At 46.5% G+C, this 71,724-nt stretch overlaps 1 protein-coding gene across 3 annotated transcripts; it reads left to right on the forward strand.

Moving 5' to 3' along the window:
- Positions 1-433: 433 nt before the first annotated feature.
- Positions 434-51,052, forward strand: PLEKHS1 (pleckstrin homology domain containing S1). 3 transcript variants are annotated; one of them, XM_029610446.1, is made up of 18 exons: positions 434-510; positions 24,864-24,913; positions 27,566-27,654; positions 27,752-27,864; positions 28,951-29,085; positions 29,461-29,536; positions 31,790-31,894; positions 33,362-33,439; positions 37,612-37,686; positions 39,702-39,806; positions 41,149-41,255; positions 42,615-42,689; positions 44,372-44,446; positions 45,607-45,768; positions 45,957-46,058; positions 46,798-46,924; positions 48,529-48,606; positions 50,467-51,052. In XM_029610446.1, the coding sequence occupies exons 2-17, from the start codon at positions 24,877-24,879 to the stop codon at positions 48,604-48,606; spliced, it is 1,539 nt and encodes a 512-aa protein (XP_029466306.1). In that variant the 5' UTR covers positions 434-510; positions 24,864-24,876; the 3' UTR covers positions 50,467-51,052. The 3 variants fall into 3 exon arrangements, with proteins under 3 accessions (XP_029466306.1, XP_029466305.1, XP_029466308.1); XM_029610445.1 differs by lacking the exon at positions 434-510 and adding an exon at positions 19,944-20,515; XM_029610448.1 differs by lacking the exons at positions 434-510; positions 31,790-31,894 and adding an exon at positions 19,944-20,515.
- The last annotated feature ends 20,672 nt before the right edge of the window (positions 51,053-71,724 follow it).

Raw genomic sequence — 71,724 nt, forward strand, 5'->3', positions numbered from 1 at the left:
CATGCGTGTGACGCAGGTGGCCCCCATCTGATTCTCAATGCAGGAAAAGTATTCTCCCTTTTAAAAATGGTGAGATAGTCAGCCACACCTTGAAAACTGTGAATAATTCTAAAGTAAAAAGCCGAGCAAACGGATGGCGTTTTGGATTCTATAATTGCGTGCATGGGTTGAAGGTTCGGCAAGGTGTTATTGTGCACAAGTTTCCATCTTATGTTAATTCAGCCCTTTCTCTCTGTGTCCTGCCATGTGTCCGCTCTATGCCCTGCGCGCCCCTTGTAACTACAAGGAGCTGCATTTTGTACATTTATCAAGAACGCTCTCTTTGCAAAGCAAAGGAAAGGGCTAAAGATCATCCCTTCGCTATGAATTATCTGAAATGGATTTTAAATACAAATAGGACCACCTAAAAGCTTGAACAGTCTTCCTATTAACCTCTCACCCCTTCTTTCAGAACATCAAGACTCGTGGAGGATCCTTGTACCCCTGACTCGGTGAAAAAATCCCTCCATTGTAAGCCTGGTTTCTTTTTCCTTACTGATTACATCTTTTTGGGTTCTGCCTTGATTTCTTATGTTTTTTTAAGCTTTCCTGTATGTGAGCCTTAACCAGCCCCTTCCAGGTATTCTCCATCTGCCCCTCTATATTATACTATTCCCCACACGCTTTGCTGTCTCAGGGCCGTCTCTGTTCCATGCTTTTTTTCCGCCACCTTTTACTTTCACTATACAGACCCTACTGCACCCTGTCAGTATAGACCTTTGTGCCTGTTGCTGGGCCTGGTATTCTTCCATTGCTTTTTGGTTTTTGTTACTATAGGTTTCTATGGCTGCTTGCATTGTTTCTGTGTTAGGCGATCAGCTCATACTCTATGGGGCGGATTTTCAGACTCCGCGAATAGGCCTACTTTTGTTTGTGCTCCAGGCGCAAACAAAAGTACGCTGGATTTTAGCAGATACGCGCGGAGCCGCGCGTATCTGCTAAAAACCTGGATCGGCGCGCGCAAGGCTATGGATTTTGTATAGCCGGCGCGCGCCGAGCCGCGCAGCCTACCCCCGTTCCCTCCAAGGCCGCTCCGAAATCGGAGCGGCCTTGGAGGGAATCCTCTAACGCCCTCCCCTCACCTTCCCCTCCCTTCCTCTACCTAACCCACCCACCCGGCCCTGTCTACACCCCCCCCTTACCTTTCTCCAGGGATTTACGCCTCCCGGAGGGAGAAGTAAATCCCCGCGCGCGAGCGGGCCTCCTGTGCGCCGGGCCGCAACCTGGGGGCGGGTATAGAGGGCGCGGCCACGCCCCCAGACCGCCCCGGGCCGTAGCCACGCCCCCATACCCGCCCCCAAAACACTGCCGACACGCCCCCGAAACGCCACGACGACCAGGCCCGCCCCCCTCCGAAAACCCCGGGACTTACGCGAGTCCCGGGGTCTGTGCGCGCCGGTAGGCCTCTTTGAATGTAGGCATACCGGCGCGCAGGGCCCTGCTCACCTAAATCTGCCCGGTTTTGGGCGGATTTAGGCGAGCAGGGCTCTGAAAATCCGCCCCTGTATGTTTGTTCTTTCCCCTGGTGCGAAACACAGCTGTGTCGGGGTTCCTGCTCTTTGAATTGTAAACTTGTTTCATACAAATTTGTATTTATCTGTTCCTGTAAATAACCATAATAAATCACTTTCGAGACGTATTGAGCAATCATTTATGATCAGCCACGCATTACTTACGATGCATTTGCCCCTGCTGTGAGAGCCGGACGCACGAACGTGAAGGGCTTGTCTTGTACGGAAGGTGTGTGCAGGCTGATTTATTCAGCTCACGTCTTCTTCCTTGGTAGCCCAAGGCAAGTATTTCCCCCATCCCTAGAAGACTTAAATCTAAGGGCCTGATTTACTAAGCATTTTTCCACCAGGACCCAATTTACTAAAGGTTAAGCTTGAATCTGAGACATGCCCAATGCCACAAGGAGTGTCAGCAAGATCTGAAGCCCGGCCTCCCTGGGTCTTAGTCCACTGCTCTCACCACTAGGCCACACGCCTGAGAACGTTTGACCTCCAGTCACCCTGAGATTACCATGGATTAGCGGGGGGACGGGGGGAGGGAAACTGCACAGTGGGACCGGATGCTCACAAATTTGCTCTCATAAACCCTCTTACATGTTCACACTTACTTTCACTGCTTATTCTCTCACATGTCCATTTATACCTTTACTTCTGGCTTTCTCCCACCAACACACTCACTCACGTTTCTCCCTCTTCCATACACACATGCCCACGCACGTTCACACCCATGCTCACTTGCACTCATCTCTCTCCTACTCACCCACATACACTCTCAGATCTCGTCTCCCTACACAAAAACACACTCACTCACTCTCTCACAGATGCTCATTCATTCTGTCTTCCCCCCTTTCAAAACACACTAGCAACAGCAGACTCTAACTTGGGCTCCTGGAGCAGCAGCAGCCTCTTCCTTCTCCTCCTGTGCTGCAGAAGTGGACGCTGCCTGTTTCTTACTCCTCGTTTGATGAACGGGCAGGGAATCGCAATGCCGATTGGCCAAGGCAAACAGGATGGGGCGGGCAAGTGGCTGGATACAGGAAATGTTGTGAACCTGCCCGCGACGAGCCGGGAGCCTTCTTTGCGGCTGGGGCTGCCGCTCCTGCTCTGCCCGACGAGTCCATCTTCGCGGCAGGAAGCCGCTCCTGCAGCCTGCTTCTCTCCTTCCAGCTCCGCGGCAGGGCTGCCGCTCTGATGCTGCTGCTCCTGGGGTCTTCATCCGGCAGGGAAGCCGTCCCTGCCGGTGCCTGCAGCCTGCCTGCGCTTCTCCTGGCTTTCTTGCGGCACGGAGCCGCTCCTGCAGTCCGATCCTCTTCCAGCCTGGGTCCTCCACGTGGCTGAGGACGCCACCAACGGATCCTGCTCTCTCCCAGCTTCCTATGGCACGGGCGTGCGCCTCACTCCTGTATTTGAAGGGCCAGCCAGGTGTGCCCCCTGCTAGCTCCTCCCTGGGCGTAGTCCTCTTCGGCCCTACAAAAGGGCCCAGCGTTCATTCCAGCTTTGCCTTCGCAAGGAGTTAGATGCTCCTGGATGTTCCTGTTCTTCGCTCCAGGAGTCTTCTCTGTTCCCGCTCTTCTTCAAGGTCCGGTGTTCTGTTTCCTGTTGGAGCTCCATGTCTCGTCCTGAAGTCTGTGATCCATTCCTGATGTCCTTGATCCACTCCAGATGTCCGTCTTCCGCTCCTGATGTCCATGGTCAGTCTTGATGTCTGTCATCCAGTTCCTGATGTCCTTGATCCAGTCCAGGTGTCCGTCCTCCATTCCTGACGTCTGTGATCCAGCTCTGATATCCGTCTCCTGTTCCTGATGTCCGTGATCCAATCCAGATGTCCCATACCCCTGGTTCCTCACTGCCACCTTTGCCGGCGTGCCATGTCGAGGTCCGCGACCAGCCCCACGGGTGGGCTGAGTATGGCACTTCATGGTACAATGCCTTCTTCACTACCGCAGCACAAGCCTCCGGAGGGTAATCCTTGCTTGAAGCCAAGTCTTGTCTTGGTCCTGTGTCCTGAATCCTTGCTTGAAGCCAAGACCTGTCTTGGCCCTGTGTCCTGAAGCTTGCTGGCCCTCGGATTCCCTTGTGTTTGCTCTGTCCATGCCAAAGACTCTGCCAGAACCTGTGCCGTCCTAGCGTGGACCGCGACCAATCACTGGCAGCTGTGTAGGGCGCGCTCTGGTGCAGGCCTCTTCAGTTTCTGAGACATGCTCCTCTCAGTTATCCCACTATCTCGTCTAGAGTTTACGTCGGTCCCAGCATGGTCCGTGACCAGCCCCGCGGGTGGGCTGCGTAGGGTGCGCTGCGTCGCAGTCTCAACCCAGCTCTTGAACCTCACTCCTGAGTCTTCATCCAAGTACCTAGGTCTTTGCCTGAATCTTCATCTGAATCTATATGTTCCGGTCTTCGTTTGCCCCGGCCTCCGTCCGGCCTGCCGCTTCTTGCCATTACCCAGCGGCAGGTCCAAAAGGGCTTGGAACGGGCGGAGGACCGTTCATAAGACCACCATTGCGTTGTTGGTCTTCCCAAAGCGTGCAGGTCCGGTGGAGGGTCAGTACCTTCAGTCACCCTTGTCTTCGCTCCAGCCTTGTTCCTGCTCCAGATCCCATTGCCTGTCTTCACTCCAGCCTCGCTCCTGTCTAGCCCATGCTCGAGCAAGCTTCGCCTGCCTCGGCACTTCTTCGGAGTTCCTCTGGGATCGAGTCATGGCCCAAGGACAAACAATCCCCTGGAAAGTGGACCCACTCTCCTAGCACTTCCTAACAGGAAACAGGCTGTGCAGATGGTGTCACGAGGAAACGAAGTTAAGAATTAAAAAGGTCCGGAGATGGTAGAAATCACTGTTGAGTTCCTCCTTTTTCAGCCACGCAAGACCAATGACGTTCCTTTCTTCTTCCCGGGTCCAAGTAGATTGGTTTTGCTGCAGCACCCGGAGATTTCCGGTATTGGCCCGGAGACCCAGTAATTCTTTTAGAATTCCGGAGTCTCTGGGCCAAATCCGGAGAGTTCCCAGGTATGGTGATGAAAGTTGAGTGAACATACAATAAATACCATGTTTGAGGTCAAGATGAGGCGTCAGGACACACAAATTCCTAAGCTGTGCTAATTCAACCATTTCTCTATGGTTTCTGTACGGAAACCTTCATCGGGGCTTAATAAGATAGAAAAATAGAACCAACCTGTATATTAGCCAAAACTTCTCGATGTCCCAGCCTTCCTGGTTGATTGGACCCCCCCATTGTCAAAATTATTTCAAAGTAGGTTATGCTTGCTAGAGAAAAAGCTATCCTGATATGAACCAAGCTGTTGGATGATTTTTGCACAATACTTTACCAATTCTTAAATGGAAAGATTCCATATTTTGGCGCTCTTGTACCTCTCGGTGTCCCATGGCCTGTCTGTTATGTTCCCTACTAGAAAATTGCACGTAAGTAAAAATGAAAAACCAACATAAAACAAAATCCATCTTATCTGAAAGGCATTCTGTGGCCTTCGTGAAATGGATTGGTGGCCTCTGTTCAGCTTAGCACTCACTGGCACCATTGTTGGCAGGCATTGAGAATCAATCGTCCTCTCACCCTTAACTCTGCCGTAAGGCTTAGACTGCCACTGCCTATTTTAAATGATATTTGTAGCTGTTTAGGTGACTTCTTGTGAAAATGCTCCCTTGTGGATAACTCTTGTTCTAGATGTCAATGCTATGGCAACAGTTTGAGGGTTATTTGGCTTGTTTTTTTTAACTATATTTGTTATGAACTGCACAGGGGCGGATTATCCTATCGGGGGGGATCGGGCATCCCCCCGGTGGGCCGGTCGCGCTAGTCACGTGGTCTGCCGAGCGTGGCCGTGACAGAGCCGCGCTCGGCAGACCACGTGGTATCTCCTGGGCCGGCCTGGGCGGCGAATTCCCGGGCCGGTCTTCATCGGGAATCCGCCGCTGGAACTGCAGGAAAGAGAGCATTCTTACCCCTCTTACCCCTCGTCCCCGGTCATGAAACGAACCATTAGCTCCATATGGGGGACATTCAGACACCATTAAATTGACCTCGGTACAGTTCTGGAGTCCTTTTGGACCTCGACCCAAATACACAATAAATAATACGGAGTAACTCTGGAAAAACATGATTTGTTTTATTAACCTAACAAACTTTTTAGTGTAAAAAAAAAAGAAAACGTTTAAAGTACATCCCATGAAAACAGATTTTTTTATTTTTTTATAAACTTAGGGGGAAAAAAAATCTTTTTCCCAGAAGTAAACATTTTTTTTCAGTAATGAGCTGAACACGGAGCACAGCTTCATGGCATTATCTGCTCTCTGCACACAATCCCCATCTCCAGCCTTCTGCTCTGGGGCGGACGGCACAATGTGCCCTTTGTCCTCAGCCGGTGCAGTGGTAGACACTGGGATTTTGCGGTCCCAGTGCCATCGATGCAGCTCTGATTGGCCTGCTCAGATGATTATCAGTGTTCGGTAGTCTTCGATTCATCACGCCCTCGACCAGGAACAGCTCAAGCTTTCCCATCCAAAACCATAAAGCTGGGGATCGTACCAACATCAATCAAATTGACTGCCTTTCTGTTTTGCATTCGCACGTAGACCTAGCAAGGAGCACAGTAACACAGTAAAATGATGTGATCCAGGGTGCCCATCCCGCTTTCTTGTAGTCCATAATGAGAAGTTATTTTCTTTCGTCTCCAGTGACTGTTGTGTCAGTGCATTGCTGACAGACAGCAGCACTGCTGCTTTAGACTCCCTGGGTACCTATGAAAATAAGGCGCGATCCCTAGCCCACGCAAAGACGGGTGAGAAGTTCTCTGTTTTGGGATCAGGTCGCACTCCATTTGCCACGTCAGCCTTCTTTCTCCCGAGGGTGCCCAGGGAGGTCAGGTTTTCACTTAGCAACTTTTTTTCTGCTAGGTCTGACCTGCTGAAAACGTTAGGGACCACAACATTCCTTCCTAATTTGCCCCAGGGCACAGCAGGCTTTTTCTTTTTTTTTTTACAGCATGGCTACCTAACTGTGCATTTCTTCTCCAGCTTGTTTGACCAAGTAGCACTAGCACTAGCACTATTTAGGGGGTACAATGTTAATGAAAAAGAGGCAAACTTCTGCCCAAAAGTGCCCCTTTATATTCCACAGCCTTCTAAAAATAGGAGTTGCTATCAGTCAGTGTCTGGGCTTGTATCTTTAATCCACGGTCTCTTGACTACAATGGGCGTCAAACTGCATCGTGGGAAAGCGCTCCGGAAAACATTCACTTACCAGTCCCCACCTGCCTACCTGCTTTGAGAAGATGAACATTTTAAGGTGAATTTTAAAAGCCCTGCGCGCACGGAAGCCCTGAGATATGTGCGTGACTCAGGCGTTTAAGAAGCTCCCGGGTAGGCGCGTATCTCCCGAGGGCGTGGCCTGGGCGTCCCAGGAAGGTCACTTGGAATGCGCGCGCTGGCATTTGCGCACACCAGCGCACCCCGGGGTTCCCTGCAGCGGGGTTCAAAGGGTCGCACTGATAGGGTAAAAGGTTAATTGGGGGGGGGGGGGGGTTAGGAAGTCGGGTGGATGAGGAATGGACTGGGGAGGCCGGTAACCGCCTCTAATAATGTCCGCCCCTCCCCCGCCTTACGCGGTAGAACCGGCATTTCAGCGCACGCGCGCACGCCCAGACAAAATTGCGCGTACAGCCGACCTACGCGCGATTGTTATAAAATGCACACGTCCATTTGTTTGAGGCGCCGTGCGCCCACGTGGCCGTTTACAAGTTCCCGTCTTTTCATTTCTTATTATTTAAATATGCAAAAAGATTTGTACTTCGTGCTTCCAAAACAGCATTTCAGTCTTTAAAACTAAAATCTCTGAAAACTAGCAAGAACGACATTTAACTGGCCATGCGCCTATTGTATCTTCTCTTCCCGCTGCCCAGGCTGCGTGAAGGAAACCTGAAGGCCCCCGCTCCCCATGCAAGCAATGCTGGCACCTGGCAAGAAGATAAAACAGGCGCCCGTGTGGCCAGTTAAGTGCATTTGGTTTGCTAGTTTTCAGATTTTATTTTCAAGGATTGAAGTGATTTTTTTGGAAGAATTAAATGAAAATCTTTTTGCACAACCTGCAACCAATCGCAGCTTGCAAATCTTGCTAGAATGATAATCCTAACCCCCACCTCCTTCTGGCACTTATGAGATCTCAAAGAATACACAGCACATGCCTACCTTTAACAAGGACCCAAGGCTGATGTAAAGAAAAACTCCTCTCCACACATCTAGGAATAAAACAGAAGCACAGTAAACATTGCATGACCTGCTTCTGATAGTTCTCGCTCCCTTCTCTCCGAAGGGACTTGAAAGGTGGCTTCCAATAAGTAAAAGAGAGATTTTCTATCACAACCTTACAGTTTGCTTTCATCTGAAGCTTTGTGACCCCGCAAAAATATGAATTACTAATGCCTTTTTTATTGTCGCCTTTCCATTTCTATCCTCTAAAAATGTCAGGGGTCCCGTGTCTTACTTGTCCCCCCCCCCTTTACACTTAGCCGTCAGCGTTTCCGTGCCAGTCACCCCCCTTCCCCCACATGCCAAGGGTTTCCTGTAAGCGCCAGTGGGGGGCGTTTTATGCGCCTACATATTTCCGGACAATAGCGGGAAATGTAATCAGGGAGCCTGAATGAAGCTGCCAGGGCCGGTTACTTATTAAAGAGGTTGAATTGGCAGCCAGACTTGTTTGCCAGGTGTTTGTTTTTCTGCCTGGGGGAGGCAGGGCTCCCTACAGATGTTGGCGTCCCGTCAAGATGGCAGGAATTCTCTCCAGGAAGGAAACCAACAAAAATTCCCCCTGCCTGGCCACAACTCATTTCTGGCCCAGCCAGTTTGAGTCCTGCCCCCGGCCTGCTGGGCCTGAAACCTGAGGCCCCCGGGGCCGGGCCGTCTGCCCGCTTTGTAAACTGTTTTTTCAGACTCCATGGGGTGAGAAAGGGAAGAGGGAGGGGAACTGGATTCCTGCTTTCTGCATTGGGAGGCCTGGGATGTGAGCTGCAGGCTGAGTTCTGCTACCCCCTTCCTTGTCCTGTGCCTTCAGCATCCTCTGTAACCCAAAGTAATCCAAATCCACAGCTCCGTCTATTTAATAACAGCTGGTTGAGGGCTGTGATACGGTTCATTAGCTTGTTTCCTGCCCCTTTCCCTTAGCAGCCATGTGTTGGGGGAGGTTCCTTCCTGGGACGCATACACACACACACTTTTTAAGTTTTATTTTATAAAAATAGATTCACCAAGTGGAGCAAAACCGAAGAGAACCCCCCCCCCACCCCCCTTCATAAGCTGCCCGAGGTGAGGAAAGAAGCTGCCTCATTGAGGTGCGGCACAGACTGAAGCAACGCTGGGGGTCCCTCTGGCCCTTTGGTTAATTTGAAAACCTGGGGAATGGGGAGGCAGGGGTCAGGGGTCAGGATTCCCAAAGGAGTAGCAGACAGAGCGTCAGTAATCATATTTTAGGAAGCTGGCAATCCTATCGCCTGCCTCCCAGCCTTCTCCAGCATTTGCCCTGTTAGGAAGTGGGAGATGGGTGAATGGTAGGGGTCTGTGTGTGGTGCACTCTCTCCGGGCACCCTCGGTGGACCTTACAGCCTTGCATCCCCACCACCAAGCCCGGGCTTCATCCAAACAAAAAACACAATTAAAAATGCTGCATTTATAGTAAAAGATTTTACATGAGAAAGGGCATTCAAAATACCTCTGAGGGAGAAAGTATCACAACATGTACATTATATTTACATTTACTGCTATGGTGCCAACCAGAAAACCCTGCAAAAAAGCAAAAAAAAGACTCTTGAAATCCATATGGTATTTAGCCTATTGTAAGACATTTTGGGCGTGGGCTTGGCCCTCAGAAAGTCATGAGGACAATGAATTACAATTACAAAATAATAACCTCCCCTAACAAAACAGCACTAACTGCCAGCACTCAAACAGTAACAGCCCTACCTATGGAAAGGCAACACAACAAATATTACACCAAGACGTCTCCTATTAGGAAAATAGAACAAGCCAGGCTGCAATAATTCCCTACACAGAAACTACATGCTAGCAGATAACCTCACGTTGGCCACATGTGCAAAAAAACAGAGAGAGATCCTCGCTAAATACAGAATAAAGACTGTAAAGTACAAATAGAAACTTGCAGACAAAACCTGAACTGGAAAGCACATCAAGCCAGACTCTGTATGCAGTGCAATAATGGAAAAACCAGAAACATCATCATTCCTGGCAAAAAGTCAAATACAATCAAGACACGAATCCTAAGAATAAAATCATACTAAGAATAAATATTTCAAAACAGCTGACAAATAACATTCAATAATTAAACATATAAAAATTTGTAAACATTCCCAAAAATAAATAACATTTTTCAAGAGAGCAGACACATCAGATAACATCCAATAATTAAAATTAATAAGGATAAAAAAATTCCTGCTCTCCATACCCTGACATTGTAGTGGATTAGTCCTCTCTCCCTCTCACACACACACACTCTCTCTCACATACACACTCTCTCTCTCTCTCACACACAGACACACACACTCACACACACACACTCTCTCTCTCTCCTCTCTCACACACACACACACACACACATTCTCTCTCTCACACACACCCACACACACCCACACTCTCTCTCTCCCTCTCACACACACACACACTCTCTCTCTCTCACACACACACACACAAACAAACACACACACTCTCTCTCTCTCATCTCCCCCTCCAGGACACACAAGCTGCAACGGCCTCCACCTTCGGCTCACGCAGCCGACAGGATTCCTCCTATTTCCTCTCGGGACATGGCTGACACTGTTCCTGCTCTTTTCTTCTGGCACATGGGCCAACGCTACCGATGCTTCTGCTCCTTCTGGCCACAGTGACTGCACCCCCTTTTTCCCACTCGCACAGGCTGTACACAGTTAAGCCAGAGGATGCTTGGAAGAATGTTTTAGGATTCAGCTCCAAGTCCTAACACCCTCCTCCTTGCAGGACCCGCTCTCTGGAAGTGGTCCCCGAGGAACCGGAGTCTGGCCACCAGAAAGAGAGGGTTTTCGAGGGACCGTTTCACTTGACTGCTTGGGTGCACAGCATAGAAATTACATGGCTTTCGATACTCCTGCAGCACCGTCAAAAGTGTGATTTTGAGTCGCACCTTGTCGAGCCTGGAAGGAAGCAGAGGCCGCTTCCTGTTCAGCTTTTCTTCTAAATATTTTTTTTTTCTGTCTACCTCAAACAAGTGCAAGTGATTGGGAACTCCAGCCCGGTGTCTGATGTGATTTGTTTTTGCATCTACCCAGGGCTCCTGTCCATCAAGGGGCCCGACTGGAATGGAGGCATAGCTTAATGGTTAGACTAGTGGGCTGGAAAGCAGGGTTCAAATCCCAGTGCTGCTCCTTGCAACCTTGGGTAAGTGACTGCACACTCCGAGGTCTCAGGTGCAAACTTTAGAGAAATACCTGCAGTACCTGAATGCAATCTGCTTTGAAGTGCCACAAATAAATCCCTTGAATACCCCCCCATGACCGCAGTAATGGGACTCTGCCCCCACTATCTTTGGAACAGGGACGGGAGGTAGCCTCACCAGTTCTTCATGTCTCAGTTTTGTTATTGCCAAGGAGCCTTGTTTACCTTTCCCTTTACTTTCCTGCCAAGACGTTTTACTGCTGCTCCTGCCTGGATTGCTGCTTTAATTGTTTTGACCCTAATAGACCCAATAAACCGTGGAACCACCGTTTCCCGGTGGGGGCAAGCCCGAGCTCTGTCTCACAGTCTAACCCAGTTTAATAGCTCAGCAGCTGCCAGAGAGCCAATGCCAACCTACCTAAATCATTCCCTGCACTGCTAATCATGCAAGATGCAATCTAAATCATCCCCTGCACTGCTAATAATGCAAGATGCAACCTAAATCATCCCCTGCACAGCTAATAATGCAAGATGCAACCTAAATCATTCCCTGCACAGCTAATAATGCAAGATGCAACCTAAATCATCCCCTGCACAGCTAATAATGCAAGATGCAACCTAAATCATCCCCTGCACAGCTAATAATGCAAGATGCAACCTAAATCATCCCCTGCACTGCTAATAATGCAAGATGCAACCTAAATCATTCCCTGCACAGCTAATAATGCAAGATGCAACCTAAATCATCCCCTGCACTGCTAATAATGCAAGATGCAACCTAAATCATCCCCTGCACTGCTAATAATGCAAGATGCAACCTAAATCATTCCCTGCACAGCTAATAATGCAAGATGCAACCTAAATCATCCCCTGCACTGCTAATAATGCAAGATGCAACCTAAATCATTCCCTGCGCTGCTAATAATGCAAGATGCAACCTAAATCATCCCCTGCACTGCTAATAATGCAAGATGCAACCTAAATCATTCCCTGCGCTGCTAATAATGCAAGATGCAACCTAAATCATCCCCTGCACAGCTAATAATGCAAGATGCAACCTAAATCATTCCCTGCACTGCTAATAATGCAAGATGCAACCTAAATCAACCACTAATCGAATCAACCTAAATCAACCTAAATCAACCTAAATCAACCTAAATCAACCTAAATCAACCACTAATCGAATTAACCTCTTCCATCATCAACTTTGACTCTCCAGCTATCATCCTAGGTGATTTCAATTTACACGTTGATAACCCCAACCCATCACCTAACTGTGAAACACTACTCACAGCCTTCTCAGCGCTAGGCTTCACTCAATTAGTCAACAAACCTACCCACAAAGCCGGCCACACGTTAGACCTGATCTTCGTTAACGCTGCCATCAAGCCCCTATCTATCCCAAATTGCACTAAGGTCCCCTGGTCAGATCACTACCTCATAACAACTTCATTCTCTATAAAAGATACTAGCCTGGCTTGCATTCCTTCGCCCTCCTTCACTTACAGGAAAACTTGCTCCCCAGAAGACCTCAACAATCACCTATCACCACAATTACACCAACTGGACTTTACAGATCCGAACTCAGCACTTCGATCATGGAATACCATCACCGAAACTATAGCTAACAAGTTATGCCCTACAATTACAAAAAAACCACACCAGAATTCTTCCAAAAGACAGCCCTGGTTCTCCTCAGAACTAAGAAAGCTCAAACTCCAACTAAGACAAAATGAGGCTAAATGGCGCAAAAACCCAGGAACCAACACCCTTTCAATCTACAAATCATCACTGCACCAATACAAATCAAGCACCTTAAGATCCAAGAGGGACTACTACGCCTCGAAGATACACGACCTCGTATTCGATGCTAAAGCCCTCTTCAGCTATGTAGCCAACCTCACACAATTAAACCAACCAGAGATTGCACATGACCAAGCTCAATCGAAAGCGGAAGAATTAGCTCTATTCTTCAGCAACAAAATCAACAATCTTCTAGCTCAGTTCCCCACTAACCCCATTGATCCACCAACCACTCCCCAACCCTCAATCAACTACACTCGGTTAGAAGAACTTGACACAACTTCATCCATCGAAATCCAAGGAATTCTAAGGAAAATGAAACCTTCCTCTCACCCTTCAGATCACATCCCAACTAAACTACTTCTCTCAATTCCAGACTCTATCTCCAAAACACTGGCAGAAATCATAAATTGCTCCCTCACACAAGGATTCTACCCTGACAACCTTAAGCTAGCCTCACTTAAACCCCTTCTCAAAAAACCAAATCTTGACCCTATTGATCCGAACAACTTCAGACCGATAGCTAACCTCCCCTTCATAGCCAAGATAATGGAAAAATTGGTAAACTCTCGACTCTCTAACTACCTTGAAGACAACAACCTACTATTCCCATCACAATACGGTTTCCGTAAAACCTTAAGCACGGAAGCCCTCCTCATCTCTATGACTGACCACATCATCCTAGGCTTAGACAAAGGACAAGCCTTCCTTCTGATCCTACTCGACCTGTCGTCTGCATTTGACACGGTCAATCACTCCCTTCTCATCAACCAACTAACAGCCATAGGTATTTCAGGCACTGCCCTGTCATGGTTCAGAACCTTCCTCAGCAACAGAGGATACAAGGTGAAGATTCATAATAAAGAATCCTCTCTTCACCCCATGTCAGTAGGAGTCCCTCAGGGCTCTTCCCTGTCTCCTACCTTGTTTAACATTTATCTATTACCCTTATGCAAACTTCTCACTGACCTCAATCTCAAACACTTCCTCTACGCTGACGATATTCAGGTCCTGATCCCCATCAAGGAGTCGCTCGCAAAAACACTGGCTCACTGGGAAACCTGCCTCCAAAATATCAAACAGCTTCTCACAAGTCTCAACCTGATTCTAAATTCATCAAAAACAGAACTTCTACTCATCACACCAGAAAACAGTTCCCTCACACACACTCATCCTACCTTACCAAATACTACACAAGTGAGAGACCTAGGAGTTCTAATTGACAATCACCTAAACCTGAAAGCTAACATCAACAAAACCACCAGAGACTGCTTTTATAAGCTCCAAGTGCTGAAAAGAATAAGACCTCTGTTCCACACACATGACTTTAGAACAATTCTACAATCAATCATTTTTGCAAAGCTGGACTATTGTAATACCATCATGCTTGGTCTCCCCTCTTCACACACCAAGCCACTGCAAATGGTCCAAAATGCCTCCGCTCGTATACTCACGAACACCAGGAGAAGAGAACACATAACCCCTATCCTGATGGGCCTCCACTGGCTGCCCATCCACTTCAGAATAATCTACAAGGCCATTCTCACCATATTCAAAAATATCCACCAATTAGCCCCAATCGATCTCCATATCCCCCTCCGACTACACCACTCTACAAGACCGACAAGAGATGCTTACAAGGGATCACTTCAAGTACCTCCAACCAAAACCACCAGACACATCACGCTAAGAGATCGGGCCTTCTCCACAGCCGGTCCAACTTTATGGAACTCCATTCCCCCGGATCTTAGAATGGAACCTAGCATCTCAACCTTCAAGAAAAGACTCAAGACGTGGTTGTTCACGCAAGCCTTTCCTAACTCCAATATCATTTAACTCCCTTCAATCATCATGCTTCGCTAGTTATAGCATTAATAACCACCTCTTACAATGTTATCATTTACATATATAATTATCTGATCTTCTTTTTCCTTCTTAATCCAAGTTATTGTTTTCCTGTTACATGTAACTGCTTTTCTGCACTATTGTTCAAATTGTAAAGTTTATTATATTGTGCACCCCTGTTCCTTGTGAACCAGCATGATGGGACTTCTGTCTTGAATGTTGGTATATAAAAAAACTTAAATAAATAAATAAATAAATAAATCATCCCCTGCACAGCTAATAATGCAAGATGCAACCTAAATCATTCCCTGCACTGCTAATAATGCAAGATGCAACCTAAATCATCCCCTGCACAGCTAATAATGCAAGATGCAACCTAAATCATTCCCTGCACTGCTAAACATGCAAGATGCAAATCATCGCCCGCTCACAGCTGCTCCCACACGGAGGGTGCGACAGGATGCTCACTAATCCCAATCGTTCACCCCTATCTCTGGTAACGGTAACCCTGCATGTTAAGCCACCCAGACCAAAATAAGAGACTGAGGACAATACATTCTCCTCAGAGGCCTGACTGTACCTGCTATTCTCAAGTGCATGACTCATTCTCAAACACACCTGGGTTTTAGTCTGCCTTGGGGGTGATTTGGAAAAAAAAAATAAATAATTAAATAATTAAATAAATAAATAAATAAATAAATAAACAAACAAACAAACAAACAAACAAATAAATAAATAAATAAATAAATAAAGGAACCAGGTTGGTGGTTTGTGTAGGGAGAGAAGGAAATTGGTGTGTGTGGGGGGGGGGGAGGGGGAGTTGGGTGATGGGTCAAACTCCTCTCCACCCCTACCCTTCAGTGGTACAGCACTGGAGAAAGTCATCTTCCCCTATCCCCAGTGATCTCTCTCTCGTCCCCCTCAGCTCATTCCCCTTTCTCGTGCTTCCACCATGATACCCTCCCCAGCCCAGTCCCACCAATCTCTCTCTCCCCCCCCCCCTGCACATCACCTCCTCCCCAGCACCAGTGGTTCATACGCTGTGAGTGTGCATTTAAAATACTATTAGGGTCATCACTAGGACATGATTAGGAGGCTGGGATGATGAAATGGCCTTGGGTTTCTTAGGAGGGCGAAAGTGCCATACAAAGATAAGAATCTCAGGCTAGAAGAAAACATACTGAGTTATTACCCTAGAGAATAATTAAGCTCTGGAATTCCTTGCCAGAGGATGTGGTTATGCCAGTTAGTGTAACTGGGTTTAAAAAAGGTTTGGATAAGTTCCTAGAGGAAAAATCCATAAGCTGCTATTACGGTAAATTAATAAGCAGTGGTAGCTTGTGATCTGTCTAATGTTTTGGGTACTTGCCAGGTTCTTGTGGCCTGGATTGGCCACTGTTGGAAACAGGATGCTGGGCTTGATGGACCCTTGGTCTGACCCAGTTCTTATGTTCTTATGGTAGGGGAAGAGGCAGGATTGTCCTTTGTGGCCCCCTGGAACCCCCCAGTCCAATTCACCTACCACAGCGCAGGCCCAAAGTTGTTCATAGCATAGGCCATCTACTGCGCAAGGCTCTGTCTTTTACCACAAATTCATTCATTTCTCTTCCCAGGCTCCCTGGAGTCTGTGGACGGTTTTCAGATCGACGACTGAAAATTCATGATCCCCCCCCCTCCCCCTCCATCTCCATATCGCTGCCCCCTCAGCTCCGAAGTCCAGCCTAAAGCAGCAGCTCTCGACCCAGTCCCCAGGGCAGGCCCAGCCGGTCCGGCAGTCGGGAAATTCACGGTTGCGTACGCACGGCCCGGATCTGCATGCAGAGGAGTCCGTCTCAGGCACCTCTCATTCTGGAGATGCTGAGAACCAGACTGGCGGGGCGTGTCCTGAGGACTGGGTCTAGAACCCCACCCCTCCCCCGCTCTAAAGGGAGCCTTCACTTTTAAGTGCCCCTGAAAAGCTTTTACCTGCTTAAGGTGTGTGTAACCCTCACATAAATCAGATTACCCACACAGTCTCTCACAAATGTGGGCTTGGCCCACAGTGTTTTTTAATTGCTGGTTTCCTGTCAGGCACAAGAGTTGTGCAAAGATCTTCAAAACAGTCAAACAATTTGTTGTTTCCATCGTTTACCTGTATGTGTGCATTGGATTAATCACTGAAAAGGTGACTGTGTGTCATATTGATATATTGATTAAGAGCTCTCTTTTAATCTACACCAATAAGGGTTTTGCACGTTCTTCACTGCGCAAAAATCTTGTTGGGCTTTGATCATAATGAAGCGGTAATTTGAGAACGGGAAGCTTGCGGCTGAAGTTCCAGCTCTGCCGCATGCAGGATTGACTGCTAAAAGAAAAAAAAAATCTTTGCAAGATAAATGTGGTTACGTTGAATTATTTCATCCACGTTTTTTGATGCGTTGAACATTATAGAGGCGTCATTGGATTGTCGAAGGAAAGCTGAAAAATCAAAAATGGATTCTATCAGGTCGTTAGACCTGCCTTGGGATGTTCTGATCCGCTTCAGTCGGACCCAGCAGGGGAAATCAGAGGGCTTTCTAATGCTGATCTGGCTGAAATCTGAAAAGTCTGTCAAACGCTGAGCTTTGTAGTGTGTGCAATATCCAGCTAAGCATCATTTTATACAGAGAGAAAGAGCCTCAATATAGCAGACCGTTATAGCACTATAATAGGGTGGACTTCACACTCAGGGTGAAGGGCAGGTTAAGATACATGGGCCAGTCAGGTTTTCAGGATTATCCACAATGAATATGCATAAGAGAGATTTGCATAGACTGCTTCCATTGCATGCAAATGTGCCTCGGGCCTGCTCATTGCGGATATCCTGACAACCTGATGGGCAGGGGGGTTGCCCAGGACTGGTTTGGGACCCCCTGCTGTAGAATATACAATGCAGGTTCCAGTTACAGGCCGATACGGTAAGCTGCGCGGAAAACCTGCGCTCAGTGATGAGCCCCCCGCGCGATACGATATTTAAATGAGAGGTCGCGCTAAAAGGAGGGGCTAAGGACAATGGCGCGCCCTGGCCCAGGAGAGGTGGCTGTCACCTGACTGCCGGCACCCTTTAGGTTCCTCTGACTTAATATCGCCACGATATTAAGTCGGAGGATGGGCAAGCGTTCATTTCTGAGCATAAAACGTGCGGATCGGGCACACATTTTTTTTTGTATCTGGGGTGAATAGCTAAATAGCCTCATCAACATACAGTTGCATGTGATGAGCGCTATTAGTTTTGGGGAGGGGGGTTGGACGCGCGTTCTGGACACACTAAACCTCTTATGGTAAAAGGGGTTGTGGACACGCGTGCAAAACGCGCGTCCAGCCGCGGGTTAAACAGTGAGCTCAGCTGAGCGCACTTTTTCTGTATCAGTCTGAATGTTTGGGACAAATCTAAGCGCAGTCTGCCGAATATATCAAATGCAGATCAGGTGACCTGGTTAACCTTGCTTCCTCACCCAGACACGGCGCGCACTTGGACTCCAGGTACACAGCGCTAGTGAACACTTCAGATAATTCTGGAGCACAGGCTGAAAACTCACAGCACTTGACCAGGTCTGCTCAGAAATGGCCTCTGAGCCGTGAAATTGCTGGCAGCACCCGTCTGGCACACCAGCGCCTCTTTAGAAGGCCTGAGGTCCGATAAGGTTCTTCAGGATGGGACCACCAGACTGCATCAGCCCGATATAATAAAACCCCACGCCAAAACAGGAGTTACTTAATGTGCATGGTAAAAAAAAACCCCACACAGCCCCACGGGATGCGGTAAGCTAAGAGGATGCAAACCGAGCAGGAGTAAGAAAAAGCAGGCTAAGGAGCGAGCTAACCTGAAGATCCGCATTCATGTAGGAAAGTGCCTTAGAAAGTGCTTTAGGAGAAGAGGGAGGAGGAGTGCGACCAAAAGGGCCTGGCACGCAAGGCTGGCACTGGGCATCACGACTTGGACGCAATTTCGCGTGCATGGCCATTTGGGTAAGGAATGCCTGGTTATAAATGAAAGGGTAAGCTCTCTGGGAGGGGGGGGGCACCTACAGCTAAACAGTGTGCACTTTGGCGCTGTGCATCCTGACTCAGGCACAAAAAGGTGCCCTCCCCAGAGAGCTTACTCTTTCATTTCACTTGGCTCGCCTCGCCAAAAAGGGCCTTGGCATGCGAGATCGCGCCCGAGCCAGGATCTGGCACGATGCCGTTTTGCCACAGTACCAGTGCGTAATGTTCAGCTGTTGGTGCCCACCCCAGAGAGCTTATGCGTGGATTTTATTTGCCGTGCCTTGCCGCAATGGGACAGGCACGACAGCTGAACAGTGTCGCCCGGGCACCGTGGCACAATGGGCTTGAATGTGAGATGGGCACTGGGCATCCCGACTTGGGCACAACCTCGCATCTAAGGCCATTTTGGCATCCTGTTCAGCTGTAGGTCCCCACCCCAGAGAGCTTACACTGGAAATGTTAGTCCTTCCTGGGTCTGAGGTGGAGTATAATATTGGACCCAGCAGTAAATAATTTGGCCACCAGAAATCTGATATTAGTGCACCTCAGACCCAGGAATTCGATTCCCAGCATAAGCTCTCCGGGGAGGGGAAACAGTCAGAGGTTTTCCCGCTTTTTCTGAACAGCTGAAGAATGCGTGAACAGCGCCAAAGTGGATACCCTTCAGCCATCGGTGCCTGCCCCAGAGAGCTTATGCTTTGTGCAGCTAGCTGTAGGTGCCTGAGCTCACACTGTGATCTTACTCGTCATGCTTTGACAAAATGGCCTTGGATGCGAGAAGGTGCCCAAAAGATGGGCTATCCAGCCCCATTTTGGCAAGGCAAGGCAAGTAAAATCAGAAGGCAGGTATAGACAGGTGCATCAAGGACTTTATACGCCTGTACTGCAAGCCAGCCTGCACCTCACTGGTGTAGCCTGTATTGACGTCCTACACTATGAAGGGAACAGGGGACTTCCTACAGTTTCACAACTGATGGGAGAATGGAAAGGCTGGAAAAGACTCGGCATTCATTCAAAGGTGAAATCTAGAAAACAGAAGAATCGCCTTATTGGGGGGGGGGGGGGGGGGAGATTAATTCTGGCTCCCTGTTATTGTGCTGCTAAAACATAAACATATTTCCAATCTGTTAAAGCCACTTTATCCAGTAAGTGGTGGTGGTGGAGGGGGGTTTCCCTACCTCCACAAACCTTCTGTTCTGCACTTGCCAAGAGAAAAGTCCCCTGCAAGGGCCGAGCCTACAGCAAAGGTCACACCCGGGGGATTTCCCGGCAGCGTTTCTTATTTAAGGGCGCGCGGAGCAGGGCAGGAGCAGCGCCACTGAGCTACTGCAAGGGGAGGGCGAGCACAGCACAGCACAGCACAGCACAGCACAGCACAGCACAAGCACAAGCACAAGCACAAGCACAAGCACAGCCACAGCAGAGCAGCCACCAGGGCGGATCAGCCGAGCACTCTCTGCCTGCTGCAAGGGGAGGACGAGCACAGCACAGCACAAGCACAAGCACAGCACAAGCACAAGCACAGCCGAGCACTCTCTGCCTGCTGCAAGGGGAGGGCGAGCACAGCACAGCACAGCACAGCACAAGCACAAGCACAGCCACAGCAGAGCAGCCACCAGGGCGGATCAGCCGAGCACTCTCTGCCTGCTGCAAGGGGAGGACGAGCACAGCACAGCACAAGCACAAGCACAGCCGAGCACTCTCTGCCTGCTGCAAGGGAAGGACGAGCACAGCACAGGCACAGCACGGCATAAGCACAGCACAAGCACAGCCGAGCACTCTCTGCCTGCTGCAAGGGAAGGACGAGCACAGGCACAAGCCCAGCACAAGCCCAGCCGGGAAGAGCAGCCACCAGGGCGGATCAGCCGAGCACTCTCTGCCTGCTGTAAGTACCCTGCACAATCACCAGCACATTTCTCCCCCTGCTTTACTTATCGCGGGGCAATTCCCCGGTGATGGCTGCAGGAGGAGCGACGAAGCTCCAGGTCTGGGGTCTAGGAGAGGAATGAGAACAAACTTCCTTGCATACAAGGCTAATCCCGCGCCCCTGGACTGCGTTCTTGTCCTGAATTTCTAGACCCCCCTAACCCAGACGATTTGCTCCCAGTTCGAGGGGGCACCTGGGGCAAGTTGAGCGAGAGAGGCCTCGGCCATGGTTCTCTGTGTCCCGGGATAGGGATCCTCCTTCTGTCGGGGCGTTGGATGTGATTTATTGTATTCATGATTTGGTTGGATTGGGGGGGGGGGGGGGGGTTCCTAAGGGTGAACTGGACGGAGCTGCCATGTAATGGGCTGTTTGATGAGGGGCCGTCCATAAATGATGGGGGGGGGGAGGGGGGGTTACCACTGCTGTGATTAGAGGGGGGGTCTGGGTTGGGAGATCTGGGATGGAGGGTGAGGAGAGGGGAGGGGGTTGATTTTATGCCAAAGCAGTGTGATGGCATTTATGGACGCCCCCTGTGGGGTAAATAGCGAGGGTGAAAGAGTTGGTATTATTTGCTTTTATTGAGGATTTGAGGAGGGGCTTTTATGGTTATGCTTTAGAGTTGAGTAATTAAAAGTGATTTTTGTAACTCACTCTGGGTGGGTTTTGTTTTTTTTTAATTAAAAGCATGAAATCAAGTGTAAATAATACTAAATAGATAAACGGCCTCCTCCCTATCTGGTATTCGCTTTTTGAAAGGAGGTGAGCTCCCGCTTTTAAAGTTTGCAGAAAGTGACTTCCGGGTGTCATTCCAAGTAACAATAAAAGAATCATTGCCATTTTCTAAGAAACATTACAAGGAAAGGAAAGCATTTTAAGCACTGCCAGCGTCAGAGCAAACCTGTTTGAAAGTCTCTTCCCGGTCCATTGAAAGGGCAACGTCCACTGCAAACTCTCAGCCCAGTCTGCAGTTTGAAATGAAATCCAAAAGCCCAGGGATTGAACGACCCAAAGCAAAACTGTCAGGGCTGTGAGAAAGTGCTTTACTGGACCCAGTAAGGTGAAAACCTCACTTTCCTCTCTGTTCCTATGGACCGAATGTAAATATCGAATTGCCCACTGCTGAAACAAGGGCTGGCGCCTGTAGCCCTGCTAACACTGAGCCAGATGGCAGGGCCGTGCCCAGGATTCTGCGGAACTGTCAAGTTTAACTGGGATGACCCCGCGCTGGGTTTACTGGGCCAGATAAAGTTCGTTTTGTTGAGCGACGTGGGGCCAAGAGGGAGCAGAGGAAGAGAAAAAAAAAAGGAAAGTGAGCTGTAGACTGGGGGGGGGTCCCAAACGTGCCCCGGTGAGCCCCCAACCCGTTGCGTTTTCAGGAGATCCACAGTGAACATGCACGAGGCAGATTTGCATAAAAGGAGTCTCCGTTCAATGTACATTTTTCTCATGCGTGTTTATTGTGGATGTCCACAGTGAACATGCATGAGGCAGATTTGCATATCAGGAGTCTCCGTTCAATGTACATTTTTCACATGCGTGTTTATTGTGGATGTCCACAGTGAACATGCACGAGGCAGATTTGCATAAAAGGAGTCTCCGTTCAATGTACATTTTTCACATGCGTGTTTATTGTGGATGTCCACAGTGAACATGCACGAGGCAGATTTGCATATCAGGAGTCTCCGTTCAATGTACATTTTTCTCATGCGTGTTTATTGTGGATGTCCACAGTGAACATGCATGAGGCAGATTTGCATATCAGGAGTCTCCGTTCAATGTACATTTTTCTCATGTGTGTTTATTGTGGATGTCTTGAAAACCTGCCAGAACAGATTTGTGAAGTCCTGAGGTGGCCCTTGAACACACTGCCACACATTCCTATCATTCAGCAATGCTCCGGTTGTAACATGTTTTAGCCAGAACCACTAGCCTCTAGTCTATACTATAGATTGATGATCTCACCTCATAGATTTCATGCATGCAAGTACTGCCCCATGCAATACAATGTCGTAGTTACTGGATCATTGTAATTATTACTACTACTTATACATTAAATAGTACCCAAGGCTTACTTTATAGGAAGGTGAACATGTAAGAACATAAGAAGTGCCATGCTGGGCCGGATCAGGAGCCCATCAAGCCTGGCATCCTGTCTCTGACAGTGGCCAGTCCAAGTGCCAGGCAGATCCCAATGGGGAGATCCATTCCCCACTCCTGCCTGTTAATGGGCTTGTTCTCCAGAATCTCCTCTGAATCTTTTCATAATTCACCTATACTACCCACTGACCACATCTTCCGGCAACAAATTCCTTCCACTGCTTTTAATTGGGCATTGACTGAAAAAAGTACTTTAAATCTGCGAAGTGTCAGTTACTTTCATGGGAGTGTCCCCTGGTCTTGAAATCTGAATTGCAGTTCCAGCTCACTGTACAAATAATTTACAACCATTTTTCAAGGTCTGTTCTGCCTCCTTATTATTTATTCAGAGCAGACCTGGCTTGGGCTGGGCAGACCTTGCAGCAATGCTAACCACTGGGAAAGCTGGCATTACTTCTGTAATCTGATGCCTTGCTCTCAGCAGAAAGCCTGCAGCCAGGCAGCTCCCAGCTACAGCTGATACACAAGGAGTTTGCACAGTCGCACCCAGGAAATAGGCGGAAAAGGAAATGCAGAGTTTAAAGACTTGAATTCCTAACAAACACCGTAGTATCAAAACCCAGAGGCAAAGCAGGAGAGAGGCCTCGGGCAATCTAAGTCACTTTAACGCTCCATGGCCTCAGGTGCAATCTTCCGGGCTCATTCGCCAAGCTGTGGTATTTTCCCCCTGAGGGGGGGAAATTGCCAGAGTAAATGACCCCCCCTGCTTTGTGACTCCCATGGTATCCTGCAGCCAGGGGACCACCATGGCTTAAAGGGACTGACAGCCCTGAGTAAGGCCCCCTAAAAAAAAAAAGTCATCAAAACACCCCGGGGGGGTCTGCATAGGCCCACAGTCCCCCATCCCCTGTCCCGCCGTCAGCACCAGCCCACACTTCTCCCCTTCAATAAAACAATCCAGCCCCCAGAGACCGGGACTCCCAGCCCCCAGACCTGCCTTACTCTCACGGTGGTCCAGTGGGGGCCTGGAGCTCTCCCTAGGCTTCTGGCCCAGTAGCTTCGGCCACTCCTGTCGCTTAAATGTGCCTATCTCAGTCGCTGCACCATGGGGGAAAACGAAATTAACGGTCTGAGGGAGGAAAGAGCTGCACAGCATCTTCTGCCTCTCGTTGAACCTCCTGCTATATTTCCAACTTCCTCTCTGGCGCAGCCGCAAAAACCCGGCAAACAAGCAGGCAGACGCAGTAAAGCTCGCGGGGGAGCCGGCGCTCGGTGTTGAGCACCCGCTCTCCTGGGCGCGCGATTCTGTATGTAAATGAGGGGGTCACGCTAAATGAGGCGCTAGGGACAATAGCGCGTCCCTTGCGCCTCCTTATCAGCGAAGAGGTGGCCGTCAGCGGGTCCCGGCAACCGACGCTCTGTTTTACCGGCGTCGGTTACCAAACCTGCTGACAGCCACGGGTTAGGAAAATGGATGCTGGTAAACCTGAGCATCTGTTTTTCTAATCTGCTGGACCAGCGGGCAGATTTTTTTAAATTTAAACTTTTTTAAAAAATTTTTTTGCTTCCTCCGACTGTGATGAGCGCTATTAGTTTTCAGGGGATCGGCCACGTGTTTTCGACGCACTATTACCCCTTACAGTATAAGCCCAGCGCACCGTACTGTATCGGCCTGTACGACAGAAAGGCCTGGTCTGCCTTCCTGGGAGCTCCAGCTGAGCCTCTGGGGGCTTCACGTTGTAATGCGTTCCTTGCTGCATCATCATCGTTTGGTTTTTTTTTTTTTTTAATAATCAGGTCACGTTTTCAGATTTCACTAAGCCTGACAGAGTAACATAATAAATGCGGGCGGATAAAACCCCAAGTGATCCATCCAGCCTGCGCGGGACAGAAATGATTTTCTTCTGTTTCTTCGGGATTTTTTCGGGAGCTGAACGTATAGACGCCGTATATCTGAGTCAGCCCTGCACAGTTTTGCTTGTTGTGTTGCTCCGGGTCACAAAAGAGCTTTTCAAGACTTGCGCTCTCTCTCTCTCTCTCCAGGGTGAGAAGGTTCGGACCTAGCGTATCACGCCACCCAAAATAAGCTCAGAAACAGGTTTGCTGGAAGCCCTGTTCATTCATCCTTCTGGTTCCTTTCTTAATATGACAGGGAATCTTGTTCCCAGCACATCCGCTCCTCCTAACTATAAATCATTCCTTTTCGCAGGCTACGAGTCGTCATGAGACCGTCAGGCACAGGAAGAAGATACTCCACAGGTACAAAGCAGAAGGAAATTGTCGGGTTTCACTGGGGGTGTTTCTTAAGCAATCAGTTACTATCACGAGATATAAACGTGACAAGTCATGGTAACAACTGAGGACCCTGATTGCTTCTCACTTAACCCGCATCTTAAGAAGAAAGTAATGAATTGACTTAACTAAGCTAGTAGTAGCATTGCTATAACCATGTCACTGAGTAAATGAGAAAAAGATATCCCAGTTCTTCCACGTTAGGAGTGCACATTTCAAAAGGTTTCACCTGGGACACTAAGCAGTTGTACCCAATTAACAGCGGCATGGGCACTCTTGGCAGTGCCAGAAAGCGGCAGGGCTTTCATGCTGAGATCTCGGTGTATGTTTAGGACGCGGACTTTGCATCTGTGGCACCACTGGCCCTGGACTTTTTAGAGAGGGGAAAACTCTCCCCAAAAAGTTTGCCTTCGAGACTTCGCTTCCAGGCCCCCTCATAATTTTTAAAAATTGCTCCCCTGTGCCATTTCCACAAGGAAAAACCGAGTAACAGTTTTGCAGTAGTAATGAAAGCTTCAGATAGTTGCTTTATATGACAAAAAAAACCCCTACTCATTGAATAACATAATGAAAAGAGATTCTGTATAAGAGTTCTTTTAATTCTAGAAAGTAATTAGACTTGTATGGTATTCAACGGGTCTGGTTTCTATGATAAATCAACTACGCTAATTAACCTGGTTCTTGGACCAAATGTATACACTTAGATGTGATGAATAACCATTGTGGATATCCTGAAAACTGGACCAGGTTTGTGGACCTCAAGGATTAGAGTCACGTGACCTTTTCAGTTGTACTTCAGGATGGGCATTCTGGACCAGATTAGACTCATCCTGTCTTATCTGAGCCAAAGAAAACTATGAGCTGATGTGATCCGAACAGAGCCTGACTCCATTTGATGTTGCGGAGCGCGCCCTCAGGCCCTGTTAGGAGCGTGGAGGCGCGGTCCCATCTAAGGTAGGATGTGAGCCCTTGGGCCATGGCATGGCTCATGGAGGAGCCCCAAGACACACCGCGGGAGGTGAGCTGGTACGAGCACGGGTAGAGCAGGAGCGAGGCTGGAGCGAAGACAAGGCGAGGATTCCAGAACAGGAACAAGGCAGGCTCAGCCCTCCACTGGACCTACACGCACCAATGAGATCCAGCAACGCAATGCTGATCTTGAGAGTAGCCCTCCGGCTGGCATAAGATGTAATCTACGCAATTGTGTACAACACAAATATGATCGGTTCGGAGAGTTACTTCAGTCCCTCCATAATATGTCAGATGTGTTTCACTGACCGCATACCTCTGTTAAGGAGGTCCATTGAATGGGTATATCGTCAATATCCTCTACGTAAGCGATTCAGTGCACTTCTGCGGAAGGCAGAAATCTAAAACGTGATGGTTGGATCAATAAGAACATGCCATACTGGGTCCATCAAGCCCAGCATCCTGTTTTGGCCACTGTTGGAAACAGGATGCTGGGCTTGATGGACCCTTGGTTTGACCCAGTATGGCATGTTCTTATGTCCTTATAGATCCAACCATCAAGATTTCTGCCTTCTGCAGAAGTGCACTGAATCGCTTACATAGAGGATATTGACAATATACCCATTCAATGGACCTCTTTAACGGAGGTATGCAGTCAGTGAGACACATCTGACATATTATGGAGGGACTGAAGTAATTCTCCGAACCAGCCCAGATGTCAATTGGCTATCAGACCTCAACATACAGCTTTGATTTATCTGCACCTCTTCTGCTGCTGCTGCCACTAGGCAGACAAAAGAAGACAGCTGACTCCGATTGGATACTCAATTGTGCAAATTCCTGAGTCACGCAAAAGTGGCAAAACATCTGGAGATATTTGTCCCATTGCACCTCATACTATAAAAGATATTTGGTCTGACATGGGATATTGCTCTGTATTTCAATGACTTAATATTCAGTTTTTCTTGTCACTTATTCTTATTTCCTTGAGGTAAATACAGAGTGGTGGTCTTTTTCTTCCTTTTCTTTACAAAATAGTAAATTTAGTGCTTTTGAAAGACGCCAGTTTGATACTGGAAGTCCTAGTCCTCCATGTATCCACATTAGAAGAACAACAGGGTCATCGGCAGTGCAAGCGTCTGCTCCCAATCCTGCTCTGGAAGGACCAGTCCCAAGGGTCGGAGGACAGTTCGTGCTCCATTGCCTGCGCAGCCTTTGGCCTCTCTTCTGAGACCAACAACATGGCGATGATGGCTTTCGTGATGTGGACTCCTGTCCACCAGAAACCAGGCTGAGGCCTACAATTCACTTCACATAGCCCACCAACTGGGTTTAGTAAAGGTGGTGATGTCTGAGGATCTATCCCCTCTATAAAGTCATTGCCCATGTAATAGAAGCAGCACTACACCCTTCTCCTAAGTCAGTGGCAAAAATGGAAGAGATTGGATATGATCACAAAGAATTACCGGTACTGTCTTGTGATTTAGGAATTGTCTGTCTTTAGACCTTCCTTATTGAACGTGGATTGTTAAATGAAGGTCAGGGGCAGAAAAGTTTTCTTTGGACTGTCAGACTGCCTGGACCTGTAGCCTGCTCTTCACTTTGAATCCCAATGTGTGTTCCTAACTCTGCTTTATGTTCTTTCTTCAGAACGCACTTCCATGTTTTATGAGGAAAGCCAAATCTGCAAGCAGGGGCACCTCCGAAAGTCGCCACCCCCGAATCGTTTCAGCTCCCAGGTAGACCCCCCGGCACCCCATTCTCTCTTAATGTTTATTGCTCTTATACCCCAGTAACAGTTGGATTACATCTGATATTCTTTCTTTAATTCCACAGAGCTCCTGGAAGAAACGACTTTTTATCCTCACAAAATCCAAGCAGAACATCTATGCCCTGCATTACTACAAAATTCAGCACTCGGAGAAACGGGGAGTCATTGAAATAAGCCAGTATGTGTGAAACGTAGACATTATAACTCGTTTTTAACAACCTTGACGTCTTATTTAACCAGTCACCCTCTCGGGACAGGAGATTTAAACGGTTGAGTCATTATCGAAAAACAAATGCCTACTCAAAAAAAGGCGTTACTGTGTAACGCTCAAAAAACAGCAAACACAAAAGTTCCAAAAGCTGTTTTTGCTGGTCAGGAACAGCTCGCAGCGCTGGTTTCACGCCTCCAGCAAATCACAATGCAAAATTCCAGGCCGCAGCACGCCGCCTTCGGAAAAGGCGAAGTTTCAAACATCAAAAGACAGAGAATGAGGGCCATGAGGCCCACTCGAGTCCTGCCCAGCTTCCTTTCCGTTGCAGCTCTGTAAACCCTCAGTTGTTCCCTGGCGTTTCCCCTCGCTTCTTTGCTGCCATGGATCCTCTGTGCTTCTCCCAGCCTTTCTTGAATTCTGTTACGGTTTGTGTCTCTACCACCTCCCCCTGGGAAGGCCGTCCCGTGCAAAGTCGTCTTTAGCGGAAGACAGCGAGAGAAGCAGTAGTCCACCAGCAGCAGCAGTGCCGTGAAAACGAGGCCATCCTTGAGAACGAGGATTCCCAGGCTGCTGTTCTGGGCCATGCCCCATCTACTCTGGAGCGCGGTCCTTTCAGCTTAAAGTGTCAGGGATCATCAGCAGAGCAGAGCATAGGAACAGTTTAGTCATCCCTTCTCTTTTCTTCGGTGGGCTCGGCATCTCTTGCGCTGCTGGATTGTTTCACTGCGTTTACAACAGGGGAGAAATCCCCCTTTGCCCACTCGGGTCCTTCCACTTTGTATTTTGAAGCAAAGAAAAGATCATAACTTAATGCAAGCAGTGCTTGTCAGATTCAGATGCTTTTTTTTTAAGTTCATGAGTGCCATAAGCAATTTGTCCTGTGGCATAAAAAGTACCAACCCGCAAATGCCGATACTGTGAGGTGCCGTGCCAAAAGCAGGGCAATATAGCATTTTATAGATGGAAGGATTAAAAGGCGGACAGACAAAATAAGTGCCGTAGATAGGGAACCGCAGTGTCTGGTTTTTAAAATGCATTATCTCTGTTTTGCAGGATTTTACGAATTCAGCAGGGCATAGATGATGAGAAGAAGCGGAGCAGCGTGTGTAAAATGTTCCAGTGCCATCCGGACATGGTCATTTCCTTACTTACTACAGGCCGAGATTACTTCCTCATTGGTGAAGACAAGTAAGTCTAAGTGTAGAGATCTGGAAATCTTGGAGAACAAAGATCTTGCTTTGTGACCAGTGGATATATGATTACCTACTTTTGTTATGCTGCTTAGGAAGGCATGTGTTTCGTTTCTTTCCTGCTTTCACCAAAGACCAGCATCTCATGTGACCTTTTGTTGTGCCTGTTTTTGACACCCATCTTCCTTCATACATGGCCTAAGTTAGCGGCTCCCGTTTACCCCTCAGGCAGTCGGGTGTCCAGGATATCCACAGTGAATGTGCATAAAAGCTATATTTGCTGCTTTCCGAGAAGACTTCACCGAGTAATCGCCATCAGCCTGTAGTGCCTTATCACTGCTACATTAGTCTTCAATCTCTCTTGTCACTACAGGAAAGAGGTTGAAGAATGGTTGGAGGTCATATCCACAGCATGGGAAGAAACGAAGCAAGAAGAACACAATGAACCGGTGAGAACACATTATTCTACCTGACGGGGGGGTTCAGTTGTGACCACGTGCCCAGATGTATCAGGACTTTAGGTAAACTAGTTAGATGATGCCTACCTCTGAAACATTGGATCTGCGCTTTCAGAATATCTTCTGACGCTGCTAAGGTGGGTCCATGTTCAGAACTTATGAAGACTAGAAAGCTGCAGCATCTGGATGGCACAGGCTTGATTCCCCTACCCCCACTACTTGTTGTGTGATTTTGAACGAGTCACTTGACCTCCTTGCAGTCGAAACTTAAGAGACAGACACATTCATGCATTTTCCCTGGGCTAGCTTTAGGTGTGTGAGACTGGCAGCCATCAGGACCTCTGAGCCAGCAGTCTGAAGGCTGGCCACTAACTGGTCACTTTCCAGAAGAGATCCCAGCTTCTCCAGGCTGTGGACCTGCACAGCTGAAGCAGACAGAGGGGAGAGTCGGCAGCAAGCACTGATCTCACCTCCTCCCTCACCTGTTGGTTCTCAGAGGTAGCGGAAGAGACTTGATTAGGCTGTGGCGTAAAAGAGCTGCTTCCTTCTGGATGTCCCTTGCATTTTATTTTTCAGTGGAGTTGGCAACCTTATATTTCTGTGAAGAATCTGTGCCTTAAATTATAGACTTGGGATTTAGAGCACACTTTCATCATTGCATAAACTGATGGCATTATATAGTGATGGCAGAAAAAGACAATACTGCCTGTCTAATCTGCCCATTCTGCTCTACTCCCTCAGAGATCCCTTCTGCTTATCCCAGGCTTTCTTGAATTCAGATACCATTTTTGGCCCCACCACTTCCACTGGGAGGCTGTTCCATGCATCCCCCACCCTCTCTGTAAATAAATATTTCCTTAGATTACTCCTAAGTCTACTCCCCTTCCTCCTTATTCAGAGCTTCTTTTCCAATGAAAGAGGATCACATTCTGTGCATTGATATCCTGGAAGTATTTAAATATCTTTATCATATCTCCCCTAGGCTATACACACTTATATCTTGAAATCTGTCTCCATATGCTTTAGAATGAAAACCATTTCAGTAGCCTCCCTCTGGACCGACTCCATCCTGTTTCTATCCTTTTGAAGGTGCGGCCTCCAGAGCTGTACTCAGTATTCCAGGTGAGGTCTCACCAGGGGCCTATACAGGGGCAATATCACTGCCCTTTTTCTGCTGACCATTCCTCTCCCTATGCAGCCAAGCAGCTTTCTGGCTGTGGCCAAACGAGTGGATAAAATGATGGCAAAAGCCAGAAAGATGCTTGGCTGCAGAGGGAGAGAAGAATGGTGGGCAGGAAAAAAAGGCAGCAGGTATTGCCCCTGTAAAGGTCCCTGGTGAAATCTGATTTGGAATACTGTGTGCAGCTCTGGAGCCGACATCTTCAAAAGGATATAAACTGGCTGGAGCGATCCAGAGGGAGGCAACTAAAATGATCACTGGTCTTCATTCTCAAGCATATGGGGACAGACTTAAAGATAGAAACATGTGCGCCGTAGAGGAAAGACGAGAGAGGGGAAATTCCTCCAAAGTTTCCATGCACAGGCCGTGAGCCTCTTTCCAGGAAAGGAGGCTGTAGAATGAGAGGTTATGGGTTGAGGGTGAAAGAGGGGTAGGTTCAGGAATAATCTAAGGAAATATTTCTTTACAGAAGAGGGAGTGGAAGCACAGAACAGTATTTGAGCTGAAGAAAGTATGGGAGTGGCAGGGATTGTAAAGCTGAATAGTTGGCACGGACAGACAGACTGGATAGGCTATAGGGTCCTTTGTCTGCCATTATGTTTCTGTGTTTCTTATCTATCTGTTTAGCCACCTTAAGATCTTTAGATACGGTCCCCTCCCAGATTCCGCTCTTGTTTCCTGCTTAAAAGGAATTTCACTTCCTATTCCGCACTGCTCCCTTTGCATTTTTCCAGCTCAAATGCACGGTTCTGTATTTAATCTTAATCTGTCAGGTTATTCCTCAAGCTTCACTAAATCCCTTCTCATAATTTCTACACCTTACTGAGTGTCTACCCTGTTGCAGATATTGGATTTATCTGAAAAAAAAAAAAAAACCCCAAATTTTCCCATGAGTCCTTCTGCAAATTTGCTTAGAAAAATGTTGAGACGAGCCAGTTCAAGGACCCATCCTTGCAGCACATCACTAAGTAATAGCCCTTTCCTTGGAGTGAACTCTAGCTAACACTATCCTGACGATAAATATTATTACTAACTAAATATTTCTATTACCATTTCATTTCTAGAATTGGTTTCCCTCAGCTACAACTGAACTTTCTAGGACTCAGAATCATGCATTCACTTTACCATACTCCCTCTTCATGAACCTTTGCACCAGTGAGGAGAATGATGTAAGGAGCAACTAGTAATACACTCATTTTCTGGCATGGATAATTCCTTATAGAAAGCCACTGAAACTCAGCCAAATATATAACAGTACCTCAAGTTGGCCATGTTTCAGTGTTCCTAAGTGGGTGAATGTAGAGAGGTTTTATAATGCAGCAAACCTTTAACTCCGATTAGTTTTAAATGTGCCACATTTAAAATACTCAATCATGAGAGGTCTAGAATGGGTAGAGGTGAATTGGTTATTTACTCTTTCGGATAATAGAAAGACTAGGGGGCACTCCATGAAGTTAGCATGTGGCACACTTAAAATTAATCGGAGAAAGTTCTTCTTCACTCAGTGTACAATTAAACTCTGGAATTTGTTGCCAGGGGATGTGGTTAGTGCAGTTAGTATAGCTGTGTTTAAAAAAGGATTGGATAAGTTCTTGGAGAAGTCCATTACCTGCTATTAAGTTGACTTAGAGAATAGCCGCTGCCATTAGCAATGGTTACATGGAATAGACTTAGTTTTTGGCCAATCCAGGCCATAAGAACCTGTTGCCAGGTTCTTATGGCCTGGATTGGCCACTGTTGGAAACAGGATGCTGGGCTTGATGGACCCTTGGTCTGACCCAGTATGGCATGTTCTTATGTTCTTAACCTAAAAGCTATTTCCTTCCATAGTAATGAGAATTCTTCTGCTTTCTGAGTTCTGGTAGGCATTTTGGCAAGCATTTTCAAGAGTGATTGAGTAAGTTGATTATAATTGTTTATGTAAAGTTGTGTACATTAGGTTATAATTTACTGTAATCTAGGATTATGTATGCTGTTGTTTTATGTGTATTTAATGTGTTGTAAACCACCAAGATTGATCATTCAGATTGACGGTATACAAATAAATAAATAATAATAATGGAGTGGAGCCGCCCTAAGAGGCACAGAAACATCACTAGCAAGGAAGGAGTAAAGAAGTCAACGCAAAGCCCTGTTTGATAAGAACATAAGATTTGCCATACTGAGTCTGGGTCAGACCAAAGGTTCATCAAGCCCAGCATCCTGTCTGCAACAGTGATCCGTTTTGGCCAGGGTTGCCAACTGGCTCCAGATTTTCAGGGCAGGCTGATCCAGTCCTGGTTTTGCTCCCCTGCATGCAGGGTACTTATAGTCTTGCCTTTCTTAGGGAATGCAATAGGGAAATCAGAATAAGGCCCAGCATGCAGTGGGGGTAAAACCAGGACTGGATCAACCTGTCCTGGAAATCTGGAGCCAGTTGGCAACCCTAGTTCTGGCAGGATCCCAAACGTTGTTATCACTAGTGCACATGGTGTTCAGTTTTTGAAATCAGACCTGAGAATTCAATTTCAGAACTTCAGAGTCTGCTGAAAGTACGGCCCCTTTGCTAATATTTTTTTTCCCTTGAAATTGAAGAGATTGCAGGTTTTAACTGATACTAGATGACCAGTGACCGACTCTTCCTTTCTCTTGTACAGGAGAAACCTTTTCCTGAAGACAAGCAGAGGCCCTCTTCAGACCCTCTGCCAGCCATACCTGGCCTTTCTCCAGGCCTGGTAAGTGTCCTTCCTGTGCTGAATCCATTGTGTCAGGGATCGATTACTCTCTTGTCCAGAGATTTCACATCTGCTGATCTCTCGCTAACCAGAAGCGCCCTAGTGGCCAAGACGGCCATATTGATTTCAGGGTTATCTGCTCCAAGAGCAGCAGACACAACCACGCTGAGGAAGAAAGAGGATGATGATGGGGGCTGAGAAGATACGATCACTCCAAACTCATTTCAAGCACACTATGGGGGGACCAGTTTGCAAACTTCCTGCCTAGGTACACGCATGCCTTCCCTTTGAAAATTGCCAGGGGTACAAAGAAACCCATGCACTTTGCACCTGCAATGTAAAATGACTCATCTAGATTTGAAAATACAGTCTGCATGCATTATTCCCAAAACATGACAGGGGAATGCCTCCCCTAAATGCAGATAAAACTGCACCCATTGTAAAACAGAATTCATGCTTGTAGCCCCCTGGGCTGTAGGGGGTGGGGGTGACATTTTCAGATAGATAAAAAAAAAAGCAATTTATCAAGCTATGTAAATTACTTTGCTAATTCTTCTCTATATCGTTCACAAATGCATGTGTATTATATAATCTAGGGTAGTGGTTCTTGGCCCGAGGACTGGGACCCAAACTGGATTAGTACTGTATGCCTACCCAAGTATCACACAGATAGGTGAGGTCATTCCATGCCCTGATATATCTAAGACACCATTGTAACACTGCATCTGTTCACTTCCCTATCACATTAGCACCAAAATACTCCATTTATCATTACACTCTGAGTTGCCAATGCTGTCAGATATGTATGACCCTTTACGTTATGTGCCATGATTTACAATTAAATAAAACATTTTCTTACCAGTTTGATGGTAGTTAGGGATATCTGCATGGTTGTAATTATTCCATTGAGCACACAGTGTTCTTTTGTCCAAACAATTACATTTCAAAATAGGCAATTCACGTCCTCGAGTGTGGCAAACAGGCCCACGTTTTCAGGATATCCACAGTGAGATTTGCATGCACTGCCTCCAGTCTATGCAAATATATCCAAAGCATATTCATTCTGTATGTCCTGAAAACCTGGCCTGTTTGCAGCATTCAAGGATTGGAGTTGCCTAACTCTGGTTTATAGTAAGGTTGCCACCTGGCTCCAAATTTTCAAGGAAGGTTGATCCAGTCCTAATTTTACTGTCACTCCATTCTTGGACTTCAGTTCAGTGTTCACTAAAGAAGCCCCTGGAGAAGGACCGCCGCTAGTTAACAAGACTGCAAATGGGGGTGGAGTAGACAAAACTTAATTTACAGTACAGAATGTATGGGAAGAGCTAGGAAAACTGAAAGTGGACAAGGCCATGGGGCCTGATGAGGTTCATCCCATGATACTGAGGGAGCTCAGAGATGTGCTGAGAGTCTGCTGAAGGACCTGTTCAATAAATCCCTGGAAACGGGAGTGGTGCCGAAAGAATGGAGAACAGCGGTGGTGGTCCCGCTTCACAAGAGGGAGCAGAGAGGAGGCTGGAAACTACAGGCCGGTTAGCCTCACCTCAATGGTAGGAAAATTAATGGAGACTCTGCTGAAGGAAAGGATGGTGAACTATCTACAATCCAGTGGATTGCTCGATCTAAGACAGCATGGATTTACCAAGGAAAGTCCTGTCAGACAAATCTGACTTTTTTGATTGGGTGATTAGAGAATTGGATCAGGGAAGAGAGCTCAATGTGATTTACTTGGATTTAGTAAAGCTTTTGATACGGTCCCACACAGAAGACTCATGAATAAAATGAGAAGCTTGGGAATGAGCGCCAAGGTGGTAACATGGATTTCAAACTGGTTGACAGATAGAAGACAACGGGTGATGGTAAATGGAACCTACTCTGAAGAGAGAATGGTGTTAAGTGAATGCCCGATTGGTGTTGGGACCAGTTCTGTTCAATATCTTTGAGCAACATTGCGGAAGGGATTGAAGGTAAAGATTTGTCTTTTTGCGGATGATACTAAGATCCACAACAGAGTGGACACGCCGGAAGGAGTAGAGAGAATGAGAAGAGATGTAAGGATGCTTTGAAAGGTGGTCGAAGATATGGCAGCTGGGATTCAATGCCAAGAAGAGCAGAGTCATGCATCTGGGGTTTGGCAATCCAAAATAGCTGTATATGATGGAGGATGAAGAGCTGTTGTGCCCGGAACAAGAGAGGGACCTTAGGGTGATAGTGTCTAGGGATCTGAAGTTGGCGAATCAATGTGACAAGTCAAAAGAATGCTGGGCTGCATAGAGAGAGGAATAATCAGTAAGAAAAAGGAGGTGATAATCCCTGTTTACAGGTCCTTGATGAGGCCTTACCTGGAGTACTGTGAGTTCTGGAAACCATAGCTCAAAAGGGACAGAGAGGATAGAAGTGGTCCAGAGAAAGGCGACCAAATTGGTGGGTGGTCTCCATCAAAAGATTTTGAGGAGAAGTTGAAGGACCTAAATATGTATACCCTGGAGGAGAGGATGTGCAGGGGAGGGAGATATGATACAAACCTTCAGATACCTGAAAGGTTTAAATGATGCACAATCAACAACAAACTTTTTCTGTTGCAAAGAAATCAGTAGAACTAGAGGTCACAAAATAAAACTCCAGGGAGTATGATTCAGAATCAATGTAGGAAATATTACTTCACAGAGAAGGGTGGTGGGTGCCTGGAATGCCCTTCTGGAGGAGGTGGTGAAGACAAAAGGTGAAAGATTTCAAAGGGGCATGGGATAAACACTGTGGATCCCTAAAGGCTAGAGGATGGGAATGAAGAAAAGAGTGCATGGGGGGTAACTTGCTGGTGTGGCGGTTACTACCCTTAACCAATAAGCCTTCATGCTGTTGATACATCTCATTATTGTTCTCTGCTTCAATGGCAAGAGGTTACAAAAATTGGACCCAAAGAGCAACCAACAAGGGCCCTGTCTTTGACGGTCTGGGAAACTGAGAAGTATAGGAGGATTTGTATGGCGCGGCAGATAATACCATAAGCTTTCTGGGCAGACTGGATGGACCATTTGGTCCTTTTCTGCAGTCATTTCTATGTTTTCTTAGGGAATGCAGTAAGAACAGTGGCATCTCTACACATAGCTACTTAATTGGGTGGAGGGCAAGCCAAAGTGTCATTCACACCCATCCACCATGGCATGGGCCCCACCTTTAAACTGGCTACCAAAGACACTACAAGAGAGAGTCCTCTTTCAGAGACCCGTCCTTTTCCTCTCTTACCCCTCCACAGCACTTCCATCCCTCTCTACCGCCTCTCATCCTCTCCCCAGTCCTCCAGATAATTTACACTACCTCTTAACCTGTCCTCACCCTTCAGCCCCTTCTCTTCCCCCCACCCCCCACCTTTACTCATACTATCTAATTGGTGAGTCATCAATCTCCCTGCTCTCCCTCCTCTCTCTCCCCCACTTTTCCTCTAAACCTACCATCCAGCTCTCCTGAGTCCCCACTACCTCCCCCTCAGTCTTTCAGTCCGTATTCTTCTGCCCTTTCCTCCAAATCCCCGAGTCCCCTCTCTTCACCTATCCAATCTCTGAGTCTCCACTCTCCCACAAATCATCAGTCTCTGAGTCCTCATTTCCTCTCCCCGAGGAGCTCCTCATTCCCCCTTTGGGCCGCAGACTGGCACCTCTTCTCTCCTTCCAGCAGGCCATATCCCACGACTGAAGCATGGACGCAGGCAACAGAGAGGATAAAAGAGACTCTGCCCTCTGGCTGGGGGAGGGGTGATTCAGGGCAAGGGGCCCGAATGCCTGGGCCTGGCCAACCCTCCCCCTCCCCTTTCTGGTCCACCTAAGGCAATTTTGGTGGGCTTCTGCTTTCTCTTCCTTTAGCCTTGGGGGTGACAGCAGGGGCGAGGAGCTCTTGCCACCCCTGGGCCATCTCGTAATGATGCCACTGACTAGGAAGAACAGAACTATTAGTCCCTGCATGCAATGGGGGTAAAACCCAGGACTGAATCAACCTGCTCTCAAAAATGAACCATTTGGGAACCCTAACTCAGAGTAGGTCCCCACTGAAAATCTTTTTTTTTTTTTTAAAGACTGTAATGAATTAACATCAGAGGGCATGAAAACAGCATGTCTCCACTATTTTAGACATAAAACTGGATGCCCAGTAGTTAGCTAAATTTCTCTGTTGTGCAGAAAACTCCTGACTTGGAATGTAGGAGGAGAACATATTCAGATCCTTTGCCAGACCTCCCTGAAAAGCACAATCAGGTAAGTGTACTTTCTGTTATAACTGGTTCTAGGAACGCTCTCCTCCAATGGGGTTTGCCACTTTCAAATGAGGCTTTGCCATAACATGTGATCAAGTCGGCCATATTGTTTTCAGGGTTATGTGCTCTAAGAGGAGCAGCTGCAGCAGTGATGAGGCAAAATAAGAGCCAGACCTTCGCTGCTTTCCTTAACACCTTCACCTTGCATGGAATATCGTAGGTCAGTGATTATCAGGTCAAGACCTGGATCCCAAAACAAACTCCTGGTAAAACCTGCACCTGGTGCGTCACGCGAACGTATCAGGCTAGTATCAAGAAACATTCTTATCTCATTTACATTCAAAATAATTTAATAGAGCCAAGTACCATCAGAATTATAAATGCAAGAACAGCAAATTCTTAATGCAGCAATAACAGAACCTCCATACTAGAGAAGAAAAGCTCAATAAAGAATTCTACAGGCGAGTGAAGCTGATACAGAATAGTGCTTTAACAGCAGAAATGGCATGCAATGTAATCAGCTTGCAATTCCTGCACTCGCATCCAGTTTTGGAATGGGAGACTGGCCCCTTAAATATCTTGGAAGAATTGGATGCAAAGCCGAGGAAGCTTCTCCATGCCCCTCAGATAATCTATGAGAACCAGGGCATGCTGAGATTGTACGGGTCGTATAGAAATAGATTACGCACATAGAGCTAGCATAATAGGGCTTCAGGCACACTTAATGACATCGATGGACCCAAATGCTCAAACAGTACTGAAGTATGAAAGCAAGGAAGCATCAACAGGCTCAGTCCCTAAGCTTAGACAATTGCTCTGGCGAATGGAGGGAATGACTGAAAATCCACCAGCACACAAAGGGAAAGAAGCTACAGAGTTAGTAAAACAAGAAAAATGCTTTAAAGGATCAGATCAGCAAACAAGGACGAATATCTGGCAGAAGTACAAATACCGCGCGAGAAGTGGAGAGAGCTACTCCAGAAATCCCCCCGTGAATCAAGATTGAACATGTCAGCAGTTATCAATGAGAGATTAATAACTGCAGCACAGGATAGTGGACTACGGACAAAATGGTTCAAAGCCAGCACAGAAAATATGGGTAAAATAGACAAATGCAAATTCTACAGAACAGAACTGGAAATGGTTACACATCTTGTTGCCGGATGTGATACACAGTCAGAAGGATGACCCAGCTTATTCATTGGAAACTGTGTAAACATAACAGCAACATACCAAACAAATCCTGGGAACACAACCTTAAGAGAATAGAAGAGTATGAAGAAGTTGTGATCACTTATTCCCACAGACAGGAAGATGCTAGAAAATCAGATATTGTGTTGCAGGATAAAACCACAAGAATAGCATTGCTAATAGAGGTGACCGTACCCACTGATTTCTGTGGATCATATGGCGGAAGCTAATATTCTTAAGTAGCAAGAGATGCAATCAGGGATCAAAGAAATGTGGCAGAAAAGTCTAGGAAAAGTCCCAATTATATTGGGTGCCACTGGCCTGATTAAGAATTTCCAAGTACACCTTGATATGTTGCCTATAAAAATTACACCCTATGAACGCCAGGAGGAGGCTCTTATTGACACAATTCAAGTACTAAGAAGGGCACTAGCAGTAAATTTGATTGAGAGGTTGAGATCATTCCTAACAAATCCATGCTTACGAACGAGGTTCATTCCTGGCAAGATATGCACAAAACATACCAATGTGGAGAAAATGCCCCAAGAGAGAGGTAAACCATGCTCTAGGTGTATGAAAAAATGTAGACTTTTACTCTAAAGTGCTAGCTGTCCATGTGGCTAGTATTCCATATTTGTTTGAAGTAAAGTCCTCCAAACAGGTTACTTGAAGCCTTCCTCGGGATAGATCTCTTCCCCCCACTCCTCAACCTCTCCCTCAGCCTTCTTTGCCCATGTCATGACTTTTCGGGGAATTCAAAGCTTAAAAGGGGGAGGTCATGGTCCATGAAATAAGAATATTGAATTCTGAGCTTTTTATTTTCAGCCACCACCAAAGATGGTCAATATCCAAGCACCTGAAAATCCCTGCTCGCAGCAAGGAAGCAAGGAAGATGCAATTTATGATGTTCCAAGGAGGTGGCAACCCTTGGTAAGTGATTTTAGTGCTGTTCTAACAGGGATTGCAGCTGTCCTCCCTACAATGTCACCGTCTACAAACAGTGAGAGATTGCAAAGGTTCAACCATTACACATAATCCAACAAGTGAGTGCTGAAACCTATTCTCGAGACTTCATCCAGGCTGGTTTTCAGGGTATCCCAGATAAATATGCATGGGATATATTTGCATACATCAATCTGATTCTTAAACTCCCTGAGGTCAATATTCTAAAGCCAGAGAAGTAGGACTTAATCCAGCTAACTAGAGGCTGCTGAATATCTCTTTTCTTTTTTTTTTATTCAGTGGCCGCTAGATATCTGGATAAGTCACTTATCCAGCTATCTGGTTAGCTGCCTAACTTGGGGGCAGATCAGGATGGTGCTACTTAGCCAGATAAAGTATCCAGCTAAGTAACAATATTGAGACTTAGCCAGATAAGTTATCCATCTAAGTTAGACCTGCTGAATAGCAAGTCTAAACCTGGATACAACTTAGCTGGCTAAGTAGCAAATTCTACGTGGATATTCCTCGGCATAGCCATGTTGCGGAATATTCCTTGTAACTTATCTGGCTAAGTTACTTACCTAGATGGGCTTTGAATATCTACCCCATTGTATCAAGTATCTTATACATTTTCATTAGGAATATTCTTAAAATTAGGCCATTTGAGGTGGGCTAATTGTACATTTGAGGACCACTGATATAGGACATCCCACATTGGATGGTTGGTCAACTTAAAATATCTCTTCCTTCTTAAATCCCTTCTTTAAGACAGAAGGTAGAGAGGGATGTTTTAATGTATGTATCAAGAAAACAATGGCATACACCAACAAGCAGTCAAAACCAGCACTTAATGCCAAAAGCAAAATTGGTACAGATCAAAATGTGCGCAGGACTCTCAGAGAAACTGAAAACTGAAAAAGAGGCCTGGAGTCCAGAACTCAAATCAACAACAAATAATCTGTGATCCTGAAGAGCAACTTGTCTTTAAACCTAAATTTTGCTTTTTTATGTATGCAAATTAAACTCTGCTTTTGTGAAGAATTCTTATTATGAAAAGAAGAAAAATATCACAAAAAAAACCAGTCTGCGATACCTATTGGAATTTTGCCCATCAACGTCTATGCAACCTAAAAGTCTGTTTCTTTGGGGTGTCTTTTTTTTATTATTATTTTTTTTAATAATATATTTTGCTGTTTTCAAAATTGTTGACCTGTTGAAAATCATCCTGATAAAGGCCCAAGACTGGCCTGACATCAGCACCCAGGGGGGACTAGGAGCCTTTGCAGGCGCGGAAGCTTGTTAAAACGTGTGTCACGTTGCTGTTCGTTAGGTGCGCGAGGAGCCGGTAGAATGCGATGACCTTATGGAGTCTGGAAACGAGACGCTGGACTCTGACGATGACCTGGACGCCGGGAATCATTATGTGACGATGGAATCGTAAGTGGTAGCGTAATATTTCCTCTATACAGTGGAATATTCCAAGCAGGCCCCGTGGTTCCCTGGAACGAAAACCTATGGACCATTACTCAGAGCAAACGGATATTGGGCCTCATTTTCTAAAGTATCGCTGCCGGTTTCGCACCCAATTGCGCCATCGTGAAAGGTGGCGCTATTGGGCGCGAAATAGGACGCGAAAAGGCTCCTTACCTTTTCGCCGTCCGCGTCTTCTTTGCAGAGTCGGCCCCGGTGACGTCCCGACTCCTCCTCTTCCGGGGCCGACTCCGCCCCCATATCGCTAGCGCACGCCTGCGCTGATAACGCAAGCCTGCCCTGCTAGCGCAAGCGTGTGCTAGCGTTGGAAAATGAGGCCCATAGTTTGTAAACAATTCTTCAGTGTTTCAATAGGCAATAACGTACCGTTGCTAACATCTCAATTATGCATAGGGAGATGCAATGAATTAATTGCCATCGATCATGCAGGAGGCAGTTCTCTGCACCCAAAATGTTGTAAGCAGGAAGACAGGAGACTGGGGGATGTTTATAGGATTGGTGCGGTGGTAAAGCAGAGAGAGGGGTAGCTATAGAGACGCAGATGCCTTGTGAAGCAGCACAAAATCCTGCAAAAACATGATCAGCCCCTCTGCTATTTCTGATGTTAAAATGTTTACCAAAAAGGTGAAGGCCTTCCTGTTTCAGGAAGCCTTTGGGGACGTAAACAGTGTTAATTTCATTGTAAACCTAGTTCAAGTTTTAGTCATTTGTTTAAAACATGTATATGGTTTTAATGTGAATATTGGGTTTGTTTGTTTTTTTTTTTTAGTTGAATTGTAACCCGCTTAGCTTACTTGGAGTGTTTATAAGCAGGATAAAAATAATTTAAAATAGATAAATATATAGAAAACCTACCATAACAGCACTAACTGCTAGGACTGAAACAGCAATAGCAACTCTTCCCATGAAAAGGCATTGCTGCCAGTATTACAGCAGAGTATGTAACCTCCCATGAGGTGCAGATTAGAAAATATAAAAAGTCAGACTGCTGTACGTCGCCTCCACAGAAACCACATGCTAGCAGAATAGCTCACCTTGGTCACACATGCAGAACCCAGACAGACCCTCTCCAAACAGAGAATAAATGGCCACAAGTTAGAAAGAGAAACCTGCAGCCAGAAATGCCACCGCCGCTGCTGCACCAACAGGATTTCAAGCTCCCACAGCGAGCCCTGACAGAGCTCCTGTAAATTAAAGAGGAAGTGGCTTATCAGTCTCCTTCTCGGGGAAAGATTTAGTTACTGCCCGTGCTCCGTCACCTCGGGCTACGGCTCGCTGACGCTTTCTCATTCTCTCCGATTCCAGGCTTCGAAATCTGCTGGAAATCAGCAGCTCCCTGCCCAGACAGAGGTCTAGAAGCAGCTCCACAGACTCTCAGAGGTAAGCGGGCAGAGCACAGCCCATTTCATTGGCGTTGTGGAGAGACGCTTCCCACGGAAATAATGCGGAGTCGGACAGACCCTCTCCAAATACAGAATAAGTGGCCACAAACTAGAAAGAGAAACCTGCAGACAGAATTACCCCAATGCCTCTCTGCACATCTAGCTCTGTTGCTCCCCAAGGGGGCAAATCCTTTCAGTTCACCCCTTAGGTGGTGACCTGCCACCCACAGCAGGCCATCTTAAATGGCGGCCCATAATGGCCTGATTGGAAGGGGTCAGGGCCTCAGCGGTGGGTGGCAGGCCGCCCCCTCCTGCAGAATAGCTGAAGCAGGTCTCTCTTCCAGCACCGGGGTGGGCCTCTTGATGTGCTGAGCAGATGGGAGCAGGGCCTCGGCAGTGTCCACAGGCAGCCTGGGGGAGGCAGGTGGAAAATAGGTGCATAGTACTTTAAATTCAGTCCGGTTCGCCCTGAGGCTCCTAGCCCACTCCAGGACCTCGTCCAGCCTGCTGTCATAGGCCTCTCTTTCTTCTACTCTCATTTGCCTCTGTCCTAAACCTTCACAGATGGAGAGTGGCTAGGGCTGAGGTACATCAAATTTGGGCAAAATCAGCCCCTTTGGTGTGTCTGCTGCCCGGTACAGGTGGACTGATTTTTGTCGTGTAGACTAAAAGAATTTCTCTCAAGAATAAAGTTTGCACTTGGCTCCATGTCACAGGGGAACGCTAATCCAGTCCTACTTTTACCCTGTTGCATGCAGGGACTTGTGGTTCTGATTGTCCCATTGATTTACCTGCATGCAATAGGGTAAGAGCAGGACTGGATTAGCAATTCCTTATGACCTGGACCCAGGAGGCAATCCTCAAGAAGTGCATGTCTGAAGGGGAGATTTTAAGGGTTATTTAACCCTCTTTAACAAGGTATTTCAAGTTAAACTTAAATCTGTCCACTTCTTTCTCTAACCTATTGCTGTTTTTTTTCATTCACTTGACATGACTGACTTTAAATATCAAATTAATGCAAATTAGAGGTCCAGACGTGTAGCTACTGCAAGTGGAATAAATAAGCAAGAGGCTGCTATTTATGTTTCTTCTATACAAATTATTTGCAGAAGTTAATCAGCAAAAAGCCAATAATTGCATCAATTATAATGCCAGGCAGGTCATCGGGGCTTCCACGATCATCTGGGAAGGGGTAGGGGAAGGATGTCCTTCCATGTTAATGGAGCCCCTGAGCAGGTCTGGCTTTGTCAGATCATCAAACCAGCTTCCAGGTCAAGAAACACAGTTAGGGCTGACAAAACGGGGAAGTTAAGAAATCCCTAAAAGTTCCTGGTTGCCTGCTCACCCTCCTCCCTTATTTAGTTCAAGCTTCTGTGGCCGTTTGGCTGCCTGTTAAGCCATTTTCATGACCACTGGAATATTCAGAGCTGCAGGGCGTCACGCGTGAATGACTAACGTCGGTTTACCGCCACGGAGCAGTAAAGGATTCGCAAACTGCAGCGCCAGAAACGCCACAGCAGCTCAGCTTCAAGCTCCCACAGTGAGCCCTGACAGAGCTCCTGTAAATTAAAGAGGAAGTGGCTTATCAGTCTCCTTCTCGGGGAAAGATTTAGTTACTGCCCGTGCTCCGTCACCTCGGGCTACGGCTCGCTGACGCTTTCTCATTCTCTCCGATTCCAGGCTTCGAAATCAACCGGAAATCAGCAGCTCCCTGCCCAGACAGAGGTCTAGAAGCAGCTCCACAGACTCTCAGAGGTAAGCGGGCAGAACACAGCCCATTTCATTGGCGTTGTGGAGAGACGCTTCCCACAGAAATAATGCGGAGACAGAAATTCTAAAGGGTGTCCACCTTGTCCAGGCGATCTTGATTCTCCTCTGGGTTATAGCAGGGAGTGCATGTCTCATATGGGAAGATCCGTGTGTGGACAGTGCTGTAGGAGAGAGAAGTCAAACGGTGTTTCCATTCCTTGCCCTATTAACTTGTTGAAGGCTCCTACACAGAAGGCATGGAGCGAACAACTGATGAAACTCTCTCTGCTCAGAATCAGGCTGGGTCAGTGACAGATTTAGGTTTCTGCCACCCCTAGGCACAGTTGGTGCTGTTTCGTCTCCCTTCCCTTCCCCTCAGTTGCCAGAAGGTTGGACAACAGGGAGAGCAGGTCTAAGACACAGGTAAATTCTACAGCAGGGGCATATGATTGATTGATTGATCGATCAAATTCGAGCTGATGTCACAGCTGCCGGCTTGCACAGACTGAGTCAGGAAACAAATCCCATAGTACCAGAACACAGAAAGTGTCAGCAGTTAAACGGAGCATTTGACCCACCCTGTCTACCCAGTTGTTCTGACCTGTGAAGCTCTAGCTCTAGATATCTCCCAGCTGTCGGTCATGCATGCTTGACCAACTACACCGTGCTAGAGTTCATTATAATATTGTGGTATAATCACATATCACTTCCTTTCAAAGTGTTTGGAGGTTCCCAGAGAAGGTGCCCATAACCATACGGTATTAAATATGAGCCTTTTTTTTGGTAATTATTAAGGTCCTTTATGGACTGGATCACTGGTACATAAAATTCCTTCTTGCTTATAATTGTGATACTGTGTGTTAGATCACACGACTTACATTCGCACAATGATGTCCCAGTAGGAAAGTCAAAGAGATCAGTCAAGCTGCAGCTTGTTGGCAGTTTTCAAAACTAAAATCAAATTGTCAGCATGGGTTGTGGCCTTGTCTGAAAATCTGGGCTTGTGAGGACCATTCAAAGTAAAAGGAGACCTGAGGTGGCTGACCACGTGCAAATTTCTAAAGCGCCACGTCCTTATGACTGTAAAGCTTGAAGGGCTTTGATGGAAGGCATCCTAGAAACATATTCAGAATTCTTCAAAAATACCCACCCTGTTGTTAATTTAGTTCCGCTGAAGAGCATCATGAACCAGCATTACGCACAACGTGCACTGCATGTGCAGGCAGCAGGAGGAGCCATAGCCCGTCCAGCCACTGCCGCTCCCCTGACGAAGCAAGGCTGCCGAAGCCAAAAGGACTTTCGGATGTCCGGCTGAAGATCCTGCTCAAGTAAGGCTCCATGTCTTATCCTGGGAGAATTTCTACACTTATTTTGATGAACTTTACAAGGAAAAAGGTCTCTGGGGTTTCTATTGGCTAAGAGGTCTCCTTTAAAATGAATTGTGTGGGGGGAAATGCCTGAATAATAAGGAAGGAAGGTAATTCTCAGTGTCTGACAATGCATCTGTTTCTCACAGTGAATGCACAGCTGAAAGCCAGTTAAAAAAGCTGGATATTGACCTTTCAAAAGAAGATATCAAGAAGCATCTAACACTCGCTGACATTGGGAATCGCGTATGGTGAGTGCTGCTAGGTTCAGACGAATCGCCCCCAAGGCCCAATTTATCTTAACTTCAGATGTACAGCTCATGTCTTTGGAATGATTTCTACTTTGTCAGCTATAAATACAGGGAAGGCTTTTCCTATCCATGACTGGAGGGACTTGCATTACTGTATTGCAAATAATAAGAATAATAACACAGTGCTTGCAGAGAAAGCAATAATCAAATCCTGTTTCTGCAACCTTGGGCAAGTCACTTTGTCTCCTATGGCCTCAGGTAGCTGCTCAGATTGTTAGCTTGTTGGAGCAAGGGCTTAAAAATTACCATTTTTGTAGCTTTGCTAAAAAAAAAAAAAAAATCAATCAAGATCATTGCATTTCAGTAGAGTCTTAAGATATGACCCTAGTCCAAAATGCATCTGAGGAGACTTCCAAGGTGGTCAGTCTGCATGACTGAATCGTTTGAGCATATTTAATGTAGTTCAGACAAAGAATCTGCATAGCTCAGCTTTAAGTGACAGAAAGTCATGAACAGCAGGATGTAATGTGAATGGATGTAGCTGTGAGTAGTTTGCCACTCTTTAAATGGTCGCCACTTTTGTCTTGGGAGGACCACTTTTTTGACCCAAAATATACGACCTCTGAATGATCCCTAGTCCATGAAACATGGACAAGAAATTTGCAAATGGAGAATGAGATATAAGGATACGGTACAGCGCCATGGTATTAATGAGCAATGTTACGTTTCTCTCTTACAGCGTCTCCAACTGGGAAGGCCAAAGCTGCTTATTTAACCATGGGGACCAGATAACATCTGTCAACGACTTGGGAGTACAAAGCAAAGCTGACGTGTTAGAGTACATCCAGAGAGCCATCAAAATGAAAGTAAGACACAAAACACCAGGAGGAGATGGTCTTTTGCAAAGCGCAGTGAATTATGAGTTTAAGACGTGTGAGGTGAAAGTTTGTCCTTCCCTGCAATCTCTTTGCCTCTTGATTTTATTTCCCCTGTACCTCAAGTCACCTGGATGCTAGGCATCAACAAGATCACAACTTAAATTGAAGGCAGTTCTTCATGTTACACTCACTATGGAAAGGAAGTGCTAGAAAGTTTAATATCAGGCACCAAGAAGGTAGTCTCAGGAGCAATATTAGATATTCGGCTTGGATAGCCAAAATGCCCCTGAAACGCCCCTTTTTGTTATCTGGATGAGAGGCTGACTATGCCATATTAGCCATTTAGAAGGATAACTTGTGAATTATCTGTCTAAATGGCTTTTGAATATTGGCCTCAGAGTTGTTTATATAAAAATCAAAGATCTTTGCCAACGTTTATTTACAAGGCAATTGGACTTCAGTACTCTTCCTTTCTGCATTTCTTCATGACTTAAGTGAAATACATTTCTGTACCAGACCTCCCGTTCGACCAAATATTGAAAAAAATGCTTTAGAACCAGCAGTTAAACCAGCTGCACGCTACCATGCCAAAGATGCGTCTTGCATCACTCTTCAGAGTTCCTAAAACTATATTCTTCATGGAAAGGGTGGGGAACTCCTGCAGCAGCCTTCCAGGCAAGGTAAGGGAGGCAGAAAACAGTTCGGGAATTGAGCAAAGTCTGGAATAAGCACAGTGGGTCCCTGGTTGCGAAGAAGTGAAGGGAAGGCCAGAGTATTGCGACAGGAGCTAACCTGGGCAGATACCGGACGGTTCCTTCTTGCCGTCCTCATCTGCGGTCTTAGTCTATGCAATACCTATGCCAGTTCATCCGTTTACAGTTGTTTAGCTAAAGTAAAGAGTGCATTCCAAGACCGGCAGGTGCGACTTGGAAAATACAAAGGCTGAGGCACGCCGGGTCCCAGAGTCCATGCTTCGCTTCCAAAATACACGATTCAGGGTGTTGAGGTGGGCGTCTTCTAGGAAGACATTGCAATTGATAAGGTTAAATAGGAAAGGCAGTGTGCCCGGTACTGTTGCTTTGCCCCTGTCAGCTGATCTGATGGTAAAAGTAAAGAGTGCAGCGTTGCAGGTACAGTTGCTGCATTTTGGGTACTGACTGAAAGAGTGAATACATTCAGAGCTCAGGCTGCCTCTTCCTGTCAGCAGCTGGAAGACTCACGTTAACAGCCGATGGGGACCCCGTAGTGCTCATATTCACTCTTTCTGATACTTGCTGGCTTGTGCTGCAGCAGCACTTCGGGGAACGTAGACAAAGTGCCGGAAAGTTTTCCCCTACCTTGTGCCTGTCTCAGGAATCCTTGATCATTATATGGCTGAAGCAGTGGAAGTGCTTTCTAATTCAGTATTTTTGAGTGCTTTCATCATGCTTGCATTTAGGCCACTAGATGCCAGCAAAAGCTAAATAATAAGAGTCCTGCAAGAATGGGAAAACTTTCAAAGGGAAGATAAACTCAGAATGTAACAACCTTAAAAACTGCAATTGTCCCCCTTTTTTAGATCACTAAATTTTAATGTTTTTCCCCTCCCCAAGGTGACACTTTCCATTCTTCGACTTCCAAATTCAAAAGTGTTCCAAGCTGAAAAGTGCTCATGCTCCCTGTATCAATAGGTAAGAGGTAGTTTTAATATTTCCTTTACTGTTTTACAGTCAGCAGCAGTCACACTTTTTTATGACAATGAAACTATCTGCTTTGTCCGCTCAGCCTTCCAAATGTTACCCCCTGTGTACAGTTGTGGAGTAACCATTAGTGCAATGCACATGGGCTCCCAGCACAAGGGGAACCGTGGGCTAGTGGCAACACCGACCCTGCGCGTGCCACTGATAAAAGAGGAGCTGCACTATATTTTCTGAACCTACAGATCCTTAATTGGAGAGAAGGCTGACATAAATCCGTAGGGCTGTAATCTGTTGTGCATTGTTCCATAAAATCTGTGACTGTGATTCCTTCGTTAGACAAAAAAGAGACCCCAGGTTCTTCTATTCCAGCTTTCTTCTGAGTGTCCAGCAGGATTCATGCATTTTGCTAAAGACAGCTCAGGTACTACAATGTCTGCATTGCTTGTCCAAGAAAAGATAACCCAACCTGTAAACACTCTTGATCAGGAAGCAATACTAGAACTTGAGTGTGCCTTATAAAGATGACTTGCACGTTTGGTGAAAGATGCATATTACTGTAGGCTGTCACTCTCAGATACAGAAGGCCGATTAGAGGATTCTCTTGTTTAAAGGAAGTACATGTTTCAAGGTCTTACTGGTGGGAGATATTGCAACCCCACTCTGCTCTCGTAAAACCAGTCCATTAGAGAAGAAATCTTGCATACGAGTCACTTCTTCCACATGGTTAAGAGTGAACCCACCTCAGCCCTGAAGGGCTATCTGACTCCCAATAAAAGAGTGCCAAAGTCTTTTCCTTGATCTAAGCATTAACCACTTCTTCTCGACCCAATCGGACAATCTGAGAGATGGCTTACCTGGATATCGATACTGCAGATGGGTTACACGCAGGGCCGGCGGTCGCCTAGGGTGCCAGCCATGTGGGGTTGCGAGTGGAGCCCATCCCACTCACGGCCAAGAGGAGTAGCGACTGGGCGGGCCGCGAGCGGCAGAGATTTGGCGGGCTGTGAGCATCATCCACCCTGCTTGCAGCCGAGAGAAGCAGAGTCTCGGCGGGCCACAAGCGCCACCTCTGTTTGTGTGTGTGAGTGAGAGGGATTGTGTGTGTGTGTACAAGAGAGCAATGGTGTTAGTGAGAGAGAGGGAGCCTGTGTAAAGTTGCGTGTGTGAATGAGACAAGGAACCTAAGTGTGTAAGAAAGAGAAAGGGGGCCTGTGTGAGTGAATGAGGCTGGGGCAGACCCAAGGCAGAAGGTTCGCCTAGGGCGCCTAATGCCCTGGTTACAGGGATATGCGTATAGCACTCTTGGCTCTGGACCTTGATTCCAGATGAGTACAGGTGCTGGATTATCAGACTGTGTTAGATCAAAGCAGGAACCATCCCAGTGAGTCTGTATCCTGCTGATCTTCTGCAGGCAGGATAAGTTCAGCTTGCTCACTTAGAAGTAAGACACCGCCATCTCGGTCTTACAGTAAACAGCAACTTTAGATTATTTAAATCGAAGCATCTGTTGCTCTTCACCATCTCAGTGGCTTCCTTTCCAACTAGATAGAGGCAGTCCACTATCTCTCTAGAGGACCTCACACCTCTTAATTGGTGCATACCAAAACCGCACACACAACTAGGGCTGCATGCAAATGGGCAATACTATTTCTTTCTTATTTTGTTACCATGGCCATCGATGATGCATGGGGAAACTAAGGCTTTTGCATAACCTTTTGCAGTTTATTATCAGATAAAAGCTATTTTTTACATTTTTAAAAACATCAGTTCAATCACCTTTCTGTTTCTGAGGATATCTGCCATGCTTATGAGGGTTTTTAAACTTTTTTTTTTTTTTGCATTCTTTTGTAGAAAGCGTTGCACGGAAACAGAGCACTGGATTTAAGAGCTGCACGTGGAGATGCTGGAAAAAACAAACAAACATTTCAAAGCACAGCAGCTTGGATCCTGGGTGCGCCGGTCACATAACAATGAGCGCCATCAGGACAAGCCACGGAGACCCTCTTAGCAGAAAGATGGCACACACCATGTGTTAGTGCACATCATTTCCTCCTTCCTAACAATGTCCGTCCTTCCATCAACCTTGTGTCACATCAGCTGGAACATCCTGTACCTCATTAAAGGGTTCTTATCACTTTGTGTCAATGGGGGGCAGGAAGCTTAGTGCAACTGATCCAACGACTCTAGGGCTACTGGGTAGAAACTCTTATGGAAGAGGTGGGCAAGAAAAGAAGAAACGAGGACTTACAAGAAGGCTACCAGATGCCTCAGGGCTGAGAAGATGCCTCTCGCACAAGCCCTTGAGCGTAACAGCAGCGTCCGTCTCAATAACGTTCTTCTTCCAATTCCAGCAACTGAGATCTCGTTTTTGTATTTTCCAGCCACTATGGACAAGCACAAGCATTCGTCTGTATAGAAATATAATTTATATCTAGTATTGTTTGTGTATGTGTGCATATGAATGACTGTGTGTGTATTATATATTTATATATATATATATGTATTTATTTATATAGAGAGGATTCTCGCGGACACAGAAGTTTTTTAGAATCATTACATTGATCTTAACGTGGGATGTGTGAACTTTTTGTATTTGCAAGCTGATTTGACAAACCCCTGCAAAGTCCAAAGGTCATCAGATTAGTTTGGTGTACTTTATTTGCTTGGTTAATCACCATTTTGTAAGTCCAGTAATTCAAGGCAAGGTTAGTTCATAAACGCCGTTCTTTGCTGTAAATGTGCAATGCATACAGAAAGCTGTGGAGCCCGGCGGATCTCTGTAGATAGGGGCATTTCTGTTGATTTTAATAGGATCGGGGGGGGGGGGGGGGGATTCTAACAAATTCTTTTCAAGCAGATCTTGGGACCTGTCACGGCAATCTGGGTGGAAGTGGTTTGCAGATCCCTTCCTTTTAGCCAGCCCTGGCCAGTACTCACGGCGATCCCCTCTCTCAAAGGAAAGAAGCCCATCCGGCGGTCTTTGAGAGCTGCTGGCGTGAAGTAACCTGATTTTTGAAAGCCCTCTGAGCTGCTCTGTGGATAAAGAAAAGCATGTTAGGCCCTTCATATTGCAAGAGCGATGACCGGCGCGAGTGGAAGCGGGAGAAGCATTGGGGAATATTATGCGCCTGTCGCTTTTCTTTGCTCGAGTGAACTTAAGAGATGTTTGTGCATGATCCTGCAGAATTATGTACAATAAGTTTCTTATTCGGTATGTACTTGTGTACTGCGGATGTTTATTTCAAAAGTATGATGTTATACATTCTCTGTAAATAATCCTTGTTCACCTTATTGGTATGGAATAAATGAACGCAAGTTTGTACGCCGGGGTTATTTTCTGCTCACCAAAGCTCCTCGCTTGCCCTCATTGGCTTGGCCTTTTCTGGTTCTTCTCTCGGGGCTTTTCATAGCAGTTCCATGAATAAGCAGGTTAAGCACAGCGAGCGACAAAGAAAAAAAGGGTTGAATCACCACAAGTTTGAACCTTTGTGAGCAGAGGCCCCAAGTCATCCCCTTTTTGTGTCTTCTGCCGTGTGTCCAATATAATCTGCACTTATTTTTCTCCAATGAGGTGGTAATGATTAAAACAGAACATAGAAATCATGGCAGAAAAGGACCATACGATCCACCCAGCCTGCCCAGCAAACCTATGCCAGTATCTGCTGCACCGTGCGGGTTACCCCCCATGCTTATCGGTTTCCCCGGACTGTAAAAGTCGGGGCCCTCGGATGCTGTTTGAATCCAATTTCCCTTAACCCTTGCCGTGGAAGCCGAGAGCAATGATGGAGCTGCATCAAACGTTTCAGGCTTAGTGATTAAGGGTAGTAAAAGCCGCATCAGCAAGTTACCCCCATGTTTGTTTGTTCCCCAAACCATAAAAGTCGGGGCCCTCGTTGGCTTGATGTCTGAATCCAGTTCCCCTTTTCCCACTGCCGTTGAAGCAGAGAGCAGCGATGGAGTTGTAGTGTAAAAAAAGCAATGCCCCCCACACATCAGGACAGGTTGTCCTGATGTGTGGGGGGCATTGTCTTCATGGAGCTGGATTTTTGTACGGCCCTGTGATCCTAACTTCAAGAAAGCAAGATGAGCCATTAACCGACACAGGAGGCTCTCCCTTTGTGGGGTAAGGAAGAATTATTGCTCTGTTATTTTTTTGGTTATCCGGATGTAGCAACCAGCAGGGGGCGCACTTGTCCGCTGCTCACGGGGCTGGAGTTTCCTCTGGCCCTGTGATCCCAGCCTTTAAGAAGGTAAGACGAGCCATTAACTCCTGCAGCAGGCTCTCGCTTTCTCTCTCTCTTCCTCCTTAGGGGCCTTTCCTTCTGGGGTAAGGAATCTCCCCCGGCTTTTTATTGAGGGGGCCAGGGCTGAGACGCTGCCGTTAATTACTGGGCCTATGCCTGGCTGCTCTGCAACTTACAGGCTTCTAAATACTTTTTATTCACATGGGAAGACCTTTTTCAATAGGGATTTAGGCGGATAACTAAGTCAGTTTTTTCCTGGCTTGATTGCGCTGGGTAAAATTTGTTGCTCTCACAGCAGGTTTTCAAAAGTATGCACGTTGTTTTTCTCCGCATGCAAAGACAGCACTGAATTTTGAAAAGGGAAACTGCACTTGCAGGTAGGCAGGCTGTTCAAAACTGGCCCCTAAGTTTCTGTGCGCTAAAAATGCCTTGGTTCGTAGGATGATTCTGGAGAAGATGTCATCACACAAGGCTTTTCTGTTGGCTGCCGCCATCTGCTCCCCCAAAACAAAAAAATCATCGAAAAGCCCACTGGCAGGCCTGATCTTAAACTGTGTTTTTGGCTGGCATTCTCCTCCTGTTCCTGCAGGCTTTCAGCTCACTCGGAACCGGCCTCTTATCGGGTTACAGCACCATGAGGGATACCCCTCTGCCCCGGCCAGTTTTGCAGTCCCTGCCTATCCCAGCCCATGTTGTGACAGCGCCTGACCAGGGACCACAAACCTCAGCTCCTCGCAGAACTCGGTCCACGTGCACCCCGGGTCTGGCCAGGAGCTGGCCGTGACCTTTTTTCTGCGTATGACCTCCACGAGGAGAATGCTGTCCAACCATATCCATGAGCAAGCACTTAGGGAAGAGCAAAAACGCACGGAGGTCAACGTTAAAAAAAAAAAATGCTCGCTGCCTACATTTAGGAAATTTGCAGCTGCGCTTAGGACCCAACATTTCTGACTTAAAGTTCACTGAAATTATGGCCCCTAACCTTAGGCCTGCATGCGTCTAGATTTAGGCTCATAAACCAGGTGCCTAGTGCTGAACATCACCGGTAACCTTTTTTCCCCGCCCTAACTCTGCCTCTGTTGCCACCTTCTCTATAGGATCCTGAATTTAGGTGCACAGTACTGGTCAGTTTTCAAGGGCAGATTTAGGTGCCTACATCCCAAAGGGGCCGAAGCAATCTTGAGCACGATTAACAAGCAGTTAGACGCATGAAAAATAGGTGCTAATCAATCCCCTAATGCAATAAGGGGATTAGCACCTATTTAACACACGTCTAACGCGGAGTGAATGATATAGCGCTCATCACATTTATCGCTCAGATATTAATGCTTGCCTGGAGCAGGTGGTAATAGTTTTGTGCATTGAAAAGAAGTGCAGAAAAAAACTGCTTTTCTGTACTTCTTTTTTAAAGTAAAAAAAAAATTAAAATGGAGCGTCCGCTCAAACTGCCCCTTTACCGAGCCTGCCTTAGCGCTGCTGCTAGCACGAGCCCCTGGTAAGATGGGCACGGTGGGACTCACCTCCTCCACCGTCTGAAACTCATCCATCTTCGACCCCCGCTGCTGCCCTCTGCTTCGCTCATACACACGGGTTGTGAAAACAGACGCCGAGTTTACCGGCGTCTCTTTTCATTACTGGCAGACAGGCAGCCGCGGCGTATCGCCTCCTTCCTAGCGTGACTCCCTAATTTAAATATGGCATGGCATTTGGGGCACCCTGCGCGCATTAAGAGAGCGGGCTCTGACTGTTCAGCGCCCGCTTTCTACGCGACTTTATTGCATGGTTGTCTGGTACCATGTCAGCCTTTCGTCTGAGAACGGGTGGGAATCAGGCAACGATTTAAGCTGCTGGGCCCCACAGTCAGATCCCGGTACGACTGCAGTCACAAAACGTTAACACCTGCCTGCCATCAGCAAGAATTTATTTATTTTATTTAAGACCTTTATATACCGGCGTTCGTATGTACATCACATCGGTTTACAGCTAACAAAACGCAAAAAATGAAGAGAGAAAGGAGTAAGAGTTACATTGAGCAATATAAACAGTTACATAAAGCAATATAACGAGAATGGTTGGACATTTAGTGTAATAAGTAGCTAAGAAATTTAATAGGGGAGCAATGAGAAAGTAAATAACAAGAAACAATAAAATATGAACTATGTACAAGGAGGACTGTAAATTATATGTAAGCGAATGGGTGGAAGAGAGGAATTAATTAAAGGCCTGCTTGAAGAGCCACGTCTTTCATTTCTTTTTGAATTTCTGTGTGAAGGGCTTCAGTTGTAGGTCAGTGGGAGGGGCCAGCAATGGAAAGCGCTCTCACTCTGGTGGAGATCAGATGAGTGAGTTCAGGTGCAGGGGTAGGTAATGTTCTGGTGTAGGTGGATCTGGTGCGTCTAGTATGAGGTCGGAATTGTAGAGAGAGTTGTTTAACCAGTGAACATTTTGATTGTGCAGGGTTTTGTGTACTAAAGTGAGGGTCTTGTGGAGGATTCTGAAATGGATTGGGAGCCAGTGGAGTTCTTTAAGGATAGGAGTGATGTGATCATATTTGCGAGTGTTAGTGAGGACTGGCAGTAGCATGCTGAAGCATTTGGAGGGGTTTGAGGGTCGTGGCAGGGAGGCCTAGTAGAAGGGAGTTGCAGTAATCGATTTTGGAGAAGATTAGAGGCTGGAGGACAGTGCAGAAGTCATTAAAATGGAGGAGGGGCCTGAGTTTTTTGAGAACATGCAGTTTGTAGTAGCAATCTCTCATGGTGGAGCTAATGAATTTTTTTAGGTTAAGTTGGCTGTCTAGTAAGACGCCAAGGTCTCTTACCTGGTAAAGGATACTGGGTGTGGGGAGACTTGAGTTGAGGTCAGTGAGAGGATTATTGGTATGGTTATGAGAAATAAGGAGTTCTGTTTTGGAGGTGTTCAATGCAAGGTTAAGGTTCGTTAGGAGGTGATGAATTGAAGTAGACAGTTTTCCCAGATTTGGAGAGATTTGGAGATAGATTCAGTGATGGGGATTATAATTTGGACATCGCCCGCGTAGATGAAATGAATGAGACCTAGATCAGATAGGAGTTGGCAGAGGGGCAACATGTAAATGTTAAAGAGGGTAGAGGAGAGAGAGGAGCCTTGGGGTACGCCACGGGTTGATTTGATGGAATCGGATTAGCTGTTTCCTATTTTGACTTTATATTGTCGATTATCTAGGTAAGATTTAAACCATAGTAGGGCAGTGCCAGTTATGCCAATTTCCGTAAGTCTGTTTAAAAGAATTTGGTGGCTGATAGTGTCAAAGGCAGAGAAGATATCGAGCATGGCTAGGATGTACGAGTTGCCATTGTCCAGACCTTTGAGGAGAGTGTCAGTGAGGGAGATGAGCAAGGTTTCGGTGCTAAAGAATTTGCGGAATCTGAATTGTGAAGGGAATAGAATGTTGTGTCTCTCCAGGTGTTCAGAGAGTTGGGTGTTGACAACTTTCTCTAGGAGTTTTGCTAAGAAGGGGAGATTGAACAAAGTGCCCTAGGTGAAAAAACATCAGATCTGCCCCAAGCAAGTTTTGAGAGAAAAAGCGGTCCCATAAACTGCAAAGAGCTTCTTCATACTTGATGCTCAGAGAGGGCGTTGAGAACTGGAGAAAGCTGGGTAGTGAGCAACAAAGAAGAAAAGCAGGGGAAAAAGATATTCATTGCAGAAAGAAACTGGTGTCTCATGGACTTTAAAAGGGCTTCAATGGGCGGACTGGACGATCTTTTTGTGCTGCCATTTACTATATTATACTGTAGGCTGCTAATCAAACGGTCAACAGCCTACTGCCTAGTCAAGAGCATTTGGTCAGTACTTGGAGATAGGTCACTAACTGTACCTCGGAGTTCAAAGTAGAAACTATTATATTTAAACCAAGATTTTGCAATTTTGCCCATAACCTATTAGATCCAAACTCTTGTTGATAGTAACATATAAGAACATAAGATATGCCATACTGGGTCAGACCAAGGGTCCATCAAGCCCAATGTCCTGTTTCGAACAGTGGCCAATCCAAGTCACAAGTACTTCACAAGCACCCAAACATTATCCCCCCCCCCCCCCTCAGTCGTCTCTTCTCCAAACTGAACAGCCCATACTTCTTTAGCCTTTCCTCACAGGGGAGCCATTCAATGCACCTTATCATTTTGGTCGCTCTTCTCTGCACTTTTTCCAGTGCACTATATCTTTTTTGAGATGCAGCGACCAGAATTGTACACTGTATTCAAGGTGCGGTCTCACTATGGAGCAATACAGAGGCATTATGACATTTTACGTTTTATTCACCATTCCCTTCCTAATAATTCCTAACATTGTGTTTGCTTTTTTGACTGCTGCAGCGCACTGAACCGACAATTTTAATGTATTATCCACTATGACGCCTAGATCTCTTTCCTGGGTGGTAGCTCCTAATATGGAACCCAACATTGTGTAACTATAGCATGGGTTATTTTTCCCCTATATGCATCACCTTGCACTTATCCACATTAGATTTCATCTGCTATATATATATATATATATATATATATATATATATATATATATATATATATATATATATATTTATTTATTTATTTATTTATTTATTTATTTATTTAATTACATTTATAATCTGAATAATTCTAAGCAAGTAGCCCTCTAGGCAGGAAACAGCATAATAAACAGACAGACAGACATTAAATGTTACTCTATACACAAAACAATGTAAGCAGAAGTATTCAAAGAAGTAAGACCTGTAATAAAAAGAAACCGAGCTATGGTACATGTGAGTTTGTAACCTATCTGCTGTGCTTGCCACTCACAGTCAGGCCCTCCAGAGGCTCCCTCATCTCCCTCGATGCCGCCGATGTGGCCGAGCCTTGCCACCGCCAGCCTTCTTTCGCGGCCCGGGTGCTGCCACCACTGCCTTGGTGACTCAGTAATGCCGCCAACGCTGCTATGATCCTGGCGGCCCGGGGGCCACCGTCACCCTCGTTGCTCCAGCGCCCTTCCTGCACGGTGCTTTCCTAGGCGCGCGCGCGCACGCACCCCTGTCCTCACTTTCAGGCACGCAGAAAACGGGCTCTCATGAGTGAGCGCCCACTCTCCTAACGCGCGCCGATCGACCTCTCCAGGGAGCCCAATGCAATATGCAAATGGGCTGTCGCGGTATAAAGGAGGCGATAGGGGAAATTGTGCGCCCCTAGTGCTTCCTTGGCAGGGGGCACCCAGGAGAGGTGACTGTCGGCGGGTTAGGAAAACGGACACTCATTTTCACGAACGCCCCTTTTGCTAATCTGACCACCAGCAAACTTTTTTTCTTAATTAATTTATTTTTTTTACATTTCTTTTGTATTCCTCTGACTTAATATCGCCACAGGGCAGGCGTCAATTTTGAGGGTAAAAATGTGTGCATCGGGCACACTTTTTTTTTTTTTTTGCATCGGGGGGAAATAGCTAATAGCCTCATCAATATGAATTTACATGTGATGAGTGCTATTAGCTGCGTGCTTTATTGGATGTGTGTTTTGGACGCACTAATCCCAGTTTTACATCGGGGAATATGGATGCATGTCCAAAATGCATGTCCAATCGTGTGTTGAGCCGTACACTGCAGCTTTCGTATTGCATCAGGCTCTTTAAAGGGCCTGTGGTGGGAAAAGCTCCTCAGCCCTTTCTGATGACATCTAGCCTGCAGCCCTATATAAAGGTTTCTCTGCCAGTCCTTCATTGCCTTCTCAAGGACCTTCATGGTTGTCTTTGGTATACTTTGGCCTTCTAGGTCTTCTGTGGTCATGCTCCTTTTATGATGGTCTTCTTGTTCCATGTTCCTGGTCTCTCGTCCTGCATCCAAGTTTTCTGGGTCTTCGCCTTGTCCAAGTTTCTGAGTCTTCACCTCATTCAAGTCTTCTGAGCTTTCACTTTGTCCAAATCTTCTGAGTCTTCCAAGTCCTCAGAGCCCATACCCAAGTCCTGCAGGCATGTGGATCATGACCAGCCCACGGCAGGCTGTGTAGATCGCATTGTTCCCCAACTCCTGGGACCAAGTCTCCCATGTCTTTGTTTTGTCAGATCCTCGTAGTCCAGCCTTGTTTTGAAAGTTCCAAGTTCCAAGTCAAGTTCCGAATTTCTAGTTCCTAGTCTTATTCCTCATCCTGGTCTCATGAAGCTTGTCCAGCCAGTGGATCTCCTTATTCCAAGCCATTTCCCTCATTTCAAGCCATGTTCCTCATTCCAAGTTAAGTTCCAAGTCTTCAGTGCCTTCGTCATCTCCATGTCTCCAGAGTTATCTTCCATCCTCGACCTCCATTTGTCCTGAAGCACAAGCCGTTTCCAAGTGGCAGGTCTGAAAGGGCTATTGAGTGGCTGGAGGGCTACCCCAGAGACCAGCATTGCATTGCTGGGTCTCACTCCTGTGTGTGCAGGTTCAGTGGAGTCCAAGGGTTCCAAGTTTCTAATTGTTCCAAGTCTCCAAACGTTCCAAGTCTCTGAGCGTTTCAAGTCTCCTAGTGCTTCCAAGCTTCTGTCCAGCCCATGCCCAGATACGCTTGCTTCCCGCAGCATGTACCTTGGAGCCTCGCCCTGGAGGTGTGCCGTGGTCAAAGGGCTCACGCTCTCCCTGGCGATCATGCCTTGTGCCTACTTCCAACACTGTATTTGGTGGCAATTAGTCATTTATAAGAAATAATTTTAATGAATCCTCAATCCATATCAAGAATGAGTCAATAGCCCATCTATCAGCGAAGGATGGCTGGTACACACTGGCTAGTTAGTGCTGAAAGTAAATAACCAAGGAAGCACCTAAGATCATCACAGGCCTATTAGTGCATGATTGCTGGTTATGATTTGTCCCTCTAATAAGTTAGACACTAACCAACAATGATAGCAAAGTCCATATAGAGTCCTGCAGGAACGCTTGGAGACTTGGAATGCACGGACTCCACTGAACCTGCACGCACAGCGGTGAGACCCAGCAACGCAATGCTGGTCTCTGGGGTAGCCTTCCGGCCACTCAATGGCCCTTTTGGACCTGCAGCTTGGGAATGGCTTGTGCATCAGGTCAGATGGAGGTCGAGGACGGAAGCATATGTCGGAGATCTCTGCCCCAGGCAGAAATCTAAAATGTCCCAGTGCACAGCCATGCACACTAACTTTAATTCAAATACAACCCTGTGTTCATTGATCAGTGTCATAATCTGGACCTCCTCCAGGGTCATCAAACAATGCCAGTACATTGGCGTATTTTTCTTCCACAGAGGGTTTACAGTAAGACACGCCATTTTTCACATTACACTATCTGCATATCCTCTTTTATGTCATACTTCAAGAGCCCTTAGCTGCTCCAGTGACTTATGTAAACGTTGGCTCTTTTTCAAGATTTCTAAGTGCTTTCCATGGGGATATTGAATATATACATTGTTGAATATTGGCTTATGTCCCAGGTTTACAGTAATCCCTTTATTTTTTTTGGACACTCTTCTTAGGAAGCCTGCAGATTAGTACATGGGGAAAGACGCAATGCTTTTCTAATTGAAAGCGGCAGTCAAATACCTCAGATGGTGGAGATGACTGCTGCTGAATTCCAAGCCCTAGGGGAAATCCCTGGCTTGCTGCTGACCCTCAGCAGTCATTTCTAAGTACTTCAGTTAGGAGTAGCCAGGAGGTTAGAGCAGCAGGCTTCAGGTGAGACAAACCAGGGTTCAAATCCCACCCGGGTTCCTTATGACCTTGGCCAAGCCTCTTCACCCTCCATTGTCTCAGGTGCTTAGACTGTGAGCCCTCTAGAAATAGGGAAAATACCTCTTGTACCTGAGTGTAATCTGTTTTGGTGACTGACCTGTGAGAAACCGTGGACTAGAAATATCAAGTAAAAATTCATTTATTCAAAAGGAAATGAGTTGGTAGCTGCACATTCCCAGGCACGGAGTGCAAAGATTGGAGACGCACTATTGTATTGTAGATGCTTTTCATTGCAACAATTATTCAGGCTTACAGCTGTTTTGCAACTGCCCTGTCTGTGCACCACAGACAACGTCTGAATAATTGTAGCTCCAAGAGACAAATCTATTACTGTTTTTATTATTATTATTATTGTCAAATCTATCACCTTCCAACAAATCTCAAAGTGATTTTATCATCAGCTCTTGCATTACAAAGCTTCGGCTTCTCTGCGAGACTGTTTAAAAAAGAAACGCATTCAGTATTTTCACAGGATCTACCTAATGTCTCCAGCTTCTTTCTCCGATAAAATAACCTATTGCACAGCTGACTTTCTCCTGCCCATGTCTGTCATTATCTGCTGTTATGTTATCTCTCCTGTGCAGGGAACATGATGAGGATCGCTTGCTTCTTTGCAGGGTGTGTATAGTCATTTCCACATGTCACCACTAGGTGGAAGCATCACCATTTGTGAATGCGAGGGCTGAATTCTCGTTTGACCACCCCGTGCCACAATTATCCCATGATTCATAGAGATTAAGTGGAGACCCCCCTAAGAGGGGCAGACAGCACGGCTAGGCTGCAATGTGATATAATTTTGCATACATCAAACCGGTTCCAGCTTAGGGATCAGCAACTTTTTTGGGGTAACATCTACTTGTAAGAAGTTAGAGTGAGGAGCTAAGTGTGGGTGGGGGAAGGTGACTGAGGTGGGTTGGGTCCCTTCCCCTCACAACTCTCTCAGCTTTAGGAAGAAGGGGGAGGGGCCCTAGCAGTCTTTCTCTCTTGCTTGCTCTCTATGGCCCTGGTCCCCCAACCCTGTCCTGGGGGCCCACCAGCCAGTCAGGTTTTCAGGATATCCACAATGAATATGCATGAGAGAAAATGTGCATGTTATGGAGGCAGTGCATGCAAATTTTCTCTCATGCATATTCATTGTGGATATCCTGAAAACCCGACTGGCTGGTGGGCCCCCAGGACAGGGTTGGGGACCACTGCTCTATGGGACTAAAGGCTGCTTTTGCAGGAGGCACCGAGAGATGCTGGCAGCACACACACTCTGCAAATGCACCTCCTGCCCTATTACATTCTCGTTAGTGGAAGTGGTGGGAGGGGCCTCACTTTTGCAAACGCCAGTGTGCAGTGCAGGACCCTGTCTCTTAAAGAGACAGGGTCCTGCACGTGCCACCGTCTGGCACACTCGCCAAGGGATGCCGACCTTTGTTCTAGGAATAGTGTATGTGTAAAATGTATTCCCCGCGGAGAGCCTGAAAATGCAGCTGAGGTGGCTGCACCTCGGGTCCGGGTGGAGAACCTCCGAGTAAAGGCTTGCACGTTTGGACACATATTCCAAGGTCCCATGGCTCTAAAACAGTGTTTTCCAACATTTGCAAGCCCAGGGCACATCTGGATTAGCAAAAAATGTTGTAAGGCACATCGGGCTCCACGGAGCAGAGGACGCACATGTTCAAAAAGATGAGCTAGGGAAGAACTGAAAGCCCCAGCACGCTCACTTCCAAATCTTAAAACAAAGGGCAAGAGGGGAGTGGAGAGACCCATGAATCCATCCCAGTGCAAGGGCCAGAGAAGAGAAGAGGCAGGGGGCTGCCAGAATGAATCGCACCCTTAGTGCATGCTCTCCCTGTCTCATTCAGATAAGACTGAGGCTGCACGCTCAGGAAAGGGAAGATGTACTGTGCATGCTGCACAAAGCAGGGGCCAAGCTATCTCTGCCCTGCATGCTACCCAGTAATTCCCATTCTCCAGGGCTCCTGCTACAGCTAGAAAGAAGATGCATGCAGGTCTACTCAGGAAGCAGCTCCTACACATTTAAGAGCCTCTGCTGGTGTCTCTTGTTCCTGCGAGGTGCTGAGAGCAGAGCCCAGGATCTGAGAAGCAGGCAGGGGTGACGTCTCTGTGGCCCACCTGAGCAGCTCTGAAGGGACCCTGGTTGATTCTTGATGATGACTTTGGCGCAGTTGTTCTCAGTGCATTCTTGTCTCTAGCTGTCTGGCATGGGCTCCCCTAATCCATACAGAGAGGCCGAGAGCAAGGGCCGCTTGAGCTTCTGCGACCTATCTGCTTGCAGCACTGCCAGAGAGATTACGCGAGCTGCTGGGGGGAGGAATGCCAGCTCTTGAACTGGAACGTAAGCAGAATTCACTCCAAGGACTTTCGTAAGTTGGGAAACATTTGCACCTATAAAGTGCTCGCTCTTTGCTTTGCTACAATTGCTCACAACAGCTTTCAGGGCATTAGAAAGTTGCAGTCAGGCACTGGCAGTGGCCTCCTGATATGAGCAGGTTGCACCAGCCCTCAATATAAAGTTACCAAGACCTACTTAAGGACTGGATGCTCTATGCTCTTACCTAGAAAAGCACGAATCTAAAGCCCCGTGTTTTGGAAATGGAGCCAGATTAGGTCAAAAGTGTTTCATACTGTTGAGGACATTCTTTGGCTGTAGGATACCCCTTGCAAACCTGGTTTCTAAGTGTAATGTAAACCACCCCTTCTCTTTTCCCCTCTGCAGCAGTAAGCATGCCGGCTGCCATATTCGGCCAGGACCCCTTTAGGTGTCAGCAGACTCTGAGCTACAGCCATGGCGGGCTGCCAAGGAATACAGTCCCTCTTACAGGGTCAGCTGCTCGTGACCAGGAATAAAAGCATTCCCCCCCCCCCCCCCTCTGTTTACAGTAACTGTTTGCTTAGGACGTCAGTTCCTGACCAAATGGGTTCTAAGGTAAGTGGTTGCTTAGGAGATGGAGTTAACTGTGGGTGAAAGCGCTCAAATCAAAGGCTGGCAGAATCCTTTCTAGGGCAGCACTGAGAGCTGGAGCCAGTGCCGGAAATAATTGTAGACAACGCTCAACTTGTGGTTCCATGTTGTCTGACTTTTATTTACATCTGACGCACCCCTATGGATTGGCCACTAGATGTCACTAAGTCCCTGTGTAGAAATTTAATATCATGAGCCATCCATCCCTTTCTGCCCCTCCCAGCCTGGAGGGTCTGGATTGTATGCCTCAACCCTATTTAGCTCAGTGAGATCAGATGGAAGTGACACCTCATCATGCACTCATTGCCAGAAGGTCCTTCTCCTACTAACTTACAGCGAGATGGGTTTTTTCGCCGGATTCCCTTTTGGAGCAAAAAGGGCTCCCAGCCAGTGCACTGAAGACCTGTGAGCCCAATCTAAACCCTAGGCCAGGGAAGCACCAGTGACAGATCCTGCTACAAGAGGCAGTGATGGCTGAAGATGGATCCAGCTTTAACTTCAGAAGTATTTGTTTGGACACTTGCAGTGCGGGGAGTTTTTTTTTTTCTGATCCACCCCTCCCCACAGGGATGCAGTAGTCTGGTCCTCCCAGAGAAGTGCCCAGTAATAACAACTAAGGGTGAAAGAGCAAGGCCGGGAGACGCTAAACGGATCTCCACACTCATGGGACCAGGACAGGCTGGGTGTCCAAGAAGGATTATGGAGTCAGGTAGGATTGTTTCGATGTGAAGTTGGGGACCCCTCCAATAGGTTTCCCGGTTAGCCACTGGGTGAGCTGTGTGCCCTTATCTCCACCATGGGAGCTCTGCCCAGATGCCCGAAACTTAGGACACCTACCTACAGAGAAATACACACGTGTACCAGCAGTCAAATGTGATGTCAACATTATGGACACATTTAAATGTTACCAATCAGTAAACTTTAATTTAACACCCAAAGCATGGTCCTGTCTGATTTGCCCCAGTATCTCACCCCATGGGATGTACCCACTCTCTACACACACTGAATGCACGACATCATCGTCTGGGCCATGAGCGAGAGCTTCCCCTCATAAAAAGAATCCACTATGGGCTAGAGAGTCAAGCATGGGAAGTAAACTGCTAGCCGGAGCAGCCCTGAAGAAAATGAATATATTTGTGTGCCCTTAGGTTTAAAACCTTCTCAGTGAGGGTTACTCATAGAAAAATATTCACAGTGCTGTTTCACAGGCAGCTTGAGTGTATACATTCCTCTGTTTTTCTGTGCTGAGCAAGTGGATCAGCCTCAAAGTTCCAATACTTTACATCATTCCCTGTTTAGATAAGGTTCTCATGGAAAACTTAAAGATATCAAAGCATAACTGCTTCTCACAACCTCCTAAGATAGATCTTACAATTCATTCTCCTGTTTTTACTTCCACCTGTTCATGGGGTGGACTTGCGGCTTTAGGATCATGGTTTACAATTCAACAGTAAAATCATTGATAAATCTTAGTCCAACTTCAGATAAGCTACTCAGAGGAAAACTGGGGGATTTTAAAGCATGTGGTTTCTCGCCAGCTCACTCACGGAAAGGATGCTCTCCACTCATTCATTTCCTGGTCCAGCAGTACCATAAGATGGCTGAAGATAGTTCCAGGAGGGTCCTTCAAATTGGTGTGAAGCTCTCCAGGGTCGAGGGTAGTGAAAAATCTTTCTGTAACCTCTCTAGAAAAGAGTTTGCACACCATTTTAAGAAAGTTGTGATCATTCGTAAAAACTTCACTGACACAACTAATGATTTAGTGGAAGGAACTGGAAGTATTCATTCTGTGGGGGATCCTGTTGTGATCCTACCTCCCCATTGGAAGCAGGAAGTGGTGCTTGAAATGCATTTTGTACTGGAGATAAAAGGATTTTTATATCTCGTTAATGGCACCACTGAAGCTGGTGAGGGAAGGGGTTGTGCCCAAGTTGGGGAGAGGAGCTGATTAAACCTTAATCAATATTTGTGTTATGGGGGTTGGTTTCTCTGTAGGTAGGGCCTGTTGAGTCTTCCTGTGCTGGGGGAGTTTGGGGGACTCTCAATACTTTGAGTGAAACTGTTGAACCGCTTTCACCATCTATATTTTCCCAAGGCATACCATGTCTATGTAAGGAGCGGCAGTCTGTAGGGCTTCAGTGGGATGGCCATGTCAATCTGATGTAGCAAAAATGACACGAGGTGGGTGGCACCTTAGAGACTAATTTAATGAGGCATGAGCTTTCGAGATCAGAGCTCACTTTGTCAGTCTGTAAGGTTGTGTACTTTTGCAAAGCTGTCTATTGCTGGTATGAGTAAAATCTTAGACCTTATCAGGCCAACAAATTGTTGTCTGGACACCTAGTCCTTCAAAGTTTTTGAAGAAGGCTGAATTGTAGTTGCAGCCCATTGTGACAGCTATTGTGAATGCAGGTTTGGAGCAGGACACTCTCTCCCATTGTGTCTTGAGAGAAGTGGTATTTCGCCCTATACTGAAGATAAAGAATCTTGATATGAATGGGGTAGATAACTCTCCGCCAGTTTCTAAGCTTTCTTATTTTTAGTAAAATTGTTGAACATGTGGTTTACCAACATAGTCTTCTTTTATTGACTCCAACATCAAGGATTCCATCCACACCAGTCCAGATTCCATTGTAGCCATAGCACAGAGAAAGCCTTGCTGGCACCTTTGAATGGAATGGCCCTGCAGTGGGAAAAGGGGCTGGATTCTCCTTATTCTACTGGATTTATCTGTGGTTTTTCACCCAGTCGATCATGGGCTTCTTCTCCAGCAGCTGAGAGATTTAGGATTTTCAGACATTGTGCTGGATTGGTTTATATCTTTTTTTATCTGATCATACACAGCAGGTGTTGTGGCTTCAGTGATAAACCAAGTTAATGATTGTTTGAACAGAGTGGAGAATTGGTTGAGGTGACATAAACCGAAGATTAATTCACTAAAGTCTAAGGCCCTTTGGACTAGTTGACTGGAAAATAAGCTATCAGTATTTCCTGTGTTGTCAGGGATCACTTTATCCCTTAAGGAATCAGTTCATAGCCTAGGGGTTAAACTGGATATCAGCTGTGGTTCAAAGGTTATATAGGAGTTTAGGTCTTATCCCTGGGAATGAGATACAAAAAAACAGATCGACTCTTTGGGATCCTACGGGTACTTGTGGCCCAGACTGGCCACCGTCAGGGATAGGATGCTGGGCTCCATGGACCTTGGTTTGACTCAGAATGGCACTTCTTATGTTCTTATCTGTCAACTTCGCTCCATTCTTGATAGGAAGGTCCTTGATCTGGTGCAACATGCACTTGCAACATCATGTTTAGACAATTACAATGCCCTGTTTCACTTCCATCAATCTAAAACAGCTTCAGTTGCTTCAAAATACCACAACGAGACTGCTGCTGGGAAAAAAGAAATACAATCACATCACACCTATCTTGAAGGAGCTGTATTGATGCCCAGTGGAAGTTAGGTCCAAATGTAAGATTTTAACACTTACTTTTAGGTGTTTAAGGACCAGGGTCCCAAGATATCTCACGGACTGCCTATTTTACTGAGTCTAGGCAGATGCTCAGATCATTGCAGCAGGCCCTTTGGGCTATTCCTTCTTTAGATGTTGCTCATCTGACAGGTACTTATCGTAGAGTTTTCATGTATATTGCTCCTATCCTCGGGAGTAGCTTGCCCTTCAAGGCTCACATTGAAACTAGTTATTGTAAATTTCAGAATTTTTTTTTAAATGTGGCACTGACTGTCATCCTGATTTCATCTGATAAACTTTTACTCCTTTGAGCAGTTCCGTTAAATGATGATCACAGGAGCTATAAATCCTCAAGTCATCTACAAACAGTAGGTGCGATGTCTGCGAATTGTTAGTGTTTGTAGAATTAAGGAAAAATCCATAACCAGAGAGTTAGCACTCAGCGCCAGGCAAACCAAAGGTGGTGACAAGCAACCTTCCTGGAATATTCCTCGTTGGATCTTGATGGTAGGAATGATATATTGTCCATCTTTATGATTCAGGTGGTGTGTAGTTTGCTACATTTTCATAGTGAACCATGTACTCAGTCAATCCGGGATTCATTGTATACCTTTCAAGGCAATTTATTATCCAAGAATGTGCTATGCTATCAAAAGCTTTTTTTCTGACTAGTGCAGAGTTGCAGGAGGTACTTTAAGACTCGTTATGAATGGTGGGATTGAGACTGGTGGGAAGGGTGGGTTTCGGTTGGTTAAATGGTGGGATTGGGTAGTATTTAATTAGATTTTATATATGATTGTCATTATGGGGTGATGGGTGGGTTAGGGGTGCTCAGGATACGTTTGTGTTCTTGTGATTATTTTGGAAGCTGCTTTGATGCTATGGGAAAGATAGGACATTAAATGGAATAAATAAATGGGGTCTAGCATATTCCTTAGAGTGCGAGGGTGAGGTTTTCCTTTTACTCACTAACCCAGGTAATTACTACTCAGACCCTGAAGCAGATAGGACTACATACTCCTTCCAGAAACTCTGGGCTTCGCTAGGAGATCAGCTTCCATGCTACTGCCATCTCTTCTGGAAGACTCTGTCTTAGCTCCATGCAGGCAGCTACGTTCCCATGCTGGTTCACACAAAAATCTCCAGCTTCACTCTTTCTGAATATGTTCCCTGTAGTCTAGGGCATGCTCACAACATCTCTTGGGCACTACCACAAGGGTTCACACTCTTCTGGGACAGCTCATGTTGTGCAGGGGTTATATAAAATCATTGTGTTTTTATAATTATAATAATTTGAAAAGTTCTGGATTTTTACCCCACCTTTCCAAATAATGTTCAAGGAAGCTTACAGCATCAATTTTTAGAATTCAAACCCCTTCAGTTGTTGGCCTTTCTGGATGTGCATAAGCAGGGTCGGAGCGTCCCAATGGGTGAACTAGGTGTTTTCCTAGGGCACCAGCCATTAGGGGTGGTGAAGAGCAGCCGTGTGGGGCCGCGAGTGGAGCCCATCCCACTCATGGCTGAGAGGAGTTGAGAACATAAGAACATAAGAACATAAGAACATGCCTTACTGGGTCAGACCAAGGGTCCATCAAGCCCAGCATCCTGTTTCCAACAGTGGCCAATCCAGGCCACAAGAACCTGGCAAGTACCCAAAAACTAAGTCTATTCCATGTAACCATTGCTAATGGCAGTGGCTATTCTCTAAGTGAACTTAATAGCAGGTAATGGACTTCTCCTCCAAGAACTTATCCAATCCTTTTTTAAACACAGCTATACTAACTGCACTGACCACATCCTCTGGCAACAAATTCCAGAGTTTAATTGTGCGTTGAGTAAAAAAGAACTTTCTCCGATTAGTTTTAAATGTGCCCCATGCTAACTTCATGGAATGCCCCCTAGTCCTTCTATTATTCGAAAGAGTAAATAACCGATTCACATCTACCCATTCTAGACCTCTCATGATTTTAAAGACCTCTATCATATCCCCCCTCAGTCGTCTCTTCTCCAAGCTGAAAAGTCCTAACCTCTTTAGTCTTTCCTCATAGGGGAGTTGTTCCATTCCCTTTATCATTTTGGTAGCCCTTCTCTGTACCCTCTCCATCGCAATTATATCTTTTGAGATGCGGCGACCAGAATTGTACACAGTATTCAAGGTGCGGTCTCACCATGGAGCGATACAGAGGCATTATGACATTTTCCGTTTTATTCATCATTCCTTTTCTAATAATTCCCAACATTCTGTTTGCTTTTTTGACTGCCGCAGCACGCTGAGCCGACGATTTCAATGTGTTGTCCACTATGACACCTAGATCTCTTTCTTGGGTTGTAGCACTTGAGACTCGGTAGGCCACGGGCAGCGCCTGTGTGTGTGTGTGTGAGTGAGTGAGAGGGATTGTGTGTATACGAGAGAGCAATAGTGTTAGAGAGAGAGAGAGGGAGGGAGCCTGTGTAAGGGTGCGTGTGTGAATGAGAGAGGGGAACCTAAATGTGTGTAAGGGCGCGGGGGCCTGTCTGAGTGAATGAGGTCTGGCCTGGAGTTTTGTGTGTATACGAGAGAGCAATGGTGTTAGAGAGAGAGAGGGAGGGAGGCTGTGTAAGGGTGCGTGTGTGAATGAGATAAGGAACCTAAATGTGTGTAAGGGAGCGGGGGCCTGTCTGAGTGAATGAGGTTGGGCCCGGAGTTTTGTGTGTATACGAGAGAGCAATGGTGTTAGAGAGGGAGAGGGAGGGAGCCTGTGTAAGGGCGCGTGTGTGAAAGAGATAAGGAACCTGAATGTGTGTAAGGGAGCGGGGGCCTGTCTTGAGTGAATGAGGTCTGGCCTAGAATTTTGTGTGTATTCGAGAGAGCAATGGTGTTAGAGAGGGAGAGGGAGGGAGCCTGTGTAAGGGCGCGTGTGTGAAAGAGATAAGGAACCTGAATGTGTGTAAGGGAGCGGGGGCCTGTCTGAGTGAATGAGGTTGGGCCCGGAGTTTTGTGTGTATACGAGAGAGCAATGGTGTTAGAGAGAGAGAGGGAGGGAGGCTGTGTAAGGGTGCATGTGTGAATGAGATAAGGAACCTTAAGTGTGTGTAAGGGAGCGGGGGCCTGTCTGAGTGAATATTTTAGATCTCCTTATGACAGTACTAATGGGCACGCTCCTCTCAGGTGCAGCCTACTTAAGTTAGCAGCAAAAACAGTTCTTAATACCTTCAGCTCCTTCCCTCTAGCAAGGGACAGGACTCCACTTCTCAGATGCAACCTTCACTGCTCAGCTTCTTCTCCATAGGATGGAAACTGATTCCCTGGTACCAAGGGCACTCAGCTCCAGGTGGAACAAAAATAGTCTTTTACAGAAAAGGGTAACACACAAACAAGAAGAGACAGGAAGGGTGGAAACACGTCCTCACCTCAAAACTGAGGAGAAAGTATAAAAGACAGAAACTCCTCGGCATCGGGTCACTAGCAGGTCCCTCCCCTGGAGGAGTGCTAGAACTCTGCCAGAATCTGCCCTACCCGTGATTTACCCAGACACAGGGACTCCCCAATCCTCTGTGAACACTTCACACAAGGGTCTCACAATAGGAAACCTCCCAAAATGGATTAAAAAGAGTAAACCCAGACTCTAATAAGTCAGATGTCCAGCTGGCTTTAGGGGAAAACTCACTAGCTTCCCTCTTTAGTTAATTACAAAAATTAACAGACGGAAAGCAGAAAGTTCCTGCCTCCAGGAAATCTGTCCAGAAATCCTACAACCTAAAATGCTGCCTAGTGGTGAAAAAGGCTAGGGTTACACCATCTCAGTCTGCTGGGGGAGCAAAATCCAACCCCATGGTTACTAAAGCTTTCTGAACCTCCCCAGCTCATCAGTACATTCCTTCTGGTAAAGAAGCCAAGGGCTCCTTACATTTTGGATTTGTGCAATAGTTTTTCTCTTTTATGTCCTTGTATTCTTCATTTCACTATCTGAAAAAAAAAATTGTTAATGCAGCTCACACGGGAGAGAAATGTTAAACCCCCTAAGAGCCTGGAGGGGTAGGGATATGCCAGTTTTAGAGGGGTCAACCCTCCAGGAAAGGAAGAAAACCATTGCTCGTGTACCAGCTGTTCCACCAGGCAGCAGCAGCAGCAGCAACCAAATGCCAGAAACGTAATCTCTCGTCTTCTGCTAGGACATCCTGGTGTCCGCTGAGATGTACTCCAGATTGACGTGCAATATTTGCGTGAATAACGTTCTACTCTGTTACCAGATGGTGGAGGGGAAAAGGTTAGGCAATCAGTTTTAAGGCTCCTGTTGACACAGATTCTAATTTTGAAATCCAGCAACTAGCATGACCTTTGCATGGAAAGGTTATATTTTATCCTTTTTTTATAGGAGAGATATTAACAGCAGCTTTGTTCTTTTTTCTCAAATATTTGTTCAGTCCTAAAACAAATGAACATAGCATTACCCAAAGGAGGGGAAAAAAAACAAGTCTGATGCTAAGGGAGCACCCCAAGGTCCACTCCAGACCTGGAATAAAGTGAAATGATTTGTTATTTTAACTCCAAACTTGCAAATGGATCTTCAGCAGTAAAACGGCAGAACAGGATGCAGTAGCTGCTCGCCAATCAGGTGTCTTGAGTTTGTACGTTTTTTTAATGCTGTTAGCTTAAAACAGTGCTGACACCTGGTTAATTGAAAGGAGAATAAAAGCGGACAGG

This window comes from Rhinatrema bivittatum, chromosome 7 (assembly GCF_901001135.1).
Source record: "Rhinatrema bivittatum chromosome 7, aRhiBiv1.1, whole genome shotgun sequence".
Classification (NCBI taxonomy): domain Eukaryota; kingdom Metazoa; phylum Chordata; class Amphibia; order Gymnophiona; family Rhinatrematidae; genus Rhinatrema; species Rhinatrema bivittatum.

Bases quoted from the DNA above. Each gene is read 5' to 3' on its own strand.
- PLEKHS1 (XM_029610446.1), top strand. From the start codon at position 24,877: ATGAGACCGTCAGGCACAGGAAGAAGATACTCCACAG. The intron at 37,687-39,701 runs GTAAGTGTACTT...TTTTATTTTCAG, and splicing joins TCCCTGAAAAGCACAATCAG to CCACCACCAAAGATGGTCAA. The intron at 46,059-46,797 runs GTGAGTGCTGCT...TCTCTCTTACAG, and splicing joins GACATTGGGAATCGCGTATG to CGTCTCCAACTGGGAAGGCC.